The 65,000-nt window shown below is 39.5% G+C and overlaps 1 protein-coding gene across 1 annotated transcript; it reads right to left on the minus strand.

The window, feature by feature from the left end:
- Nucleotides 1-15,921: 15,921 nt before the first annotated feature.
- Nucleotides 15,922-38,821, minus strand: eEF2 (eukaryotic translation elongation factor 2). The gene is made up of 9 exons (XM_045740688.2): nt 38,693-38,821; nt 32,463-32,677; nt 31,316-31,509; nt 26,323-26,459; nt 24,119-24,315; nt 22,204-22,339; nt 21,335-21,987; nt 17,165-17,264; nt 15,922-16,914 (listed from the first exon to the last, which is right to left on the minus strand). The coding sequence occupies exons 1-9, from the start codon at nt 38,693-38,695 to the stop codon at nt 16,009-16,011; spliced, it is 2,541 nt and encodes an 846-aa protein (XP_045596644.1). The 5' UTR covers nt 38,696-38,821; the 3' UTR covers nt 15,922-16,008.
- Nucleotides 38,822-65,000: the final 26,179 nt, after the last annotated feature.

The raw sequence follows: 65,000 nt of genomic DNA on the forward strand, positions 1-65,000 counted from the left end.
CTCCTACCACCCCCTTCCTTAAATATTTTTTGTGCTTTATTATGCATTTGATGGTTACAAGATATACATGGGTTGATACAAAAATAATAATGCAAAAAGGTGCTTAAAGGTTATGGATCTCTTGAAAAACACAACAATGGGAAACATTGATGAATGTCACAGACGGGTTTCGATCATTGTTGCAAGTCAAACACTTCTTCGAATTCCTCTGAAGTTGGACTAGTGCCCAAGACGCAACAGGCATTTCCCCTCTGAATCGCAACACTGAGGCGCTGGAACAAGAAACTTTTTGCTCTCTGGTCTTTTGTAGCGCTGATCAATTTGTCCCCCAATTCCTACAGGAACTTCAATGCACATTTTCCCCACGAACCGAGGGTCTCCGAGCCGATCGGAACAAAGCTGTAGCAGTGTGCTAGACCTCTGTATTTAATCATTTTCTGCGATTCCCTGAAAGAAGCAGCACCACCGCTTTCACGTGTGCTGTAGTGGAGGTAGGTACTGGCCAGTGTGGCAGCGCACGTGTAGTCCCATACCACTTGCTTACCATCCTTCCAAGGTAGCAAGGTGACCCCATCAGGGCGCTTCTGAGGGTCGTTAGGTCTGGATAAGTGTGGTTCTCTTTGTGCTGGGCAGCGGGCTGTGGCGAGGCTCCTCTTGATGATGTCGTTGACTTCTTCATGTCTTGCAATTTTACCCTGTGATTTACGACATACCAGACCATGACAACCATATTGGTCTGCCATCGCAGTTCCGCAGATGCACCTATGTTCGGTGAGGATGGGGGCGGCAAGGCGAAGGGCAACTCCAATGCGGAGAGCGTCATGACTGAGGCGAGTTCCCAGGGCTGCATTGGGCACAGCAAATAAAAAATCCCCGGCGTGGGGTGCTGTTACCGCTAGGAGGCGGGCTTTGTTTTCAGCATCAGCGTTGTCAATCATTGCTGTGACAGTCTTTTCCATTATGGGGCTATCCCAGTGGGCCTGCTTGTGGTCTTTTGGGACTTGTGGTCGGGGTTGAGGGTGTGCAATGGTGTCCCATTGTCTGGCTGCTTCGATGAACGTTTGATCATGAGTTCCCACTGTCTCTCTCATACGCTCTGGTAGGATCTGTCCTACCAATTCGTTGGCTGCTGTACATGAGGATAAGAATGCTGGAAGTGCTACCTCAGTTGCCTTTCGTATGCCTATCCCTCCAAATCTCACTGGTAGTGTTGCTTGGTCCCACTGACTGTCATCTAAATCTAGGTTGAGCGCCTTCCTGAATATTGACCTGAGGAGCTCATCATATTGATTTAGAAGTGGGTTGCCAAAAGTTGGTGCACACCTTAAGAAGTATGTTAGCCTGGGCAAGGTAAGGCACTTTGTGAGAAGGTAGAGGGCATCGTGGGAGTCCAAGTCCCCAATTCTCTCTTCCATCTTCTTTAGGTCTCTAAACTTTTCGTCAAGGACTGCAGCAATGGCATTGTGGCCCAGAGGTGCTCCGAGTAGTGTGCTGTCGGTAGGTTTAACGACTGAGGCTTCTGGTAGAACTGATTTCACTGCTCTAATGATTATTTCACTAGATGCAATAATTTCGCACTTGGAGGGGCTAAGAACGAGACCCATGGACTCCCCCCGTGTCTTCACCAGCTGTAAGTCTTCTAGCAGGGAATCTTGTGTGCCTGCCAGAGTGCCATCATCCAGGAACCAGATGTTGAGCTCGCTGGACAGTCTGGTTGTAATTTCTCGAACCGCTATGCAAAAGAGGAACGGTGCAAGTGGGTCACCCTGTTGAATTCCCTCTGCTGAGGTGACTTCATGTTTGCCAGGAACCATCCTGCCAACCTGCCATCATCCAGGAACCAGATGTTGAGCTCGCTGGACAGTCTGGTTGTAATTTCTCGAACCGCTATGCAAAAGAGGAACGGTGCAAGTGGGTCACCCTGTTGAATTCCCTCTGCTGAGGTGACTTCATGTTTGCCAAACAGGAGGGTTGAGTCTTTGCTGTAGCCTGCTGACACAAACGGGAGAATGCTTGGGCAATGTTCCTGGACTGCAGTGAGGATTGCTTCCCTTTTGACCGAGTTGAAAGCGTTTTTAAAATCTAATTTTACTACTGCCTGGTCTTCAGTAAGAGAGCTAATGTAGGCTCGTGCAGCATGAGCCGCTGCTTCACAGCCTTGGGGGACTCCAAACCCCAGCTGGTTGGGTTGCAGCATGGTGGCTGCTTCCGTTCGGATACTTCTGACAGCAGCCCTTGCAACTAGGCGACTATATATATATATATATATATATATATATATATATATATATATATATATATATATATATATATATATATATATATATATATATATATATATATATATATATATATATATATATATATATATATATATATATATATATATATATATATATAATCATTTACACAAATACATATACACATCAATAATCTTTTGTATCACAAGTGATTCAACAGAGGCTTACAACAGACACTATACAAGGCACTTTACATTTACGGTGAGTCACACCGCAGTCATATTCTACAAAAAAAAAAAAAGAGAGTAACCCCTGTCCACAAATGTGGTGATCTCACTGATGTCAACAACTACAGACCTATATCAATCCTGCCTAACTTCTCAAAAATATTTGAAAAACTAATCTACAAGCAGCTTTACTCTTATCTAACCAAACTCAATATACTTAGCTCTTGTCAATATCGCTTCAGACCCAAAGAAAGCACTAACGATGCATTTATTAGTATGATTAACTTGACACATGCAGCTTTTGATAAAAAGGAGTTCCCTGTTGGGTTATTCGTGGACCTGCGTAAGGCTTTTGACACTGTCAATCACCAAAACCTTCTTCTTAAATTACATCATTATGGAGTCAGAGGTCACTCCCTGCAATACCTCAAATCTTACTTTACTGACAGGCTCCAGTATGTTTCTGTGAAAAATTCAATTTCTCCCACCCTACCCACCAACATCGGTGTTCCTCAGGGCAGCATACTTGGCCCTCTCCTCTTTCTCATCTACATTAATCACCTTCCAAATGCCTCCCAACACCTCAAACCAATTCTATTTGCTGACGACACGACCTTCATTTAATCCAGTCCTGACCCCATTGCTCTAAATGTTACAGTGAATACAGAGCTAAATAAAGTCCATTTCTGGATAACTGCCAACAAACTCACCCTCAACATTGACAAAACTTTCTATATTTTGTTTGGCAATAAATCTTCAAATCAAATAAATCTCAGGTTAAACAATACCCAAATTTGTAACAAAGTAGATGGCAAATTCCTTGGCGTTCTTATTGACCACAAGCTGAATTTCCAGGGACACGTTCTAAATATATCAAAAAAAGATTCAAAAACTGTTGGTATTTTTTCTAAGATCAGATATTATGTACCACGCCCTGCCTTGGTAACACTCTATTACTCTCTCATCTATCCATATACCAACTATGGTATTTGTGCTTGGGGTTCTACTACCCAAAATCATTTAAGTCCTCTAATTACTCAACATAAAGCTGCTATTAAGACAATATCCAACTCTGGCCCCAGACATCACTCGGTACCCTTACTCAAATCTTTGAATATGTTAGATATTAATAAGTCACTGCACATCCTCTTGTGTATAAATGATATATATATATATATATATATATATATATATATATATATATATATATATATATATATATATATATATATATATATATATATATATATATGCGAACAAGCCTGAATGGTCCCCAGGACAATATGCAACTGAAAACTCACACCCCAGAAGTGACTCGAACCCATACTCCCAGAAGCAACGCAACTGGTATGTACAAGACGCCTTAATCCACTTGACCATCACGACCGGACATAATGAGGTGATAGCCGAGGCTATTTGAACCACCCCACCGCCGGCACTCGGATAGTTATCTTGGGCATAGCATTTTACCAAAGAATGAGGTGATTTGGTAAAATGCTATGCCCAAGATAACTATCCGAGTGCCGGCGGTGGGGTGGTTCAAATAGCCTCGGCTATCACCTCATTATGTCCGGTCGTGATGGTCAAGTGGATTAAGGCGTCTTGTACATACCAGTTGCGTTGCTTCTGGGAGTATGGGTTCGAGTCACTTCTGGGGTGTGAGTTTTCAGTTATATATATATATATATAATGTCGTACCTAGTAGCCAGAACGCACTTTTTGGCCTACTATGCAAGGCCCGATTTGCCTAATAAGCCAAGTTTTCATGAATTAATTGTTTTTCGACGACCTAACCTACCTAACCTAACCTAACCTAACTTTTTCGGCTACCTAACCTAACCTAACCTATAAAGATAGGTTAGGTTAGGTTAGGTAGGGTTGGTTAGGTTCGGTCATATATCTACGTTAATTTTAACTAAAATAAAAAAAAATTGACCTCATACATAATGAAACGGGTAGCTTTATCTTTTCATAAGAAAAAAATTAGAGAAAATATATTAATTCAGGAAAACTTGGCTTATTAGGCAAATTTGGCCTTGCATAGTAGGCTGACAGTAGTGCGTTCTGGCTACTAGGTACGACATTATATATATATATATATATATATATATATATATATATATATATATATATATATATATATATATATATATATATATATATATATATATATATAACGCTGAACTGTAATGTCAATCCTGACCTTAAAAGCTTCCTAGAAGGTTGTAACAGAACCCATGAGCACCACACCAGAAACAAATACCTATTTGATATTCCAAGAGTACGACTTAATCAAACTAGAAATGCTTTACAAATCAAGGGACCCAGAATGTGGAATGGCCTTCCCAATCATGTTAAAGACTGTACCTCTCTCAACCAGTTTAAGATAAAACTAAGTACTACCTAATTAACTCCCTGTAACCTACCTCACCCCCAATATGTCAACCCATGTCTTCTATTTTAAACAATGCTGTTTGTTGACCAAATTGTATTTTTGCTATTTTTTCTGCCATGTTCCCCCCCCCCCCCTCCCTTTCTTTTTTTATTTTTTCAACACAATTTATACTTTAATCTCAATTAGTATTAAGTTTTAGTCTTAGTGTTTTTCCTGCCCGAAACGCTTTGCGTAATAGTGGCTTTAGGCATTGTATATACTAGCTCTATCTATAAATCCATCAACGTTTTGTATCTCACGTTGTATGTATGTACTTTACCTGAATAAATATTTGATTTGATTTGACACAGTTACTAGTCTTGCTCCACTCCCACCCAACTGGGCGGCAGCTGTGCAGCATGTGCAGGCTGCACCTTCAGTAAGCAAATTTTGGATACTTCGCTAAGATTCCCGGCAGCATATCATTATGAAGTACTTACACATTTCCTTAACTCCTTTGATGGTGTCATCTTTGAATTCCGCGATTTTCTCACATTCCATTATATAATGACGCAAAGTATGCGAATAGTTCTACTGACAGAATTTACATTTAGTCAAATCTACATCAGCAGATGTTATAGACTCCCAGAGGTACTTGTAGCCGAGCCTAAGCCTAGCAGTGGTAACATCTAGAAACCTGTTAACCATATTGAATGATCCATAGACGTGCGGTTCTTCCTGCATAATAGAATGATGATAGATGGAGCAACTGGTGTAAATTTCACTTTCCCTCAAGTCTATGAGATTTTGTTGATGTTCCCGAAATATTACTGCCCTCAGACTGCTCAAAAGCAGTCCAAGATGGTAATCAATTCCCTCTTTATAAGCAAAAGTCTTGGCTAACTCACCAGTTCTATCATGCATTCGGAGACCAATATGGGAAGGAATCCACAGAAGACAGACCCTGACTCCATCATTGATTATTTCATCATATCTGTGTCTAGCTTCAGAGATAAGCACGTCACAGTTATGCCTTGGGGAGCTGAGACCAGTCAATGATGACAAGAGGTCACTTACAATTAGCGTGTCAACCTTGAATTCATATACGCGCTCGAGTGCAAGGATTATGGCAACCAATTCTGTTTGAAGAGTGGAGGCCCAGTTACTTAGACACGCTCCACACTCATGGGGAAGGAGCCATCTCTCGCTGTCACAACAACTGCACTTCCAGCTGCACCATGGGGACTGGTGCAAGGATCCATCAGTGTAAATAATCTGGGAAAGGGAGCGCTCTCTGATCAAAGCATCAATTTGGCTTAAGGCTTCTTTGCTTCTTGTCGAAGCAAGCCTTGTTCTTTAATCAGCTTCTTAGGTGGGAAAGGGAGAGACAGTAACTTGGAAAGGGGTGATCTCCCATGGGGCAGGAAAGTGTTGTTGTTGTCTCTCTTGGAAGAGGTGATGAATATTAAACATTCTGAACACAGTGGCGGTTTTGGTAATCCATTTGGAGGGATGCTGACCTTCAAGGAAGAAGGCTTGGAGGGCTTCAGTGCAGGGATTAGGGTGGGGTTAGCCTAAGCATTTTGATACCAAGTAAAGCATTGATTTCAGTGATATGATCACTTATACATGAAATATTCAGTTCCTTCCTCATGTTTAGTAATTTAGTTGTCCGGGGGCATCCGTGGATAATCCTCATGGCTTCGTTTTGCATCTTTTCCAGCTCTCCAAGCATTCTCTCTGGCAGTAGAGCAAGCATGGGTGCAGCATAATCAATCAAAGATCAAATATATGAGAGATACGTCACTTTGCCAATTCTCACATTTGCACCATAGCTTGGATGGTAGCCTGCCACAGCCTTGAGAGCACGGAGCCTCTCTCTACACTGGCGACCCAGTCTGGCTACAACATTGCGGTACAGTGGAACCTTATGACCAAGGTATTTGTATCTGGTTACATAGTGGAACAGAGAGCCATCATGCAACTGCATCTTGCGAACATCCCCACCCCGTCTGGGTGGGCATAGGTTCAGGGTCTTAAACTCATCCCAAGGGTTTAATGGTTAATTAATTGGTCCAAACCCCGATTAATTAATTTGCAAGATCGTTTTTGTTTGGTGGTGGCAGCAAGTAAAAAAGGTCCTTGAGTTTGTGAGAGAAACCAAGTTCAACGTCTCGTGTTGTAGTATCTAGGCGGTCAATCGTCTACGTTCACAAGAAGTGGACTGAGGGTCTGAGAGTTAGAACTCTGGGGTCTTTGAGTTAAGATAATTAAGGGTAGGGCAGTGGACAGAGCAGAGACATTACCCCGTACCCGTTACACCCAGTCCATAAATGTGGTGATCTCACTGATGTCAATAATTACAGACCTATATCAATTCTGCCAACCTTGTCAAAAATAATTGAAAAGCTAATCTACAAGCAGCTTTACTCTTATCTAGCCAAACACAATATACTTAGCTCTTGCCAATATTGTTTCAGACCCAAAAAAGCACTAACGATGCACTGATTAGTATGCATAACTTGATACATACAGCTCTTGATAGAAATGAGTTCCCTGTTGGGTTATTTGTGGATCTACGTAAGGCTTTTGATACTGTCAACCACCAAAACCTTCTTCTTAAATTACATCATTATGGAGTCAGAGGACACTCCCTGCAATACCTTCAGTCTTACCTTACTGACAGGCTCCAGTATGTTTCAGTGAATAATTCCATTTTTTCCACCCTACTCATCAACATTGGTGTTCCACAGGGCAGCATTATACTTGGCCCTCTCCTCTTTCTCATCTACAATAATGACCTTTCACATGCCTCTCAACACCTCAAAACAATTTTATTTGCTGACGACACAACCTTCATTTACTCCAGTCCTGACCCGCTTGCTCTAAATGCCACAGTGAATACTGAACTAAATAAAGTCCATCTTTGGCTAACTGCCAACAAATTCACCCTCAACATTGACAAAACTTTCCATATTTTGTTTGGTAATAAATCCTCAGATCAAATTAAACTAAGAAATAAACAATATCCAAATTAGTAACAAAGCAGATGGTAAATTCCTTGGTGTCCTCATCGATAACAAGCTGAATTTCCAGTGTCACTTTCTAAATATAGCAAAAAAGTTTATAAAACTGTTGGCATTCTTTCTAAGATCAGATATGTACCTCGCCCTGCCCTGGTGACGGTCTATTACTCTCTCATCTATCCTATCTCAATTATGGTATTTGTGTTTGTGGTTCTACTACCTACTACCCAATTTCAATACTACTAAATTCTGCCCTTGTGGAGGCAGAAACAAATGGGCAGAGTTTCTTTCACCCTGATGCACCTGTTCACCTAGCAGTAAATAGGTACCTGGGAGTTAGACAGCTGCTACTGGCTGCTTCCTGAGGTGTGTGTAAAAATAAAGGAGGCCTGGTCGAGGACCGGACCGCGGGGACGCTAAGTCCCGAAATCATCTCAAGATAACCTCAAGAAGACAAGATAACCCAAAATCATCTACGTCCTCTAATTACTCAACACAAAGTTGCTATTTGAACAATATCAAACTCTGGCCCCAGACAGCACTCAGTACCCCTTACTTAAATCTTTAAATATGTTAGATATTAGGTCACTGCACATCCTCTCATGTGTATTCATATTTAAAACTCTGAACAGTAATGCCAATCCTGACCTTAAACGCTTCCTAGAAGGGTGTAACAGAACCCATGGGCACCACACCAGAAACAAATACCTATTTGATATTCCAAGAGTGCGCCTTAACCAAACTAAAAATACTCTACAAATCAAGGGACCCAGAATGTGGAATGTCCTTCCCAATCATATCAAAGGCTGTACCTCTCTTAACCAGTTTAAGAGAAAAACTAAGTACTACCTAATAAACTCCATGTAACCTACCTTACCTCCAAATTGTCGACCCATGTCAAATTCAAATTCAAATTCAAATGTTTATTCAGGTAAAGTACATACATACAGGGTGTGATACAAATATTGATGAATTTATAGATAGAGCTAGTACATACAATGCCTAAAGCCACTATTACGCAAAGTGTTTCGGGCAGAAACAGCTGAAAACAGCATGTCTTGCTGTTTTCAAACAATACTGTTTGTTGACCAAGTTGTATAATTGCTGATTTCTGCCAATTCCCCCCCCCCCCCCCTTGTTTTCCTCTTTCTGCACAATTTATACTTTAATCTCAATTAGTATTAAGCTTTAGTCTTAAGTGGTGTTTGTTCCCACACCTTGCCCGAAATGCTGTGCGTATTAGTGGCGTTAGGTATTGTATATTTGAACCTGAATAAATATTTGAACCTGAATAAATATTTTAATTTGCGAGATGGGGACTTGTATTACCACTGCTACCTTATTCAATCTTGTGTTGATGATATCCTCAAAATGCATCCGGAGTCTGCCAGTGCAGACCGCTTATCACATGCCTCTGTATGACTAACCATCCTGTGTGATGGGGATTTTTTAGCATCATGTAGTTAGCTTTTTTGACACTGAATCTAAAAACGAAACTGTACGTCCCTTCATATAGTCTAGGGTAGCTGCACAAATGCACATGTACCTCATGTATTAATAAAAAAAAAATATATTTTTGTTGTGGGAATTTCCCAACAAGTATTTCTATTATATTGCTATTAAATAATTAAGTGGACTGTATTAATATTTGTATACCTGCCGTGTGTTTCCACTGCCACAAATTTTGGGGGGTAGATTTAATAATGCTAAGTCTACCGTATACTTTAAATATTCATGAGAAAATATTCATGGGTAAATATTCATGAGTAAATAATAGGTTATGTTGTTAGTAGACTAACTACAATTATTATAGATTAAATTCATAAGGCTTAGCTGCCGAGCAGGTATACGTCTCGTGGTCTCCAAAAGTCAGTCAAATTCCTAGCCTCATCGTGATGGTGTCGCGGACACGTGTGACTCACGAAGTTGAGGCTGGCTCCCAGTTGTTTTACTCCACACTGTGAATAATGTATCCTGTAACTCCTGTAGTATTAATATGTCCTCAGTTAATCTCAAATAAATAAATTAACTGCCTAATGGACGTAAACTTACTCTGGATGTTTTGTTGTCCTACGGCGTAACGGCTGGCTAATTCTCTACCTTACCTTGAGGTTACCTTGAGGTGCTTCCGGGGCTTAGCGTCCCCGCGGCCCGGTCGTCGACCAGGCCTCCTGGTCGACGACCTGGTCTAAGGTGGTCTAAGGTGAATATGGCCATAACAACCTATTACAGAAATAACCACCGACCGAACGCAATGTCCCTGCATGTGTGAAGTTAGCATCAACGTCTGCGAGTCGTGATATGACGGATGACTCAAATATAATATGCTAATTCACTCCCCTTCACAGGGATCTGCTCTAGCTGTTGTTCTCGTGAGACTCGTGAGCAAGTGGCGCTCCGCCTCCTTCTCTCTAGGTGAAATCCCGGGAAGTCACGTTATTCAATTTTATCCTGTTCTTTAACAAGACGGTATTGACGTATTTTTATGCCCTAATAATACACTTTAAAACTCCAGCGAGCAGTTTTCCTTTGTTCATATCACTGGATCGAAGAGTATGTAGGTTACAGCACATATACGGAATGTATTCACCTAGTTGTGTTTGCGGGGGTGAGTTTTACTCTTTTGGTCCGCCTCTCAACTGTCAATTAACTGTTTACTAACTACTTTTCTTTTTTTTCTCCCCACACCACACATACACACACACACCATGAAGCAGCCCGTGACAGCTGACTAACTCTCAGGTACCTATTTACTGCTAGGCAACAGGGGCATTCAGGGTGAAAGAAACTTTGCCCATTTGTTTCTGCCGGGTGCGGGAATCGAACCTGCGCCACAGAATTACGAGACCCTGCGCGCTATCCATCAGACTACTAGGCCTCTACATGTGGTATATGTGACGTGATTTATATTCCAACAGAGGATCGGCTGATCTTGGATGAATTCACCTTGGGATGGAAGTATAATTTGTTCTAGTTAAACTAAATCAATTTCCAATCTAAATTACAACGAAAATAAAGCAAAGTTTAGATTGGGTTTAATTAGATTCAAATAAAGAATTCGTCCCCATGTGAGGGGCGGCAAATATCAAATTGATATTTGATATTTGAGATATCATATTATTTGATATTATTTGAGATATCAAATAATATACACCTGGAAGATACTGGAGGGCCAAGTACCAAATCTACACAGTAAAATAACAACATACTGGAGTGAACGATATGGAAGAAAATGTAGAATAGAACCAGTGAAGAGCAGAGGTGTCATAGGCACAATCAGAGAACACTGTATAAACATCAGAGGTCCGCGGTTGTTCAACGTCCTCCCAGCAAGCATAAGAAATATTGCCGGAACAACCGTGGACATTTTCAAGAGGAAACTAGATTTATTCCTCCAAGGAGTGCCGGACCAACCGGGCTGTGGTGGGTATGTGGGCCTGCGGGCCGCTCCAAGCAACAGCCTGGTGGACCAAACTCTCACAAGTCAAGCCTGGCCTCGGGCCGGGCTTGGGGAGTAGAAGAACTCCCAGAACCCCATCAACCAGGTATCAACCAGGCAGACGCAACAGCAGCCACGAATAGTAGGAAACTTTCGGCGTTCCCATACTAGGAATTAATAGTGTTAGTAAATTTGATTTCCTAACATAATAATTTTTATCTTACTGTGCTAGGGGTTGGTATTTGGGGGTGTCGGAAATTTCCGACAAGTGTCATGAAACAGGAGGGCGGCTCGAGGGAGAGGCAGAGCAGAGGTCGCAAAGAGTGACATGGAGGGTGAATAGATTCCAGTCAGCCTTGGCAAACTGCCACCTAGGGAAGTAGAGGGGAGGGTGGAGAGAGAAAAAGGTGACACGATTGGGGAAATGGTCACTGTTATGGAGGTCATCAAGAACCCGCCAAGTGAAATCTAAGTAACGATAAGACGAGCAGAGAGAGAGATCAAGATAGGAGAGGGGTGCGAGTACAGGAGTCCACATGCGTGGTTCACCAAAATTCAGGAGATAGAAGAACAGAGGACAAATGGTTCGAGAAGGTGACCCCGGGTGTTTGTCAGAGCATCACCCCAAAGGGTATACCAACAGTTGAAATCATCCAACAGGTGCACAGGCTCTGGTATCTTATCGTTTTGGTAGGGACGCGAGTCTTATTTTCCTCGGCGTTACCCCTTTTATATGAAAGGAACCGTCGGAAATGCATCCGAGGTGCCGTGTGGTTTGTCGCCTCCTCTTTGGTGGAGAGAGGCGACGCCACAGTGTTTTTGTTCAGCCTTCCCATGACATGGAAGAAGGTTGGTGCTCTGTTCCCATGCACACAGACCGATCGATAGCTGACTCGATGTGCAGTCGTAGGCTGGAGAAGTGATCGCACGGAGATCGGAAGGAATCGTCGTGACACAATACAGGTGCATAAGATCAGCAAGAGAAAGTGGGACATTTGCAGAGAGATAAATGGAACAGACTGTATACTATTTACTCACAAAAGATACGCCGCAGCACATTGGATAGGCGACGGAAAAAGTTGGGGGACGAAGGGAATATCAGTAGGAATCAAGAGAGCAGTAGAGTTACGGGCCCAGCAGAAGCTGGAGGGGGAAAGAGAAGGAATAACCACAAAACTGACCAGAACGAGCACCAAGCATCGGCTCTGGAAACACACAAAGCGGTGAAACTGCGTTATCAGAAGATGGAATTCATGGTCGTTGGAATAAAATCTACGAATATTTGATTGAATAATAAACATTGTCAAAGGGAGAGGGAACAGTAAGAGAACAATGAAGAGACAAACACAAAGAACAACACAGTACACTCAAGATGATCAGGATCAGTGAAATCAGGTTTAGAGGGCATGGATAAATTTAGCAATGACGATGGAGTCAAGGGAGCAGGAGAACGCTTTCTTACCTGCCGTTGAGGAAGGAGAGGAGCCAGGCTTACGTTTCTGACAAAGAAAGGTAAGCCAGCAGCAACGTACTGGGCGACAGTTAATAAGTCTCAACAGAAGGAGAACGGGAGCGATCAACATGAAAATTGCTGGGAGCTAGGATGATGCACAACAGCCTGGACAGACAAGCGGTGCAGAGGGGAGAGAAGAGACGGGGAAGGGTTGGGAATTAAGAAGGGTCGGGGGGAGACGGGAAAGAAGACATAGGAGACACGGCAGACTGGGAAGGAAGGAGGGAAACACTAGATGGAGAACTAGGACGATCCCCGTGGTACAAAACGTAAAGGAACAGGGCGTGTCCGGGTCCAAGACCTGGAAACGGTTGAGAATGAAAAAGGAAGGAAGAGCAAGTAGAGGTGGAGCGCAACACAGGCGCGCAAGATATGCTAGCGAAAGGGGAGAGGCGCCTGACTTGGCGTCTCGCCTCAGGAAAAAGACAAACACTCGCGGTGCTTCAAATTGAGGACGGCTTCAAATTTAGTGTATACACGCGCGGGAGAAGGTAGGGGGCAGAGGCCTCACTGCAACTGAGGCAGTAAACCTGGGAAGAAGAGCACTCGGTCTTATTGTGCATTTGAGGGCACCATGCCCAAATTTCCAGCACTTATTGCTAAGTCTAGAAGAGTACTCCTGAACGGAGCATCTGGCACCAGCAAGAATTATAGAAGTTCCTATCAAAAGTGATCTTCACAACTCGAAGAGGCTGATGGCGATTATCACGAGGGGTGTCGAGTGAATATATCAACCTGGTGGACAGAATGGCCTTGGGTTTCAAGGATATGTTTAATATGCTTGAAAGTAATAATATCCTTGAAAGTAATAATAATTAAAGTTTTATATCCTGGCAGTTTTTCAGGTCCCTAACACCAGTTGCAACATGGTACAGGAGAACAGTGCCAATACTGGCATTTAACCTGGCATTGGAGACCCTAATAGGGGTCTCCCCAGTGTAGCGGCTTCCAGAGTAGGAGCAGCGACATGTACCAAAACGGGTGGGGTTAAAAGTAACAGCCATCCACCAAATTAACAACCAATGGTGCTTCGGCGCTCATTAACTGCTTAATAATGGTAAACAAAGCTGCCAATGATTGAGAAAAGATGGACAAGTTCTTAAGTGCTTGCTTAACTTCATGCACCTGGCCCCAGGCTTCCATCAGTCAGACTCAGGGGCCTGGTCACCCACCCCACGAGCCTGGGGTAAGAGGTGTTGGTTGTTTTCATATTTCATAAATTCTACGTCCCCAGCGGTGCTCCCCCATTTTAACAGGCGTCCTAATGCTGTCCTTTCTCCCACACTGGTACTAAAACCTCATTCTCCCAAGCCATCCACTTAGGGCAGACCCTCCAGAGAGTGGTCTGGTGACAGACCTCCCCTATGGCAGTGCCCTTTTGCATGTACAGTACCCAAGGAGGGGCAGGAGAGGGGGCGAAGGCAAACCTCAACGGTCCCAGGGAGGTGCTTGCGAGCCCCTCACCACGACGAGGCGACACCAGAGGGGTGGATAAGTTAAACTGCCCTATAAATATTAACTCCCAACACTGCCATTGAAACCTTGCAACAAAAACGTGATAACATCCACCTGATCACAAATGTCGTATCATTAATGTAAACACTCAAACGACAAGACCGACGGGTACTTATCAACTGGGTGCCAAGTCATGTGGGAATAGGAAATGACATTGCACACGAAGCTGCAAAACTTGCAAGAAGAAGAAATGTACATTTACATACCAGAGTATATCAGATTAAGAAAGTAATTAGAAACAGAGCAATGCAAAAGATGTAGTGACCACAACACAGCAGTTGCAATATCTGCTGGTTGGTACAAGAATTCAACTAACTACAAACCACTTAGTTTCATGAAAGGGAGCAGTAGAACCGAAGTACTGTACACTTAAATCGCATCAGGCTTGGATACCCATGTCCATGGGAAATAGGCTTACAGGTTCCGGAAGACTACAGGAAATGTTAGCACGTGGAGAAATGCCAAACACCACTAAAACATTATCGAACAGTGCAGTTACAAAACCATTAAGATTTCAACTTCGATTCAACAGAGCAGTTGTTAAAACACGTGGGACAATATTACTGAAGCGACCATAAGAGTCAAATGCTAATACTCCGCCCAGTAAAAAAAACACAATGGGCCCGCGCAGGAATAATAATATAAAAAAAAAAAAAAAAAAAAAAAAGACCTCCCGACAGATTTTTTATTTAGTAAGCAAGTAATGAAAAGGCGGCACCAAACCGGGGCGGCTATGTAGCACCATCAAATGTGCAGAATAATCAGAGGGGACAAATTTATTAAGGTAGTATTCCTGTGCTATAGGATGTTTGCACTTATATTTCTTTCCCTGGAATCTTTTCTGTATCCAGTCAGTGTTTGTGCTACAACTGCACTAGGACAGCCTTTTATATTCCTCAAATTAAAAATATCCACCTTAGAAGTATATCTGAAGCCTGCTGGGTTCTTATGCACCTTATCATACCAACAGTAGCAGACAGGGTAAGGGGCTATGCAGACTTCTGCAAGATTGACATTTTGCAAATGGCAGACAACCTAATTTTTTACAGCTGTGCTCTCAACAAAACCGACTTTTGTTAAGTATGCAACTTTACATTTATTTTGTGCAATTTGCAGCACTATCACATTCAACGAAATCATTGGAGCTCATTTATGCACTTTATATAAGTCACTGCCTCCATATACCTATACAAACAACCTTAATTGCCTTATTATATGACTATGAAGCAAATAAGTAATTATCAAAAGAAGGCACCAAACCGGGAAGGCTATGTAGCACCATCAAATGTGCGGGATAATCAGAGGGCGCTAGATATCACCAAGGATGCCAATACGAGAACAAAAACGCACAAGGCGAACGATATCAAAAGTATCAAGAGTCGCCAAGAATTGTCTTAAGTCACATTGACAGTAAGATACAAGCGCACACTACTTTAAACCACAGATTCTAACCTTCAAGAAAAGGCTTTCAGTACATTAAAAAAAAAAAGCTACAATTAAGAACTTAAACCTAGTTTCAATGATGCTTTAAGTTTTCCACAAAAGGAATTAGTTATGCCAAAATGGTTAACCATGTAAACAAAAAGCCAACTTCCTCCCGCTTTATTGTAATCACAGTAACATTATATAGTAAATAAAACCTTATTATATATCTATGGTATGTGGGTCATGTGATTACAGCTTGTCCAGGTAGTTGGTGAGGTCCGGTAGGCCTTCCTTCAAGCCTTTCCTCTTCCTGGTTTCCATAACAATGTTGTAGGGCTTGCTGTTGGCTGTTGCATCCATGGGGTTGCCAGGCATTTCTTGCCAATGATCAAACACACATTGAGGGAATGCCTGACCACCAGTATTTGAACGAAGGTCGGCAGTAAATCCAAAGGACTCATTGACAGGAAGATGAGCCTTGACAACAAACATGGGTGTACCCATCACTTGCATTTCTTCAAATACAACACCACGCCTCCTGTTTAATACACCATAGATGCCACCTACAGCAGCTTCAGGGCACTGAATCTCACAGAGATACACTGGTTCTTGTAGGCGGGGCTCTGCTGTAAGAACAGAAGCATAAAGTACACGGCGAGTAGTAGGAATGATCTGGCCACCACCACGATGAATAGCATCAGCATGTAGAGTTACGTCATGAAGGTTGAAGCGAACAGCACGCATGTTCTCATCACAGAGTACACCTTCCTTTGTAGCCCACTGGAAACCAGCTACACATGAATCTTTGATCTCATTAAGGTACTGTACGCCCTTTGTCACATCGACAAGAATATTGGCGCCAGTCGATTCTGGTCCAAATGTCCAGATCTTCATAGCATCAGTGGCATCAAATTTATGGTTTTCACAAAGGAACGTCTTCCTGGCCTTGGGATCATCACGTGGAGTAACTTTACCATTCTCAATATCATCAGCCAAGCCATCAGGCATAGGAAGAGCCTTCATATACAAACGGTTGTGCTTGTTAGGTGATTTTGACAAACACAATTCTGTCGATTCTGCTGAAACGGTTTCCCTGTATGATACCACGGGATCAGTCTTCTTTAGGGGAATGCAAGCATGGTCTTCTTCTAGATCCTGTAAAATATTAAATGTCAGATTGAACCAAAGGCCCTTCAAGTTTCCTCTTAACCCATAACATTAATCCCCTCCCGCCCTCACAAACAAATGATATTGCATTATTAACTATAAATATGTAGGTAGCAATATTGTCAGAACACATGCAGAAATACTTTAAATGTTTAAGACCAAAGAACTGATAAAACCTAATGATGTAGCTACAGAACAAGACTAATATAGTACAATCTAAACTCCAATTTATTCTTACCTTTAGGCAAATCTCAAGATGCAATTCACCAGCTCCTGCTACAATGTGTTCTCCAGACTCTTCAATGATACACTGTACCATGGGATCCGACTTGGAAAGACTGCAGAGTAGAAAAAAATGTTAACATATATGACAATTATAAATCTCAAAAGCTTTCTTTCCTTAATCTTGTTCAACATTGGCAAAAATTATTCAACAGGTTATTGAATAAAATTCGGACAATGTAAATTTTTTTCTTCTTCCTATGGAAAACCGAACAGGAACACCTCCTGGCCAGTGGCAAATTGGAAGATTCACAAACAAGACTACCTTCCTTGAAGGGAAGGATTACAAATTCATTTAGTCCAACCAATCAAGGACAGCATGTCTAGGACCTTAAAGGTATGCATCTTATTAAAAACCTTGCCATGAATCTTATTAAAATACCCCTCCCCTGATTTACTTTCCACATACAAAATTTATAAGAGCAAGGGAGTGTGAATGTGTGGTGAACAAGTAGGTTTGGGACGGTACAAGTGTATAAAGTGCAAATAAAAAACTGCTAAATTGTGCCATTCTTTTGTGACATGTGACTATTTATGGATGGTTTATTTAAACTTACAAGGTTTATACAGGAGTTCAGGCACTATGAATTTACCATTTATGAGAAGGCAATATTACTGAAATGCCAACATTGAATGCCCAAAAGCCTCAAGAGCTCCAACACATGAGTGGAAGTAACAAAGCAAGCATATGCAAAACAATCTTTTGTAGGTTATTCAAAGTTTGTCTATTTTAGGACATTACATTAGTTTTTTGGGGCAAATATTACTCTAGGCACCATCCCGCACTTCATGCTGCATGAATACTATGTATGAAGATATGGACCTAGTGTCACCCTGCATTTGTACACATGAATAAACTCCAACATGTTAAATACGTGATTACCTTTACATTGCACATCTACTGTGCATTTACACTGCTTAGCAAATTATAATCCACAAGTTACTTGCTAAACAGGCTATGTAGATTCAATTGTCAAGGCATGCACTTTAATGAATTTACAAATTAACCCTTCAACAATAAAGGACGACGTTTTATTTTGTTCACCAAAGTGAGTTGCACAGACTTTCACTAGAAATCAATGGAAATTGAATTCTGCCTTGAAATCTTGAATAGCAAGATCTGACACATGATTACCTAATAGTAATAAACCTCATGCATAAAATTAAGAATGAGCATGCAGCACCATTATGCCCAAATATATTTGTCAATTTCTTTATCTTTCCAAGATTTAAAATTACATTGCAATGACCAAAATTACAGCAGCATTATACAGTAACAGATTTTAAAATGTATAATTCCTTTAATGAGTATTTCATTAATTTACAACTATGGTGAACCATGGTTGAAAATCAAACTAAAGAATATGCTGGACTACCAATTTGAATATCAAGTACTCTTAAAACGAAATTAACAGCACCAAGTTGTTTAATAAAATGACAATTTATTCCATGTGAAATCTTAACACTTTCGCCCGGGCATGACGCAGCATTGCGTCATCCGTTTACTGGCGGTAATACCGGGGATGACGCAGCATTGCGTCATCCACTTTAAATAATCGCCAAAAATCAGGTTTTTATCCGATTTTTTGGGGACTAGTTTTAAAATGTGCGCCGATGTCTTCCCATTTTCTTTGTTGAGCCTCGTGGCCCTCAGGTGGCTTGGCACACGCCGTGGGCCCATTCTTTTCGCTCCACTGTTGTGACCAATGTCGCCTCCCCTCGCACCTCAAACGTGTGAACATTTCGGCTATTTTCCGTGGCTATATTTCTTACTGCGGCTTTAGAAACTATCTACCCTTACTCCACGATGGATAGTGATCATGAACAAGGCCCTTCCAGGAAGAAAATTGCGAAAGAAAGGCTTGAAAAGGGAGGGAATTGGGAGTGTAGCTGGAAGGCGTCTGAGCGCTCACTCCCGGCTAACGCGTGGCCCGTCTTCAACTCGTCGGCGGTTGGAGCGTGACCAGGTTTTATATTTTATATGCTAATGTTCCTCTAGAGAATTCTATTGCGAACCCATTGAGACCAAAATGAAAGACCTATGACAAAAATTGAGGTGACCAGAGTGAAAATAGTGAAAACATTTTATCGCGTTTGCGCGCTCCTGGGTAACTCGTTCGCACTTTGTTTGCTGCGGGTAAATAGCCGGGCTTTTGGAGTTTATGTACATTTAGTGCTGTAGAGAATTCTATTGCGAACACAATGATACCAAATTTAATCTCGTAGGACGAGAATAAAGGTGAAAGTTGAAAAGAGTACACACTTTTCAGAATTTACGCACGCTCCAGTGACACCCTGGGTCCCATATCGCACTATTGAGAGGTGGCGTGCGGGGTGAGCGAAAGTGTTAAGCTGCACAAGGACATGTTTAGCACTCCAATATACAGCATGAAAGTGGAAGATCCAGAAACATCTTTATGCATGGTATCCAAACTCTTGTAAATATAACCAATATCAAACACTAGCATGGCAGAATTTGGGAAATTGACAACATGCCCATGCACTCAACCCTGGGTCCAGACTCACCATTCGATATTTAAATAAATGCAAAGTGCCCAGTAGCACTCAGTTTAGTGTAGAGGAATATCTTTGACACGAGGGAGATACCAGATGCGCTTAAATCAGTAGACATAGCCACTCTACACAAGGCAATGAGCTAAGCATTGACAAAGAATTATAGACTAGTTGCACTAACATCCCACAAAAGTTTTGAGTGATCAGGAGTCAGGTCACCAGTTTCATGGAGACCAATGACCTTCACAACTTAGGCCAACATGGATTTAGAGTGGGAAGATCATGCCTCGGCTACTTTACCACTACAGCAAAATCAAGAGGCATTTGAAGGAAAACAGAATGCAGATGTGGTAAACAGACTTTGCAAAGGCATTTGATAAACCATTATCAAATGGTGACCATTAGTGATCACACAATGGTGTCAATGGGAATAACTGGTAAAGTAGGACAGTGGATACTCACTGTTCTGTTTGACAAAATTAACAGTAGACCATATAAAATAGAATGCAAGCGCAGTTAAAAGCATTGTACCTCAGGGTACAGTCCTTACACCACTGACTTTCCTTATTCTTATATCAGATATAAACAAAAATAAAAGTTACAGCTTCATATCCTTTGCAGATGAGAATCGGCATGAAAATTACCTCTGCTGAAGACATGGAAAAACTACACACAAAGTTTGACTGGTCAGCAGAAACTTAACTGTTGAAATGATAAATTCCAGGTACTCAAGTACAGTAAAAATGAACACAAATGCAATACAGGGTACAAAATCAAATTGCACATAGTAGGAAAGCAGCATGTAAAAGATTTGGGAATAATGATGTTTGACGACCAAACGTTTAGGGAGCATATCCAAGCAAATATTGCGTCAGCCATAAAAAGATAGGATGGATTACGAGAACTTTAAAATCCAGGGATGCCATCACAATGGTTGTACTATTCAAATCACTTGTGCTGTCCCATCTTTAACTGCTCAGTACTTGCTTCCCCATTCAGAGCAAGAGATTGCTGGAACAGAGGGAATACAGAGAACATATACAGCATGCATAGATGCAATAAAGCTTCTAAATTATTGGGAGCATCTCAAAGCTCTCCAAATGTACTCGCTAGAAAGACTAAGATAATAGTATATCAAATAATAAACATGGAAAATACTGGAGGTCCAGGTCCTAAATCTACACGGTACATACTGGAGTGAACAATATGGAAGAAAATGGAAAATAGACCTACTGAAGAGCAGGGGTGCCATTAGCACAATCAAAGAACTCTATAAATATCAAGAGGTCCACAGTTCAACAGCCTCCCAGAAGTATAAGAAATATTGCCAGAACAACCATGTACATCTTAAAGAGAAATCTAGATTTTTTTTCAAGAAGTGCCAGACCAACCAGACTGGTGGATATGTGGGAATGCAGGCCACTTCAAGCAACAGCCTGTTGGACCAAGCTCTAGTCAAGCTTGGATTGGGGAGTAAAAACTCCCAGAACCCCAACAAGCATATCAAGCTGGGATATTCTTCAGAATATCCTAGCCAATAAAGGAAAATAGGTTCACATTCAAAATATACAATTATAGCTTTACAAATCAAGAACCAAGATAAAATACTAACCGTTTAAGACCTTCAACAAGCTTGGGGAGGTCAGATGGATTCTTTGGCTCTACAGCCACACGCACAACAGGCGACACGCTGAATTTCATAACTTTCATGTTGTGGGCATCCTTACTTGTTGTAATGGTACCAGTCTTCACTAGATATTGATCAACACCAACTAGACCACAAATGTTCCCTGCTGGGACGTCTTCGATGGCTTCAACGAAGCGACCCATCATCAAGATCGACCTCTGGATAGATTTTTCATAAAGATCTTCCTTCTTGCCAGGGACAAAGTTAGGTCCCATGATGCGCACTTTCTGACCACTGCCAACCTTTCCAGAAAACACACGACCAAAGGCATAGAAGCGGCCTTTGTCTGATGTTGGCACCATCTTTGATATGTACATCATAAGTGGGGCCTCTGCATCACAATTGCGAATGCCTGTGCAACAGGCATCATCAGATGGTCCTTCATAAAGCATCTCGGCACGATATTTCTGGGCAGTTACTGGAGAAGGCAGATGGATGGTAATCATATGGAAGAGGGTATCACCAGCTGGTAACCAAGTGCGCATTACTACCTTAAGTAGAGGCTTTCCTTCCTTATCCCTGTCCTCAACAGCCAACTTGATTTTCAAGGTTTCCAAGAGCTTCGTAGTTTCGTCTTTCTGCAATAATTTAAAAACTCAAATTCTGAGAACTCAACCACAAAGAAAAAACATGCATCAATGTAGTTCTCATCTAGTTGACTCTACAAGTAATGGAGGGTAAACAGAAAAGCATCTGAAAATTTAAGTGGTAAATGCCTCTTAATAATTAATATTTCATATTAATTACTAATATTACTCAAAATTTAACTACTAACCACATGCAAGAATACATACCTTAAAGTTCATTATAGCATCAAATAACTTGAAGATGGGGTCAAGGATGTAGGTGTTGAAGGCACGCTCATTGTCAGAACTCTTGGTTGTTGACCACTTCTTTGTCTTCTTGTTGAAGAAGTTCTCACCCCACAACCTGCAGGGAGAAAGTTAATCCAATTTATATTAGACTATTCTTCTAACAGTCTAAATGCCAATTAATGCTCCACACTCTTCTAGTCACTTTTATATACCCTGCAGCCCTCTTGGCTGCAGTTAAGGGGCCAAGAGGGTTCAAAGACGAAAGTTGTTCAATGTCAAAATTTTTTACTAGTTGTACATGAAAAGGGCTGCAATTGGTCCAAGTGTCTGTACTGTAACCTAAACAGAAAGCGAGATTTATTTTTTTTTCAAAGATAATAATACATTTTCAAATGAGTTCAAACCTTGCACCTTTTCAGATATAACCATTCTATGACTTTGCTGACAGATTAGCATATAATAAAGGATATGAAGGAGGGGATTTTCCAAAACATCTTTAGCTTTTCCTAATACAAAGTTAAATTTCCCCCAAAAAATTATGCAAACATGTCATGTTTATTGCCATTTATAAAATCAATAAATGAACTTGGGGAAAAAGGGCTTCCTTCATATTTTAGAGAAACTTTACATATAAGATGTAAGTTTCATGTAAATTTAATAAAAATGAATGAGTACCAAGTCTTATTACTTGAAAAATAAATTATATATTAAAGTCTAAGGTGCTGCCATCTGTAGCTGAGGTTGACAACTAATTTCCTGGGCCCCTTGGCCCCCTTACAGATAGGCTCACGTGCCATCAGGTGTACAAGTTTCATGCAAACCGTCCAACAAGTGAAAGTGAAAAAAAAAAAAAATTTTTTTAACTTTTTTTTAATAAAACTTTTAATACATGCTATTGTGATAGTCAGACATGATTTCAGTTGACACTTATTTGATAATCTTTTTTGACCATTTTTGATAATTCAATATTTTTTCTCCCTATTTGTGCAACGATGCTAAGACTTGGACCAGATGAACCCCTTTCCATATACAACTCTTCAAAAAAGTTTGATTGAAATCGAACCAGTTTTCAATTTTTGGCATATTTGACTCTTGGCCCCTTAAAGTTAATGCCAATTCTTCCTCTAATTGGCAGGCTCCAAAGATGCAGTCATGAACTTTATAACAGTATGGTGTATAGTCTATGCTATAATCTGAAGCACATGAATCCATTTGTTTACTGGTGTATATAAACAAAAAATCGGCCTTTTCTTCCCCCAAAAAATATAAATTAATTTTGCTACATTCGGATTAACCCGAAGATTCAGGTTACCGAAATTTAAATTACCGACATCTTTTAGTATTCTAATGTGTAACGGCTAAGAAACCATATTAGAATAATTTAACCCTTTATTCAGGCATTTGTTTTGATGTGATTTGTAGCCTGGGTGAACATGTGGCCAAAACTACTTGCAAATTAAAAATGTGCAACGGAAGGTTGAGGGGGAGGGGTAGGAGGAAGAAAGTCACATGATAAAAGTAACATTACTAGGGCCAATGTGTTCAAGAGAATATTACTACACATTAGGACTACATTTATTCAAAATAGGAATGCCACATTCCAAATACAGTACATGTAACATACTATGACGTATCAATCCCAATCATTATCTCTAGCACTACTTAGTTCTGTAACAAGCATTTTTTTCCTTCAGAAGTTAATGTGAACAAATACCTGGCTATAAATATTAAGTGTTAAGAGCAGGTAATTCTTGCTAAAAATGTGTTTACCCATACTAGAGAAGTGCCAGTGAAATAACTAGGTATAAAAGCATAATTCAGCTGTCTACACAAATTATTCAGAACACTAGCCAAACCCTCAAAACATATAAAATGGTTCCAAAAGTCAACTTACTTGTTCATAAGCTTGGCAGCAGGAACTTTGAACATGCTGGCATAGATATCAGCAAACTCCTTGACAGAGAAAGCCCAACCATGAAGGCCAGAGCCAAAGCCAACAGAGCCCTTGCTAGGGTCCACACGCATCTCTCCCATGGGGCCAGCATCATCGTTGTAAGTGGCAATGATCACGTTCACATTCTCCACAATACGCTGCAGGGTAACAAAATTGCATTATCATTAAAAAAATAATCACAGTTTAAGACCAAGAAAAATATTTGTAAATCATTTTTATCAAGGATGAAATTTAAAACTACAATTTGATTGTTCTGCCACCCTATCAGGCTAAGAAATAGCACAAGAATAACTACTTTCTACTGACTCAGAAGATCCCAACCGAGATAAAGCTCTTACCAAGTTCAGATATCAGTGAACACATTGCTGGTTACAATGTTCACAGGAGGAGACAGACATACAGTCAAGGTTTTGTTCATCTTATGAAATAACCTCGAGTTCCTTTTCAAAAACTTTTAGAAAAATAATATTTATGATTCAGTGATAGGAAGTGGATAATGGTATTAGTCTATATTTAACGATGCACGTAGTATATTAGAAGCATTTTGCTGCACTAGACATCAGTCTGCTTGTATTGTGTGGCTATGCTGTGCTCCAATTTCTTTATCGCATCCACAAGAACTGCTTATTGGTTCGTTAAGGTGCATAAAATGTACACATTGTAAATTTTGTAATTAAAGTTTTTTGTTCAAAGAATATAATATCGGGCAAGTGAAAATGTGCACATGTTCTATGATAATTAACATTGAAAGCCCAATGCACCACTGAAATCATTACAATGTTCTATGCATGCTACAATTTTACAGAAAATGTGGAACTAGGCTGAAATTTGATATTTTAAAAGTTATTATACCCACCAGAACTGCTTATTATTTTGTTTATGCATAAAAATGTAGATATGATTACATAATTCAATAACTACAAAAACAGGTTTTATTGTGTTAAGTACCTATTGTGACTATTGTCAACAGTCAGATTTCGTTCAGTCTTAGCTTTTAGATAGATAGCAGTATACCAACTTAAGGATTTTTTAAAATGAAAATAAACTTGTATTTTATTAGGCCTAGTATAACATGTACTATATTAGGCCTCGGATATCATGTATTAGGCATAAGCCAGTAAGGATAGGTTTAGTTTAGTTTGTAAATGCAACAAAAGGGTTTGTCCAACTCGGTTCACATTTCAACATTTTAATTTCATTGTATGTCAGTATATATATTATGGTCCTCATCATTACTACAAGTACTGCCAAAACAATAGGATGGGCTGGCTAAGCATATTAAGAACATACAAGTTGTAATTGAGCATGCCAATGTTTCACACATTTTTAGGCATCAATTTCTCAAATGACCATTGAACATTACTGGAAAAACTAGAAAATACTAATCTAACAGAAATAAATGTATCTGTGGCAACTTCTGCCCCCTACATTGGGGCTGGCTTTAATGCCCTTGGGGTAACCATTTCACTCTTTAATCTAGGGACTTCTCGGCTCCACCACAGCCAAAATAATTTCCTGCCCCCTCCATTTTAATTAAAAGAAAAAAATCAAATAATTTTGTTTTTCCCCACACTATCAAATGCTGGGGTAACCCCTAAGCCCAAGGGTTAAGCATGAAGCCCAACCACTCCATACAACTCCACACTAGAGTAAAACAGTTATCACATTTACTTCAATGAATCTGTTCAGTTCTTTCCATTAATAATATTTACTAGATCCTGGTATTGTCCTCCTCCACTTACACCTGAAGAATAAGGGGTTTACCCCATATTCAATTTTGAGTTACTCAAGCCCAGCCTGGGCATGTCTTGCGAGGTAGTGACTGACAAGATATGGAAGAATTAGGGGTTAACACAATAGCCATTTTACCTTACCAGGATACAAATTGCAAGAGAAATGTATTCCATCAATACAATTGATCAACTTTTCTTAATAAACAATTGTCTAAAATTTGACAATTACATTATACTAAACTACTTTCCCTAATTGGGGAAGCTTTATATTATATACACAGATCATGCACCCTTTATCCTTTTGGCAAGACTTTGCATGAAATTTAGACTGCTTCACATTGAGACCATTTAACATCTGCTCTGCTCCAAACTTTGCATTTCTAGCAATACACTCTAGTTATAGTAACATACCTGGAAAGTTTGATAAAGTTCCTCTTGCTCTAGTTGCAATTCAAGTAGGGCACGGTCCATCTTGTTCATGAACAACACAGGCTTAATACGTTCAGCAATAGCCTGACGGAGAACAGTTTCAGTCTGCACACAGACACCTAGAGAAGAAAGTTCAACCTTTAGAAACCACAATTACTAATTTAAGCCATACTATAGGTTGATCAGGATACAAGATGGCAGTTAATACATTGACATTTCTGCATTCAGGTGTAACTCCACGTTATGATTACACAGTAATTTCCAAACTATTTCCTCAAAGTCCTGCTATACCCATAGGGAAATGACTAACATTCTCACCAACACTGGTATGCAAATCTTCATAATACATAATTACCACATTTCCAACATTAGCTGGGAAAGCATTAGGCCAAAGAATTTTGTAAAAATGTAAAATGCTCAAATCACTACAGTACAGCCATAATTAAAAGTGCCAGAGACTTCTGCCATCATTATTATCCCCTGGTTACACCAAGACTTACCCTAACATCCATCTGGAGACACGAAAATACTTTTTTTAGTCTTCAAATTTGATTAAAGGTAAGTAGCCTCATGTATAGTGAAGCACCATGGAACCACCTTGATCAGTAGTGCCTATAACACTTCCTGTTTAGCTAATGAGAGCAAGCATCCAACATGCCTTCCCTATCCAGGGCAGTTGCAAGCCAATGACAGGCCAAACCTAGCTCGGCAATTTGTAAGTCTTTCGAACTGAACTGGGCACAAACGCTGACAATTTGAACAGCATTTTTGGCCAGTTTGAAGCTTTTATTAAATTGGCCAAGAAAAAGTGCCAACATGAACCAAAATCACAAGCCCTATCGCTACTCACAAGACGGAGAATTGGTTAAAGGCAGAAAGTAGTATAATCAAAGCCAAACCAAAGGAATTTGAGCCCTGCTCCAGAAGTGTTATCTGGGAGACCAAATTTATTCTCAACCCCAAAGTTGTGGTAGAAGTTTGCTGAGGAGTTGCTAATTAATGCTACACACATGCTACTACAGCACATTTGGAAAGTTATCCATGACAAGGTAACAACCACAGGACATCCAACTGATAAAATATCACACACCTGTAATGAGGCAGCAGACAGTGCCAGAGGTAGGAAAATACACAGTACTTTTGCTAATGTTTTTTGTAGTTTGGTTGCCAATATCAGGTAATTTCTCCTTGCACAGAACATGATGGGTTATTAGTATTCCAAACTAATATTTATACATTTCCTCATTTAACCAAGATTTTTATACTATACATGTATACATGTTCCAGGAGAGAATAGTAGTAAACTTACAGGTCTATACAAATGGCCGTCCTTTACTTTTAAGATAATCCCATAGGCTAAAGTTTGACGACACGACTTCACTGCAAAGATATTTGTAGAGTCCGAAATATGATCCAATTATGGAATTGTATCCCTGCACATACGAGTTTACTTAAAGATTATTTACATTCAGTTTATCAACTGATTACTTTGCAGGTCTTAACATTTTGTTTTATGCCCAACTTTAAGGTGTATTCAAGTTCAAGTTGTTTTGTTGGCACTGTAAATACTCTTTTACGCACCAGACTCGCGACCTCTCCACTATCCCAAAGTGGTCCGAGCGTTTCACGGGAGCGCGCATAAATTCAGAAGTGTATACTCTTTTCAACTTTGTCACCTTAATTTTCTTCCTACGACATTCAATTTGGTATCTGTGTTCGCAATAGAATTCTCTAGCGGATGAAATGCATACAAGCTCCATAAGCCCGGCTTACCACCCGCAGCAAACAAAGTGTGAGCAAGTGACCCGTGAGCGCTCGAGGGATAAAATGTTTTCAGTCTTTTCACTCTGGTCACCTCAATTATCATCCTAGGTCTCATTTTGGTATCAATGTGTTCGCAATAGAATTCCCAACAGGCCTATATGCATATAAAAAAACGGCAGCGATCTCCACCCGCCAACACGATGAAAACAGGCCGCGGTTACAAGAAAGAGCGCTGCACCACCCCAAGGCGCTTCTCACTATGAAGAGTGAATAATCTTTTTAACGTTGTCATCTCAATTCTCGTCCTAGGTTTTTCAATTTAGTATCAATGTGTTCGCAATAGAATTCTCTACAAGACTAAATGCATATAAAGGCCAAAAGCCCAGCGAGAAAGTTAGAGCATGTTACCCGGGAGCGAGCCAGAGCAATAAAATGTGTACACTCTTCACTTTGGACATCTCAATTCTCGTCTCAAGTCTTTCATTTTGGTATCATTGTCTTTGCAACAGAATTCGCTACAGGAGTATGCAAATATAAAGTCCAAAAGCCTGGCATAGCACCCACAGCAAACAGAGAAAGTGATGGAGCATAATCCCAGTGAGCACCAATAAAATGGGTATTCTGTTTTCAACTTTGTTACCTCAATTCTGGTCCTAGGACTTTAATTTTGGTATCAATGTATTCGCGATGAAATTCCCTACAAGCGCATATGCATATATTGTGCAAAACCTCCCCCCCCCCCAAAAAAAAACTACTGTTGCCGTGCTTAGGACTCAATGTTGAGTCCTAGCCGGACTTGCCCCTGTTTTGCGGAGGACTCAATGCCGAGTCGTCGTCGCCGGGCAGAAGTGCTAAATGTTTGGCAATCTATAAAAAGTAACATGGGAATTCCAATTATTGTAAATTTATTGTTCCAGGCTCCTCGGGCAACTCATGGCTGACTTCAAAATTTTCCAAAGTTATTTGTTGGGTTACAAATATAAATTTGTTAAAATTAATATGAACACTAATGAATTATCTAGATAACTGAAGCAAAAGCAAAATTATTTACAATAGCTAATGTGTTAGTGATCAATATAAACATTAAATCTTCACAAATGATAATTGGACACATTTCAGTGTCATAAGTGTTTAATATTCATTTATTAATTTCATTACTTTGCATTTTATCAACAGGTATTGCTCACCGTAATTTATTAAATTTATTTTTAAGCGAGTTATTCATAAAATTACATTACCAATGCTTCATTAAAAATCAGTATTACGTTCAATCTGTGTGTGTGTAATTGCTCACGAGCCAAATAAATTTATCACTTACAGTTATCTAGCGATTGCCAAAGTATTTATACAATCTCCAAAAGAAACTTTTAAAATTACCCACTCAACCTTCTGACATTCTTGTTTGTGCCAAAGTAAGAAAGTTTTATATCCGACTTTTGATCATTCAAAAAGTGTTCAGTCCAAGTGACGACTAAAAAATTTCCAGCCTACAACACCCTCCCAAAATTACTGAAATTCTAAGAATGTAATTGTCCTTCAACCAGATTTATTGTATCAATAAATTGCTATTGTGAGAATCTATGTGGGGCATCACCACAAAAAGACATTCTATCAAAGTCCTTATTATGTACATTTGCCAGGCAAGCTATGTATAGAGTACATTCACTGTGGTGTAAACAATTCAATTTAACCAAAATTGCATTTTGATACCAAAATGAAAGACTGAACACTAAAATTGATATCAGAACAGGAAAAAAAATTGTGATGGGCATCCCAAATTTAAAATGTTAAAAATAACATTTATTGTTCTATTATTATGGGACTAGTTTTAAAATATGCTCCTTTATACTGCGAATAATTTGACAATATGAAATGAAAGATGTAACATGAAAATTGAGATTATCAAACTGAACGAGTATACACATTAGGTTGCCGTGTGCCAATTGGTGCTCATTCACACGTAACAGTCTGCCGACTTTAGGCTTTGCTGCGGGGGAGTCGCGCCAGGCTTTTGGATCTCGCATGCATACATCCCTGTAGGGAATTCAATTGCGAACACATTGATACCAAAACAAACAACGTAGCACGAGAATTAAGGCGAGTATAGTGAAACGAGTTTACACATTTGTGTGTCACCACACACTCACCCGCACCACTGGGAGCATGACGGCAAAGTCTGCGGTAAGCAAAGTATTAAGGATTGGTACCCAGTCAATCCTCCCCGGCCAGGATATGAACCCAGTCTTAACACGTTCATGAAGCGCTGGGCGAGTGCTTTACCACTACACCATGGAGACTGCACGTGTATCATTAACTATTAATGATAATGGTTAATGAATTTTTTTTATTATGCACGCCAGGGGAAAAAGTGGAAAAAAAAAAAAAAAACATGTATCTGCACCAGCTATGTGGGAGGGGGCAATGAGTTTCAATATTACTCAAGCACTATGGAATACAATAGAACTAGGGGAAATTTATAGGATTATGTTCAGCTAAGTTTTTTTTTCCCCCTTGCATGGGCACTTTTGTCAATGGCCTCTATAGGCTCACTTCAGCATTAAATTCTGGAAATTCTGACCAGCAGAATTATTGCCTTGACTTTACAGCATTTCTTATTCGCTATTACATTCAATAGAAGTTTACATGCCAATAAAAAAAAATGCTAAAGTAAAAACATTGTTTTAATTCCAGCTGCTATAATTAGCCTACCTGAACCACCCCCTCCCCTTCAAGATAGTTATTTGCCAAGTTTTTTCATAGGTCATACAACTTTTCTTTTACTCTAATTTTATAGTCTGCAAGTTAATGAAGGCAAGTTCAAAATGTTTAAATCCTTATACCAAATAAAACTTTGTAAATTCTTTAGTTTACAATACTACAGCATATGTGAATATATTCTTATCAATATAATCCATTTTGTATCTATTAGGCAAATTTAACATTCAACTGAATGATACCGCCTCTAAAAATCCTGACATCAAATAAAAAAATACTAAATGAAAGCAAGAAAGCATCAGTCATTTAAACAAGTCATCCATCCAGTCATAACCATGACTGGATGGCTGGCTAAAAATATTAGTAAGAGCTTTCCCTGAAGTAGACACCTGCATACAGTCCAGTAACCATTTGCACAAACTTAAAATAGTTTATAGAAAATACAGCCTCTATATTCATCAATTTTGGTTATTAGACAAATCTGAATAATATTTACCAGACACACAGTCCACCACAACAAGAGCACCATCAGTAACACGCAGGGCAGCCGTCACCTCCGATGAGAAGTCCACGTGACCAGGTGAATCGATGAGGTTGACAAGGAAACCACTCTCACCCTTCTCCCTTTGGTCAGGGCTAGTAATTAAAGCCATGTTCTCTTCGCCTAGCTTGAAGTACATCGAGATGGCGCTGTAGGAAAACACATGCTAATTAAACTGCATAAATGTGTACACATCTCTGTAAATAATCATAAAAATCAGGTGTCATTAGTCGAATCTGCGTGATTCACTAATCACTCATGCGAACGAGTTGTTCATCACTATAACTTCTTTAAAATGCTGTCAATCTGCAAATAGGTACCATACCGATTTAACAAGTTAATCCTTCAAACAAAATTAATGTTACAAAAAAAATTATACCAAGTATTTATTTTATGGCTGCTTGGTCCTAGTTTCATTGCAGGATTATAAATTAAGGTATTCTGACAATATGATTCTTAAAAGGTATCTACTACAATTTTGTAGTAAATACCTTTTACTCGCTGGTATGTAGTTTCATAGCCTATGGTTAGAAAACTTGTCACAGCAACCCACAGGTTATTTAAGCACAATGCCAAATTTCTGCAACTGTTTAAAATATATAAAAAAGTACTTGGGAAGTTTGCTACTGTACTCTAAAGCATTTGTAAATTCCGTTTTTCAGCTTTACGCACCTACTACATAGGCGTACAGGTTCATTTCATAAACATCACTAACCTAACTTGCCTATTACTACATGCATTTTTTTTAGGCAAAGTTCTCATTTTATACAACTTCACAGCTGTTAGGGGGTCAAGATACTAGTGTGTAGACCAATATGCAAGGAACCCAAGAGATTATGCGCAGAAAAATTGCGTGACTACAGTATTTTTAGTGCTCTTCATCAGGCCTAGTTTCCCAAAAGCAGGAAAATGTGTGTAGTAATTAGCCTAATTTAAGATCCTGTTTCTAAGGATGAACATGCTAGTTCAAAACCAGAGAATGAAGACCAAATTACTATAAGCTTTAAATGCACTTATTTTTTATCATACTAGTTTTGACTAAACCAAAATTAGTACTCACAATCTATAAAGCAATAACTGTTCTTGCAATACTAGTACTTACGTAGACTTAATGGTAATGCAACGTTCTTGCTCATCTTTGCGGGTATCTGTAAACCGGGTTTCACCGGCACGAGAAGAAGCAATGATACCCGCTTTTGAAACAAGAGAGTCCGTGAGAGTAGATTTTCCATGATCCACATGAGCAATTACGGACATGTTACGAATATTTTTCTTTTTGTCCATCAACTCACGGATCTCTTCCACTGTGAAGTTCACCTGTTATAAAATAAATTGGACTCTATATAACCCAGGCCAGCAAATCACGACAGTGTTGTGCAACTAGTACATTAGGAAATATGCAAGTTTTTGTTGGTGCAATTAACCTGCAGCAAAGGTAGTAATTGTGGTTGGAAGACATTGCATGGAAGGTCAAGTAGGCTAGCTATACACATTTACACAAAGCTCAAAAGGGTCCTGAAAGATATGCCAGTTTATATAACCAGATTCTAGAGGGCAAGAAAATAGGTTATACAAAATCATTAAGGAAATTTTGAAGCAGTCTAAATACATATATAAATATATCAGAAAGGGACCACTTCCAACCACTGCACCTACTAAGAATTTAATCGTAAAATAATTTACTTTAATAAATGCCTTGATATAAAATGATTGCTTGTTGGGAAAGTGTAAGGAGGTGCTCTTGTACATCAACAAGGCACCGAAGGCTTTTCCCCATTATTATACCTCCTTTATCATTCACAAACAGCTATGAAAAAGCTGTCTGTGCCAAGAAAGAGGATTAAAATGAGTTACTTAGAAAGACTTACCCTCCATAGCTGGACACCACAAAGTAGTTGCAGCATAATTAAGCTAACTGCACTATGCATGTTACTTCACTTTCTTAGAAGTTACAAACTAGCCAAGTTTACAGGCTCTAGAGCTGGTTTTAAACCTGCTGACCACTTTCATAATGGCAGCAACTCACCAACATGTAGATTATTTAACACGGGTAGACATCCCAGAATACCCCATTAATGTTTGTGAATACAATAACCAGTTTTACACACTACTCCACCTGGTAAAGGATTAATAAACCAATAAAGTGCAAAAGTAGATATTTTAGATTTAAAGGTTACAAATTCTTAATGGGTAGCAAAGTCCTTATGCTAGGCAGTATATATTTGTTTACCCTCCAAGTGTCATGCACTTGACACTATTTATGATATGGGAGATTGTTTTTGTTGTGTTTATATTTTATGCTAAAATATTCAAAGTGCTGGTGTGATGAGTGCATAGATGGAGTCATGTGGACAGCGGACAGGAAGGAATACCAGTGCCCACTTTCACTGATAGTTGGATGTAAAATCCATGTCCGGTAGTCTGGTTTGTTCTGGATGCACATCGAGGATTCCAGGTTCGAATCCCGGGAAGGAGGGAAATGGTTGGGTCAATTTCTTATCAATGCGCCTGTTCCCCTAGCAGTAAGCAAGCATTCAGGAGTTAGTCAGCTTGCTGTGGAATTGCATTGCATCCTGGGCAAGGTCAAATTCAACTTTGGGGGGATGGGCAATTTAAGCCTAACATGTATGAATACACTGGCTGTCTGTCCCCCCAACAATGGATTATGAAATTACTTAAATTGGTATTTAGATCCAGCAGAGCCTGAAGATTTAGTAAGTGAAGGATTTGGAACATTTTAGAAATTTAGTGTCAAAAGAATAACATCGGCGGCCTATGTGAGGCTGGCTAACATCAGGACTGCTTTCAGAAATGTGTAAAGAATCCTTCAGAACCTTGTATACCACATATGCAAGACCAATCATAGAGTATGCAGCCCCAGCATGGAGCCCGTACCTAATCAAGCACAAAGACGAAGCTGGAAAAGGTTCAGAGGTATGTCACTAAGCTAGTCCCAGACCCAAGAGGCACAAGTTATGAGGAAAGGCTGCGTGAACTGCACCTCATGTCGCTGGAAGACAAGAGCACCACATACAAAATTCTCGGGGGAATTGACAGGGTAGACATATGTATTATTTAACATGGGTGGTACACACAAGGGGAGACAGGTGGAAGCAGAGTACCCAGATGAGCCACAGACATTAGAAAAAACTTTTAGTGTCAAGAGTAGTTAGTAAATGGAATGCACTAGGGAGTGATGTGGTGGAGGCTGACTCCATACACAGTTTCAAATGTAGATATGATAAGAGCCCGGTAGGCTCAGGAATCTGTACATTAGTTGACAGTCGAGAAGCGGGACCAAAGAGCCAAAGCTCAACCCCCCACAAGCACAACTAGGAGAGTACATGGATCAACAGGAGCAGGAATGTAACCACTTGTGTAAAAGTTTGAATCAAAGGATTCCTCAAGTATCACCAGGAAACTTGTGCAATACTGAACAAGTTGTATTTAGGTAACTCCTAATATACATCATATTTACACAAGTTAAATTAACAGAACAAGTGACTAGGTAGGCTGGTAGAGGGAAGAGGTTGTGCCATACAAGTGCAGCTGTTTAGATATAAAACCACAGTACAATATGCATATTGAAAGTATAAGGGAAGGTGAAAAATTAAAACTAGTGCTTAGGCTTCTAATATGGCAACTTTTCTTTTAGTGCTAATCCACTAAATCCCAGAAATGCACACAAAAAAAATTAAATCTAGGTTCCCTTTTAATACTAGAGATTAGTTTGTCCAACCAAAAAATTCAGTTGTCTCAACACCACTTTAATATTCAGGTGTCAAAACTTGCCAGTATATTTGCAACAAGCATGTCAAAAACGAACTTAAAATTTACAGGTATTTGTCCTTGGTCCACCTTAGCATGGTCAAAGTAATGACCACAAACATTTCATTTTGTTTCTGCCTGAACTGTAAAAGCAATAGCTCAATACAATCAAACTCCTTAATAAACAAACCCAAAACTTTCCAAAAACATTAATGTTATGAAATCTTCAGCCCGTCTTGTCTGCTGTACAGGTTTAATCTGGAAGCTTGATTTTGTCAAAAGTTCAGGAAAAACAATACTATGCACCCTGCAAGATTCTTGTAAAATCTGAAAGCCCCTGAAACTTTTGTCACTTTAATAATAGTATTAGAAGGCACCAACCCTTGAATATTTGGCAACTAAATTTTGTGGCAGGAACTGTTCTTGAACCCATCACTAATTTTTAGCATTTCTTTTTCCAACAAAAAATTTACTGAATAACGAATAGCATAGTCAACTAACTAGGGGTAAGTGCTGTCCTTTGAATTCACACACAGGTAGTGAAATATGCAACTGTGCATAAATGTAGAGATAAGAATCTTACCCCCTGTGTAGGGAGTGGTGGAAATACTGCTGCAATATGGTGACATCTCGGTGATTGTCAAGTGTAGAATAAAGCATGATTGTACAGGGCATCACCAATATTTCCAAATTCCTTTTTTTGTATATACACAATTAAGAGCAACTCACAAGCCATACCAACTAATTCATTGTCAAAATAGGCAGGGGGGTCCAGCAAGCAAAGCTACCAAGCAAAGTTATCAACACTAAGCCCCAGTTGCACAGAATACTAGTCAAAAAGTTATCACCACAGCGCACAACCAATTGTACCAAATACTTTTGGGTGCACTTTACTTTAAAAATGAGCAAAGTGACAAAGTAGTATTCTAGTTTAAGATCCTTAAATTAAGGTTAACCATTAAGCATGACTAGTGCACAACTTTCTATATACATGGAAAACAAATTGCATTCCATGACCTCTAATAAAAAGTTTATGCACAGTGGTTTACATATTATAAGAGGGTTTACATATTTTATTCGACAAATTCCAGATCAGATTCAAGAAATGGGTGGATAGTGATGTTCAGAATCATCCAGAAGAGAACAGCAAATTCTTCATGATGGTATTTGCAGTAATAGAATGAAGCCATTAAAAAAACTAGTAAGGCAAGGTAGAGCAAGCTAGAGCTTTAGTGAGGATGGGCAGTACATAAATAGTAATTAAGATTATCAAACATCTGGTACCGTATGAACAAAACATTTATGGGTCCCAGATTAAAATATCTGGTCTTCAGTGGCATGGACCTTTTAGTTTTCTGAAAATTAATTTAACTATGCTGCATATTAACAAAGGAGCCAAGGTCACTACAGTTTGCAAGACATTACACTTTATATATTCAAAATTCTTACATTCTTGTGAGGCCACTATAGCACACACCATTTTGGGCAGGTTCATTATCCCATTTCTTCCCTGGAACACAACCTGCCAAGTCTTAAATGATAATATTTCAGTGCAGAGTTAACAGGCTACAGTTAAGGATTGGCACAGTCAATCCTACCCAGACCAAAGCGCTCGAAGTGCCGGGAGTATTTTACCAATGTGCTACGAACCCTGCACAAACCAATTTCTAGACGTTACTGGATGAAAAGCTAATTAAAAGTACATCTCCAGTGAGCAACTTTTCATTAACCCCAGTCAGCTAATAAAATAATAGCAAGAAAATGGTAACACCTTTCGTTACTGTAAGTACTCTTACAAGCCAGCCTCACTGCAATCACTAGCTCACTGAATATGGATAATTTTAGTTGCCCCGTTACAAAAATTGTATGTATGCAAATTTAATAAATGTAATTATGCCAGGTTGTGTAAGACTAACCTTTCAGTCTTTGCTGTATACAGCATTATGAGGGAGCCTCGGGGGCATGAACAAAGTTTATAACCCAATACCAAGAATTTATTAATATGCTGATGGCAGAATAAATAACTTGGCAGTTTGATAAAATGTAGTTATGGTGGTACCCATTCAACACCAAGTCATGCAACAACTTAACGTCAAGAGCCAAGATGCCAAGGCATTGAACGCCTCGGGTACACAAGTAACTATGCAGCCAGGACTTTGGACGTGTGTGAACATTTAAAAGACAAGCACGCCTCGGAATAAACCACAAGGTTGAAAGTACACATGATTTTGGCCACTCTGGCCAAAACAAATGTGGCTAAAAACACTCCAGCTGTTTTTAGCCAAACAGATGGAGTGGCTAAAAACATTAAAATTGAGGATATAGGCCAAAAAATTAAACAAGTGCAAAGAAATGAAATTTGTACATAGCCTGCAAGGTTAGGAATTTGGTTACTGGAAATAACTAACCCATTGGCTAGGACATTTAAACTGTTAAATATTTGAAGTCTTAACCTTCAGACCAGCCACATTGTTATAGGATGTCCTCAATATTGATTCTGGACTACAAAAGCACCACCTGTGGACCAGTTCAGCAAAATGTGGCTTTTTATACTTCGGTGAGTTTTTTCTTTGTTTACCTTATTCTCTGGCTATTTCATGAAAATGCCATTTTGTAACAAATTTAATCCTCAGGTGGGGGGGGGGGGGAACACTCATACCATACATTTATTGCACACACACACACCATTGTCAAACAGCAGTCAACCCATCTGGTGAACGAGAAAACCCATTAATGCAGAACTTATCACACGAATAAAATGGCCTAATTTATAACAATGAAGAACTAGGGGGTTCAGATTATCTTAAAATATGGGGTACTGGAGGCATGCTATACAAGTCTAAATTCCTCCCCCCCCCCCCCTTTTTAAATGGGTGCCCATGTGATGGAAGAAGCCATTAATGGGTGAGCCAGTCCCCCCCCCCCCCTTCAGCGATCAATAGTGTGGAGGGGGCCACACCGTACAGTATGGCCCCCACACCACACAACACCAGTCCTCAAAGACGGCCATATCTACCAGCTGGGAGGCCAGCTGGAGCCCACCCAGCTGGCCCACATAACTACGCCTCAAGACCTCCCACTAGATGTGCCAATGACCCAACACAGTCAAGTGCGCCATATATCCCACCTGGGCTATATTATACCCCTCCTAGCCACGGCCCACACAGCCATACACAGCCAGCCATACTGGTCAGCCTGGTGGCGTATCGACCAGCCACACCACAGAGTAACGTGGGGCGGCCGTCCCGGAACACACCAGATGGACGCCGCCGCCACCCACCATTATTAACACATTTATTACTTACACTAGTCTTAATTCACATGCTAAAACACGTTTATTGATAACTACGGTAGTTTAATATTCACTTATTGGCATACATTTCCCCAACACCGGCCTTCAGGGCGCTGGCCACTGACAGCCCCGCTGGCCTACAAAGACCCCGTCAACATTTTACAACTTTCATCAAATAATCTTTCGCCTATTCACTCAAATGACGGGTCTAATACATTGCTGAAAGAGTAAGGGTGACAATGGTGGGGAGTAGAGGGGCCGCGGACACTTACCATCTTGGATGTTTGGTGGTAAAGGTGACACAGTACAGAACACAGTGGGGGCGTCTGCTGGTAACGCCGAAAAGGACCAACTGGTGGAGGAAGACGGGTGACGTCACGCTGCTGGCTTCCCCGACCCGCCGCCAGATGGCTCTCTCTTTGCCGCCAAATTTATCGTCCCGAATATCTTATTGCTCATTTCTCCGTTATTATATTGCGTATTGTTCAATAGCTTATTTGTTTGAATAAAGATATATGTTCTGTATAAACTCGTGCACATTGCTTTACTCTTGTTGTTATAGAACGTCTACGAAAAATATAAATTAAATATTTTGTGGTAACGCTACATGGCGGAGTTGCGCCATGTTGGATTATGACAAACATATTGCACACTGCACTATTTTTGAATCAAGTGGTGCAATACTAGTGTTTGCATTTGTGTACAAGATATAAGACGTACTAACAATATGGAATGTATTTACTTATCAGTTCTTCTCGGGTAACAAATAGCGCTAATTATTTATCTTCTGCATACTCTAGAACCATTGTTTCATTGACTGCGTAATTGAAAGTTCAACTACACTTATAGCCTATCAATTGTGACAGCCTATAACTCATAACATATTAATTGTGACACTAGCTCTCCACATATGTCAGTTGCTTAAATTACAAACTGTACTTGTGGTCGATCTCGAACCCATAATTGTTGGTGTGATGATGTACATAATTTGGTAACTAGCCCATCAAGATTGTAACTTGCTTAGCTAAATGAATTGTGGGGTTCACTCCCCGAGCCCATTATGTGCCTCTGTAACCCTTTCCACAGCCGCCCACAAGATGGAAATGGAGTGCATAATAATTGAACTAAACTCTGCTAACTTATAGGCTAACTGCACACCTTCGTGTTTAAGTTTAGTTTGTTTATTATACGCCCTATAACCATCCTGTGAAATGGTGTGCAAGAGTTTACAGGCTCATGAACTGAGCCCTAACACTTGTTTAGTATATAAGCAAGAATTACAGCACTGATGACCTATTCAAGTGACAAGAGTCGCGTCAATGTCACCTCGTCTCACAGGGGCAACAATTGCCCATGGCAATTGTTGGGTATGGGCAATTGCCATGGGCATATACGCACCACACACCATGGTGTGTGGTGCGTATATGCCTACGAGGCCACAACTGACTTGTCGATATTTCAGAACTAATTATTTCTGCTTCATTTAAAATTATGACAATTATATTGTGCAGACCTTTTCTAATCCTGTATTTAAATCTGTGTCTTGTTTTTTGTCAACATTACTTGTTAATTACTTCACATTTGCTATTACTATATATCAAAAAGCATTGCACGTTATTTTTCTTGTTCTTATCTACTTAAAAAAAATAACTTTATGTATATTGCTAAAGCAGCTATAAATTTCTCATTTAATTGTCAATGTTTTTTAGCACTTATCATTATTCAATTATGTTCCCTTATCGCCCTAAAAGTTAAGTATTCCCTAATAACAACTGGTCGTTCTTTTTATCCTGTTTCTTTTCATATTATGCTCCTCTCCTCCTATCAGTTGCAAAATGTTTTGAGCAATGTTGATGTTCGCCTGCTTCTTGTTAGTACTCGGTGTCTACCTCATCAACCCTTTAATCAATCAACCCCTAAACAACCCATCCTCCTGTTTAGATAGTACCTATTGTGACAATCGTCAAAAGTCACGAATCCGTACTTATTTAGCTTTTAGATATTGTTGATGTATGTTGTATTTAGATGTATGTTGTATTTAGATGTATGTTGTTGTTGATGTAGGGGCGACCACGATCAAGGGGTCGGAGGCGCCATAGTAGTATACTAACTCGTAAGGAATTCTTTTATAAAAATGAAGCTAACAAAAAAGAGATATTCCTAGGCCTAGTATAACACACATATGTACGCTATTAGGGCCTCTGATATCATGTATCAGTCCTAGGAAGGTTAGGTTAGGTTTGTTTTGTCTTTGCAACACAGGTAAAAAATAGTTTTCCGGTTTGTCCAACTCATAAGAACATAAGAACATAAGAACAAAGGTAACTGCAGAAGGCCTATTGGCCCATACGAGGCAGCTCCTATTCTATAACCACCCAATCCCACTCATATACTTGTCCAACCCGTGCTTGAAACAATCGAGGGACCCCACCTCCACAATGTTACGCGGCAATTGGTTCCACAAATCAACAACCCTGTTACTGAACCAGTATTTACCCAAGTCTTTCCTAAATCTAAACTTATCCAATTTATATCCATTGTTTCGTGTTCTGTCCTGTGTTGATACTTTTAATACCCTATTAATATCCCCCCGGTTATGTCCATTCATCCACTTGTAAACCTCTATCATGTCACCCCTAACTCTTCGCCTTTCCAGTGAATGCAACTTAAGCTTTGTTAATCTTTCTTCATATGAAAGATTTCTAATTTGGGGAATTAACTTAGTCATCCTACGCTGGACACGTTCAAGTGAATTTATATCCATTCTATAATATGGCGACCAAAACTGAACTGCATAATCTAAATGGGGCCTAACTAGAGCAAGATATAGCTTGAGAACCACACCAGGTGTCTTGTTACTAACGCTGCGATTAATAAATCCAAGTGTCCGATTTGCCTTATTACGAACATTTATGCATTGATCCTTTTGTTTTAAATTCTTACTAATCATAACTCCCAGATCCCTTTCGCAATCCGACTTCGCAATCACAACACCATCTAGCTCGTATCTTGTAACTCTATCATCATTACCTAACCTCAGAACTTTACATTTATCAGCATTAAACTGCATCTGCCAATCCTTTGACCATTTCAAAACCCTATCTAGATCAACTTGAAGTGATAGTGAGTCCTCCTCCGAATTAATTTCCCTACCGAATTTCGTATCATCGGCAAATTTGCAAATGTTGCTACTCAAACCTGAATCTAAATCATTTATATATATTATAAACAACAGAGGTCCCTGGACAGAGCCTTGAGGCACTCCACTTACAACATTTTCCCACTCTGACTTGATTCCATTTATACTAACTCTCTGTTTCCTTTGGTATAGCCATGCCCTAATCCAGCTTAATATAGCACCCCCAATACCATGAGACTCTATTTTTTTAATCAGTCTTTCATGTGGCACTGTATCAAAAGCTTTGCTAAAGTCAAGGTATACAACATCGCAATCCTTACCACTATCAACTGCCTCAACAATGCTAGAATAAAAAGATAACAAATTTGTTAAACATGAACGGCCATTTATAAAACCATGTTGCGACTCAATTATTAATTTATGTTTTTCAAGATGAAGACGAATTTTATTTGCTATTATAGATTCGAGTAACTTTCCCACAATAGACGTTAGGCTAATTGGTCGATAGTTAGACGCAAGTGATCTAACTCCTTTCTTAAAAACTGGTATCACATTAGCAACTTTCCAAAACTCTGGCACTCTGCCTGACTCTATTGATTTATTAAATATGGTTGACAGTGGGTCACAAAGCTCCTCTTTGCATTCTTTAAGCACCCTAGCAAACACTTCATCCGGCCCTGGGGATTTGTTTGGTTTGAGTTTTACTATTTGTTTAAGAACATCCTCCCTGGTAACTGCTAAACTCGTCAACCTGTCCTCGTCCCCACCCACATAGACTTGTTCGGCTGAAGGCATATTGTTAAGTTCCTCTTTAGTAAATACAGATACAAAATATTTATTAAAAATACTACTCATCTCTTCATCACTATCTGTTATTTGACCTGTCTCAGTTTTTAATGGACCTATCCTTTCCCTAGTCTTAGTACGATATAACTGAAAAAACCCTTTAGGATTTGTCTTTGCTTGCCCTGCTATGCGAACTTCATAGTTTCTTTTTGCTTTCCTTATCTCTTTTTTAACATTTCTAACCAGTTGTACGAATTCCTGTTCTAAAGTGACCTCCCCATTTTTAATCCTTTTGTACCAAGCTCTCTTTTTACCTATAAGGTTCTTCAAATTCTTTGTTATCCACTTTGGGTCATTAGTATACGATCTATTCAATTTGTATGGTATACTACGTTCCTGTGCTTTGTTTAGAATATTCTTAAATAAGTTATATATTGAATCCACATCGAAATCCCCATTTAAGTCACCTATCGCTGGGTTCATGTCTCGCTCCAAGACCGGCCCACACCCCATACCCAAGCCTTTCCAATCAATTTGACCCAAAAAATTTCTTAGGCTATTAAAATCAGCTTTTCGAAAATCTGGCACTTTAACAGAATTTTCTCCTACTGGTCTATTCCATTCTATGCTAAATCTGATTTACATAAGAACATAAGAACAAAGGTAACTGCAGAAGGCCTATTGGCCCATACGAGGCAGCTCCTATTCTATAACCACCCAATCCCACTCATATACTTGTCCAACCCGTGCTTGAAACAATCGAGGGACCCCACCTCCACAATGTTACGCGGCAATTGGTTCCACAAATCAACAACCCTGTTACTGAACCAGTATTTACCCAAGTCTTTCCTAAATCTAAACTTATCCAATTTATATCCATTGTTTCGTGTTCTGTCCTGTGTTGATACTTTTAATACCCTATTAATATCCCCCCGGTTATGTCCATTCATCCACTTGTAAACCTCTATCATGTCACCCCTAACTCTTCGCCTTTCCAGTGAATGCAACTTAAGCTTTGTTAATCTTTCTTCATATGAAAGATTTCTAATTTGGGGAATTAACTTAGTCATCCTACGCTGGACACGTTCAAGTGAATTTATATCCATTCTATAATATGGCGACCAAAACTGAACTGCATAATCTAAATGGGGCCTAACTAGAGCAAGATATAGCTTGAGAACCACACCAGGTGTCTTGTTACTAACGCTGCGATTAATAAATCCAAGTGTCCGATTTGCCTTATTACGAACATTTATGCATTGATCCTTTTGTTTTAAATTCTTACTAATCATAACTCCCAGATCCCTTTCGCAATCCGACTTCGCAATCACAACACCATCTAGCTCGTATCTTGTAACTCTATCATCATTACCTAACCTCAGAACTTTACATTTATCAGCATTAAACTGCATCTGCCAATCCTTTGACCATTTCAAAACCCTATCTAGATCAACTTGAAGTGATAGTGAGTCCTCCTCCGAATTAATTTCCCTACCGATTTTCGTATCATCGGCAAATTTGCAAATGTTGCTACTCAAACCTGAATCTAAATCATTTATATATATTATAAACAACAGAGGTCCAGGACAGAGCCTTGAGGCACTCCACTTACAACATTTTCCCACTCTGACTTGATTCCATTTATACTAACTCTCTGTTTCCCTTTGGTATAGCCATGCCCTAATCCAGCTTAATATAGCACCCCCAATACCATGAGACTCTATTTTTTAATCAGTCTTTCATGTGGCACTGTATCAAAAGCTTTGCTAAAGTCAAGGTATACAACATCGCAATCCTTACCACTATCAACTGCCTCAACAATGCTAGAATAAAAAGATAACAAATTTGTTAAACATGAACGGCCATTTATAAAACCATGTTGCGACTCAATTATTAATTTATGTTTTTCAAGATGAGACGAATTTTATTTGCTATTATAGATTCGAGTAACTTTCCCACAATAGGACGTTAGGCTAATTGGTCGATAGTTAGACGCAAGTGATCTATCTCCTTTCTTAAAAACTGGTATCACATTAGCAACTTTCCAAAACTCTGGCACTCTGCCTGACTCTATTGATTTATTAAATATGGTTGACAGTGGGTCACAAAGCTCCTCTTTGCATTCTTTAAGCACCCTAGCAAACACTTCATCCGGCCCTGGGGATTTGTTTGGTTTGAGTTTTACTATTTGTTTAAGAACATCCTCCCTGGTAACTGCTAAACTCGTCAACCTGTCCTCGTCCCCACCCACATAGACTTGTTCGGCTGAAGGCATATTGTTAAGTTCCTCTTTAGTAAATACAGATACAAAATATTTATTAAAAATACTACTCATCTCTTCATCACTATCTGTTATTTGACCTGTCTCAGTTTTTTAATGGACCTATCCTTTCCCTAGTCTTAGTACGATATAACTGAAAAAACCCTTTAGGATTTGTCTTTGCTTGCCCTGCTATGCGAACTTCATAGTTTCTTTTTGCTTTCCTTATCTCTTTTTTAACATTTCTAACCAGTTGTACGAATTCCTGTTCTAAAGTGACCTCCCCGTTTTTAATCCTTTTGTACCAAGCTCTCTTTTTACCTATAAGGTTCTTCAAATTCTTTGTTATCCACTTTGGGTCATTAGTATACGATCTATTCAATTTGTATGGTATACTACGTTCCTGTGCTTTGTTTAGAATATTCTTAAATAAGTTATATATTGAATCCACATCGAAATCCCCATTTAAGTCACCTATCGCTGGGTTCATGTCTCGCTCCAAGACCGGCCCACACCCCATACCCAAGCCTTTCCAATCAATTTGACCCAAAAAATTTCTTAGGCTATTAAAATCAGCTTTTCGAAAATCTGGCACTTTAACAGAATTTTCTCCTACTGGTCTATTCCATTCTATGCTAAATCTAATTTCTTTGTGATCACTGCTCCCTAGCTCACTCCCTATTTCGATGTCATTAATTTGCGTTTCCCTGTTAGTTAACACTAAATCTAAAATATTATTTTCCCGTGTTGGTTCCTTAATGTGTTGCGTAAGAAAGCAATCGTCAATTAATTCTAGAAAATCTTCTGCTTCACTATTCCCTGTTTTGTTCAACCAGTTTATTCCGCTAAAATTAAAGTCACCCATGACATAAATACTGTTAGATCTAGATGCTCTAGATATTTCATCCCATAGATGCTTTGCTTCCATTCTGTCTAAATTTGGTGGCCTATATATTACTCCTATTATAATATTATTAGCTTTTTCGTTTAATTCAATCCAAATAGTTTCTGTGTGTGGCTCTGTTTTGATTCCCTCTTTGAGACTACATTTCAAATTGTCCCTAACATATATGGCTACTCCACCTCCTCGTCTAATATATCTATCTGTGTGAAATAGTTTAAATCCATATATTTGATATTCAGCTAATAGTTCTCTATTTTCTACATTCATCCACGTTTCGGTAAGTGCAATAATATCTATTTTTTCTGTGCAGACAAGAGCATTTAATTCGTTAATTTTATTTCTTAGACTTCTACTGTTAGTGTAATATACCCTAAGTGAATTGTTATTTTGCGGACCTTCTCTTTCCCTGATCGTTTTGCCAATTCCTTTCTCCCACAAACACATACTTTTATTACCTCCTTCCTCCAAATCAATTCCCATACCTCTATCTACTAACAGTTTAAACCCAAACAAACACCTCTAACCACTTCTTCTAGCGAGTTCGCAACAGCAACAACCCCAGCTCTCGATAGATGCACCCCATCACGAGCATACATTTCATTTCTTCCATAGAAGTGTTCCCAGTTGTCTATGAAAGATATTGCATTTGATTTGCAATATCTTTCCAGCCGGCAATTGACACCAAGTGCCCTCGATATCCATTCATTTCCCACTCCCTTTCTTGGAAGAATGCCACATATGATCGGGATTCCTCCCTTGCTCCTAACTAACTCTATGGCTGTTTTATACCTCTGAATCAGTTCCTCACTCCTGACTCGACCAACATCATTTCCTCCCACGCTAATGCAAATAATGGGATTGTTCCCATTACCAGCCATAATATCATTCATGTTGTTTATAATATCACCAATGCCAGCTCCGGGATAGCAAACCCTTAACCTGTTCCCCCTATCTCTAGCACAAAACGTTCTATCCAAATACCTTATCTGGGAATCTCCCACAACTAATGTTTGCTTAGGTACTTCCTTTACTTTCTGAGGGGCCTGCGCTTCCTTTCTCTTCGTTGCTTTCCCTTTTGCGCGATCCACAGTCTCTCCACAGCACTCGTCCTCCAAAACGTCAAATGAATTTGAAGTTGCTATGGCGTTTGAAGGCGGCTTTATCAAAGTCTTCTTAAGGCCCCTGTCTTTCGCAACTCTCCAAGACGAGGTCCCTTTACTGCTGGTCTCCTCCTTCGTTACTTCTCGTTGTTTTACTGCTGGTCTCCTCCTTCGTTACTTCTCGTTGTAACTCAATAGCATCGATTTCTACTTTTTTATTGTGTTGTACGTCGGTATGTGTACTATGGTCCTCATCGTTACTATAAGTACTACCAACACAGGAGGCTGGGCTGCATACACGCACTCTGTAGTAGTGGCTTTATGGAATGTACTTGTCTGTGTATGTTCCCTCTTTATGCAGCACATGTATGTGCATGTCTACATAAATTATTATTATTATTATTATTATTATTATGTATATAATATATATATATATATATATATATATATATATATTAGTATATTTTGGTAGCAGTCTTTCCTGTAGACATATTTTATTAAATATGACCGAAAAAGTAAGATTAATAATTCTAACACGAATTTTCTCAATCTTTCGTACATTATGCTTCACTGTTGGAGGTAAATCAAAAATCACTTCTCCAAAATTCATTTTTATTTCTAGTCTGACGCGACACGGGCGCGTTTCGTAAAACTTATTACATTTTCAAAGACTTCACAAATACACAACTGATTAGAACTTGCGTTTCCCTGATTTTATATCTACATTTGAGTGAGGTGGGAAGGGTGATGTGGCATTACATTTGAGTGAGGTGGGAAGGATGATGTGGCATTAGAGGATATTAATAGGGTATTAAAAGTATCAACACAAGACAGAACACGAAACAATGGATATTGAATAGAAGTGTTTGTAGAAAGCCTATTGGTCCATATTTCTTGATGCTTCTATATTGGAGCGGAGTCTTGAGGTGGGTAGAATATAGTTGTGCAATAATTGGCTGTTGATTGCTGGTGTTGACTTCTTGATGTGTAGTGCCTCGCAAACGTCAAGCCGCCTGCTATCGCTGTATCTATCGATGATTTCTGTGTTGTTTACTAGGATTTCTCTGGCGATGGTTTGGTTATGGGAAGAGATTATATGTTCCTTAATGGAGCCCTGTTGTTTATGCATCGTTAAACGCCTAGAAAGAGATGTTGTTGTCTTGCCTATATACTGGGTTTTTTGGAGCTTACAGTCCCCAAGTGGGCATTTGAAGGCATAGACGACGTTAGTCTCTTTTAAAGCGTTCTGTTTCGTGTCTGGAGAGTTTCTCATGAGTAGGCTGGCCGTTTTTCTGGTTTTATAGTAAATCGTCAGTTGTATCCTCTGATTTTTGTCTGTAGGGATAACGTTTCTATTAACAATATCTTTCAGGACCCTTTCCTCTGTTTTATGAGCTGTGGAAAAGAAGTTCCTGTAAAATAGTCTAATAGGGGGTATAGGTGTTGTGTTAGTTGTCTCTTCGGAGGTTGCATGGCTTTTCACTTTCCTTCTTATGATGTCTTCGATGAAACCATTGGAGAAGCCGTTATTGACTAGAACCTGCCTTACCCTACAGAGTTCTTCGTCGACTTGCTTCCATTCTGAGCTGTGGCTGAGAGCACGGTCGACGTATGCGTTAACAACACTCCTCTTGTACCTGTCAGGGCAGTCGCTGTTGGCATTTAGGCACATTCCTATGTTTGTTTCCTTTGTGTAGACTGCAGTGTGGAAACCTCCGCCCTTTTCCATGACTGTTACATCTAGAAAAGGCAGCTTCCCATCCTTTTCCGTCTCGTAAGTGAAACGCAGCACGGAACTCTGCTCAAATGCCTCCTTCAGCTCCTGCAGATGTCTGACATCAGGTACCTGTGTAAAAATGTCGTCAACATACCTGCAGTATATGGCCGGTTTCAAGTTCATGTCGACTAAGACTTTTTGCTCGATGGTACCCATGTAGAAGTTTGCAAACAGGACACCTAGGGGAGAACCCATAGCGACCCCATCTACTTGCTTATACATATGCCCATCCGGGCTCAAGAAGGGTGCCTCTTTAGTACAAGCTTGGAGTAGTTTCCTCAGAATACTTTCTGGCATGTCAAGAGGAGTACAGGCTGGATCACGATACACTCTGTCGGCTATCATTCCGATTGTCTCGTCCACAGGTACGTTGGTAAACAGCGATTCTACGTCCAACGAGGCTCTTATCCCTGTGGCCCGTGTGCCCCGCAGTAAGTCCACAAATTCCTTTGGAGACTTCAGGCTGAAGGCGCAAGGAACATAAGGAGTCAGCAGGCCGTTGAGTCGCTTTGCCAATCTGTACGTGGGTGTGGGTATCTGGCTAATGATTGGCCGAAGTGGGTTTCCAGGCTTGTGCGTCTTGACATTTCCATACGCATATCCAGGTTTATATTCCCCAATGATCTTTGGCAGGTGGAGTCCGGATTTCTTGGCGTTCACAGTTTCGATCAGTTTGTTGACCTTTGCTTTTAATTCGGCTGTAGTGTCCTTCGTTACCCTTTGGAACTTAGTTTGGTCAGAGAGTATGATGTTCATTTTCGCCAGATATTCGTCTTTTTTAAGAATGACATATATTGGCGACTTGTCACCTCTCCTGACAACTATCTCCTTGTTCTCACGAAGGCTTTTAGCTGCCGCTCTAAGCTCGGGGGACAGTATGGTGCTTCTGTAGTTGCCTCGATTCTTTCCTCCTTCTGCAATAAGTTCTGCTTGTAAGGTATCTTTGGTAGTCTGCAGTCTACACAAAGGAAACAAACATAGGAATGTGCCTAAATGCCAACAGCGACTGCCCTGACAGGTACAAGAGGAGTGTTGTTAACGCATACGTCGACCGTGCTCTCAGCCACAGCTCAGAATGGAAGCAAGTCGACGAAGAACTCTGTAGGGTAAGGCAGGTTCTAGTCAATAACGGCTTCTCCAATGGTTTCATCGAAGACATCATAAGAAGGAAAGTGAAAAGCCATGCAACCTCCGAAGAGACAACTAACACAACACCTATACCCCCTATTAGACTATTTTACAGGAACTTCTTTTCCACAGCTCATAAAACAGAGGAAAGGGTCCTGAAAGATATTGTTAATAGAAACGTTATCCCTACAGACAAAAATCAGAGGATACAACTGACGATTTACTATAAAACCAGAAAAACGGCCAGCCTACTCATGAGAAACTCTCCAGACACGAAACAGAACGCTTTAAAAGAGACTAACGTCGTCTATGCCTTCAAATGCCCACTTGGGGACTGTAAGCTCCAAAAAACCCAGTATATAGGCAAGACAACAACATCTCTTTCTAGGCGTTTAACGATGCATAAACAACAGGGCTCCATTAAGGAACATATAATCTCTTCCCATAACCAAACCATCGCCAGAGAAATCCTAGTAAACAACACAGAAATCATCGATAGATACAGCGATAGCAGGCGGCTTGACGTTTGCGAGGCACTACACATCAAGAAGTCAACACCAGCAATCAACAGCCAATTATTGCACAACTATATTCTACCCACCTCAAGACTCCGCTCCAATATAGAAGCATCAAGAAATATGGACCAATAGGCTTTCTACAAACACTTCTATTCAATATCCATTGTTTCGTGTTCTGTCTTGTGTTGATACTTTTAATACCCTATTAATATCCTCTAATGCCACATCATCCTTCCCACCTCACTCAAATGTAATGCCACATCACCCTTCCCACCTCACTCAAATGTAGATATAAAATCAGGGAAACGCAAGTTCTAATCAGTTGTGTATTTGTGAAGTCTTTGAAAATGTAATAAGTTTTACGAAACGCGCCCGTGTCGCGTCAGACTAGAAATAAAAATGAATTTTGGAGAAGTGATTTTTGATTTACCTCCAACAGTGAAGCATAATGTACGAAAGATTGAGAAAATTCGTGTTAGAATTATTAATCTTACTTTTTCGGTCATATTTAATAAAATATATATATATATATATATATATATATATATATATATATATATATATATATATATATATATATATATATATATATATATATATATATATATATATATATATATATATATATATATATATATATATATATATATATATATATGCGAACAAGCCTGAAAGGTCTCCAGGCATATATGCCACTGAAAGACCGTTCAGGCTTGTTCGCATTTGTGTTCCTCACGTGTGCCCCAAAGAATAGGGTGATTTGCTAAAATACCATGCCCAAGATTACCAACCGAGTGCCCGCGGGGGGATGAAAATAGCCTCGGCTACCATCCTCTTTTGTCCGGTCGTGTTGGTCGAGTGGTTAAGGGATCCTGTAAATCAGTTGCATTGCTTCTGGCAGTATGGGTTCGAGTCACTTCTGGGGTGTGAGTTTTCAGTGATATACATATATATATATATATATATATATATATATATATATATATATATATATATATATATATATATATATATATATATATATATATATATATATACACACCAGAGGTGTACCACCTCTGGTGCAATTGTAGGGACCCACACCCTCGAAGAAAATAAAGAGTACTCGGAGAAGACCTTGCGGATTCTCACTGAACACTTTAACCTTTTCTTCTCCTATCACCCCTATTATTTTTTATATATATTTTTTATTTTATTTTATTTTATTGCAATGCTACAGTTTACAGAGAACACACACACACATATATAACAATATAACAATATAACAATCAGTGTTCGAGGACCTCGTCCAGCTCCTCGGGGGTCGGGTGCGTACCCAAGATACAGCACGCATTACCTCTCTGAACAGCGACACTGAGGCGCTGGAACAGGAAACTGGCCGCTCGTAAGTCTTTAGTTTTCCCAATGAGTTCCTCGCCCAGCTCCTTCAGGAACTTAAGTGCACATTTTCCCCAGGCGCCCAGAGTCTCAGAGCCTATCGGCACGAACCTGTAACAACATTCTAGGTGTCTGTACTTGTTGCTTTTCTGGGTCTCCCTGAAGGTGGCCGCCCCGCCTCCCTCAGCTGTGCTATAAGGTAGATAGGTATCAGCCAATGTAGATGCACACGTGTAGTCCCATACGACCTGTTTACCTTCCCTCCATGGCTGCAGGGTGACTCCATCTGGGCGTTTTTGGCTGTTGTCAGGTCTGCACAACTGAGGTTCCCTTTGTGCTGGGCACCCAGCTGTAGCCAAACTTCTCTTGATGATGTCATTGACTGCTTCATGTCTGGCACTCTTTCCCTGTGTCTTACGACAGATGAGACCATGGCTGCCGTATTGGTCTGCCCGTGCATGGCCGCAAATACACTGGTGCTCGGTGGAGATAGGGGCGGCAAGGCGCAGAGCAACACCAATACTAAGGGTACGATGGTCCAAGCGGGTGCCCAAGGCGGAATTAGGGACTGCCAACAGGAAGTCCCCGGCATGGGGGGCTTGCACAGCTAGAAGACGCGCTCTGTCCTTCCTGGAAGCTACCTCCAGCAATGAGGTGGCGATGTTCTCCACTATGGGGCTATCCCATTTGGACTGTTTACAGTCATTTGGAAAAGTCGGTCGAGGGTGAGCGTTGGCAAGAGTGTCCCACTGACCGGCTCCTTCCGCGAATTTGGGATCATGAATCCCAATGGAGTCTCTTAGGTATTCTGGTAGTATTTCCTTAACTAATTCACGTGTAGCACTGGTCGAGGATAAGAATGCCGGCAATGCTAACTGTGTTGCCTTGCGAATACCTATACCCCCGAGTCTAACTGGGAGCGTTGCTTGGTCCCACTGGTCATCTTGCAGGGAGAGGTTTAACACTTTCACGGTTATTGACTGCACCAGACAGCCAGAGACCAGGAGTTCGCCTGACTGGTGCAGTTGGGTTACTGTAGGGGAAATAGCTTCCTCTTCCTATAACTTTTAGCTGCCTGGTGGTCAGTTGGTCAGGGTATTGGACTTGTCAACGGTTCACTGCCCCTGTCAGTCATAGCTTTGAACCTTTCACGAGACGAGTTCTTTCTAATATAATCGCCTTGCGTGTTCTTGCAAGTCTGTGGTACATATATATATATATATATATATATATATATATATATATATATATATATATATATATATATATATATATATATATATATATATATATATATATATATATATATATATATATATATATATATATATACCCACACAACACGTCTCATAAACTGTTGGCATACTATCTAGAATCAGATGTTATGTTCATCACTCTGTTCTCCTCTCACTATACTACTCGCTAATCTATCTCAATCTCACATATGGTATGGGGTTCAACCACTGCAAGTTACCTCAAGCCCGTCATCACTCAGCCAAAATCTGTTAACAGAACTATAAAACCTTTGTCTTCAGACAACACACGGAGCCCCTCTGTTTAAACCCCCACACATACAGTCACTCCACACATTCTACCTTGTGTTACTTACATGTAAAAAACTTTGTTTCTAAATGTTAATCTGATGTAATGTAATAGATGTTATAGAACCCATGAGCACCACAACAGAAATAAATATATCTCTGTGATATCTCTAGAGTTTTAGTTAGTATAATTCATTTATTATGTACCCCATACCCATCTTGAGGGCGGTAGTGGAAAGGGTTACAGAGGCACATAATGGGCTCAGGGACTGAACCCCACAATTCATTTAACTAACCAAGTTACAATCTCGATGAGCTAGTTACAAAATTCAATGCACATCGTCACATCAACAATGGGTTCGAGATCGACCTCAAGTACAGTTTCTGAATTAAGCAACTGACATATGTGGAGAGCTAGTATCACAATTGATATGTTTGTCCTGCACACCGCCCCCCCATCCAGTGGGCAGCAGTGGATAGGTTACAATCACTTAGTTACTACCTACAGATAGCAAACTGGGGATATTTGACTAGGATTTCTGGTAGCAGATCATTTTGAATTAAAAATTTACACATATTTTGAACATTTGTTATAGAATTTTCTCTGAATTCACGTATTTTTCGCACTCCATCACATAGTGACGGAAATGCGAATAATTTTGACACAGTTTACATTTGGTCAGATCTACATCGGCAGATAATGAGAACTCCCAGAGATACTTGTAATCGAGTCTAAGTCGAGCAGTAGTAACATCTAGAAGTCTGCTGATTTTATTGGATGATCCATAGATGTGTAGCTCCTCTTGCATGATAGTATGATGATAGATGGAATTACTGGTGTCAATTTCACTTTGCCTCAGATCTACAAGATCTTGTTGAAGTTCTCGGTGTACTGCTGCTCTCAGATTGCTCATTGACAATCCAAGGTTACACTCAACGGCTCCTTTAAAGGCAGATTCTTTGGCTAACTTATCAGCTCTATCATGCATTCGGAGGCCAACATGAGATGGAGACTCAACAGAAAATAACATGATGTTTAATAGTAATAAATTTCAGGTACTCAGATACAGTCAAAATGAGGACCTTAAACATAATACAGGGTAAAAACACAATCAAATCGTGTTCATAGTAGGAAAACAGCATTTAAAGGATTTGGAAATAATGATGTCTGACGACCTAACGTTTAGGGAGCATAATCAAGCAAATATTGCATCAGCCAGAAAAATGATAGGATGGGTTACGAGAACTTTTAAATCCAGGGATCCCATCACAAAGGTTATACTATACAAATCAATTGAACTGTCCCGTCTCGAGTACTGCTCAGTACTCACTTTCCCCTTCAGAGCAGGAGAGATTGCTGAAATAGAGAGAATACAGAGAACATATACGGCATACATAGACGAGATAAAACACCTAAATTATTGAGATCGTCTTAAAGTTCTTCAAATGTACTCACTAAAAAGGAGATGAGAGAGATATAAAATAATATACACATAGAAAATATTGGAGGGCCAGGTCCCAAATCTACACAGTAAAATAACAACGTACTGGAGTGAACGATAGGGAAGAAAATGCAGAATAGAACCAGTGAAGAGCAGAGGTGCCATAGGCACAATCAGAGAACACTGTATGAACATCAGAGGTCCACGGTTGTTCAACACCCTCCCAGCAAGTATAGGAAATATTTCCGGAACAACCGGGCCGTGGTAGATATGTGGGCCTGCGGGTCACTCCAAGCAACAGCCTGTTGGACCAAGCTCTCACAAGTCAAGCCTGGCCTCGGCCGGGCTTGGAGAGTAGAATTCCCAGAACCCCATCAAGCAGGTAAATGAGTGATACAGGCACTGCACTGCTTACCTTTCTAGACTACCTTCCCCTTGATCGGGTTTGGTTTAACGGCTTCCTCCATAAACTAGAGGTGTACGTACAACGTCCACTCAGTGCTGCAGATGTAAAGGTTTTAACTATACCTCGAAAGGCTGCACTAAAGACATTAAATGTGGAAAATGCTGTGGTGCCCCCACAGCACCCCTATATCCTAACGACCCACAAAACTGTGTGTCAGATATACTCACCTGCTCAAACTGTGGCGGCGATCATTACATTCTCACAATGTCCTTCATACACAGCGCCAAAAACTAAGATTCACCCTACCAACAACCTGGAGTACAGTAGTGCACTGAGACAACCTCACTCCATCATCAACCGCTACTTCATACTCAGTCACAACCTTTGCATGTACCTGATAGGATTTTTTTGATTGTTGCCGCTGGAGGCGGCTAGTTTATTGTGCACCCCATACTCATCCTGTGAGCGGTAGCACAAAAAGCATTACAGAGGGCACAAAAGGTCTTTATCAGACCTCATCTTAGATTATTACATGAACAATTTCATCTATACTTCACACCTTATAGTTACAATGTTAGCTAGTTACAGAGAATGTTCCATTTCAAGAGCTATATATAAAGTCACTATATATACATGGTAGGTCTTATCGCTAATACATAATTGTTTGACCAATGGAGATATTACAGTCATAGGGGAGCTGCTGCTTATTATTAGTCCTCACAATACACTACTTGTTTCTGAATCTCATATGTCGTTCATCTACTAAAAGCGAAATATGGATACAGTTCAAGGATTTCAGGTAATTTATCCATGGTAATAAGATAGGTTGTCATATCATGCAGAGTGAGCTTAGATTTATCTCTAAATGGCTCAATTTTACTACAATCCAAGATATAGTGATCGAGTGTGTGTCCCTGTCTTTGTCCACACACTTTACACTTTACTTCATCTAGATCCCTATACAAGCCGAACTGCCAGAGATACTTGTAGCCAAGTCTTATACGAGCTGTGACAACATCTGTAAGTCTACTGACTTTGTTACTTGCCCCATACACATGTTTTACTTCACACATTTCATTGTGATGAACAATGTGATGAACATTGTGATGAACAATGGACCTGCTAGTTCCAGTTTGCACTGTTCTACTTTCTTCAAATCCATCCAAGAGTTCTCGTCTAATGACACTTTTAAGGGACCTATTTGATAACTCAAGATTCCGTTTAATACTGTCTTTATTTACTGCAGCCTTAGCAAGGGCGTCAACTTTGTCATGTTCCTGCAGGCCAATGTGAGAAGGAATCCACAACATTTTTATATTTACCCTCTTGCTAAGTATTCTTATATATCTACGTCTAGCTTCCAAGACAAGCACGTTATTACTTGATTGCAAACTGTTTATTGCCCGTAGTGAGGAAAGGGAGTCAGAAATAATTACGCTGTCTACTTCAGTGTTGTCAATAATTTCGAGTGCTACCAGTATCGCTACCAACTCGGCTTGCATTGTGGATGCCCAGTTACTAATTCGGATATTCCTTTGAATTGTGCTGCCATCGGGCTGATGAGCAATAACAGCACTTCCTCCCCTCCCTGTAGCTGTATTGAGTGATCCGTCAGTGTATATGGTCTGTGTAATGTTGTTTTCAGCTTGTATATTGTGAATGTGTTCTATGGTGCTTAATTTAGCAGCAAGCTGAGCATGAGGGTTGTTTGTGATTAGTTTCTTGGTGGGGTATGCAGGGGTCAGGATGTCAAAAGGTACTATCTGCCAGGGTGGAAGGAAGTGCTGTACTCTTTCATCTGTATATACATCGTGCAGTCCCATCATTTTAATATGAGTGGCAGTTCTTTGAATCCATTTAGACTAGCTAGTTCCATTTCGTATGTGTTCTAACAGTGCAACTGACACAATGTTGTTTTTGTTATCACGCAGAAGCTTTAGTCCAATCATAAGATTAATTTCAAATATTCTATCTCTAATGCTAAGTATATTTAATTCTTTCCGCATGTTGAGAACTTTGGTAGTTATAGGACAGCCAAGTATAATTCTGAGTGCTTCATTTTGCATTTTTTCCAGTCTATCAATACTTTTGCCATTTTGCAGGACCAAAGCTGGTGCATGATAGTCTATCAGAGACCTTATATACGCTAAATACATCATTCTTGCTATTCTAATATTAACACCATATTTCGGGCTGTACCCCACTACAGTTCTGAGAGCCTTGAGTCTGTCTCTACATTGTTGATGTAACTTATTGACTCCAGTTGAGGTACAAGGGACAGAGACACCAAGGTATTTGAAAGAAGAGACATAGTCTATTGGTATGTTGTCTATCTTAAGTTACCGTGGTCTACTTTTGCGGTTGCCAATTTGTCTGTTAAATACCTTAGTTTTAGCAGCGTTGATTACAAGAGCAAGGCTCTCACAAGCTGTAGGTGTACAATTTAAGACTGTTTGCATTTCGCGGTGGGTTTTAGTATGCACAAGGATGTCATCTGCATAGCTGATAGTGATGTTTGTCTGATTAGTTGGGATTGATTTTAGTAAAGCATTAATTAGAACATTAAACAAGGTAGGACTAAGTACTCCTCCTTGTGGGGTGCCTAATTGCATTACTTTAGTTTCACTCTTGTAGCCTTGGAACAGTACAGAGGACTTCCGGTTGGTAAGATAGCCTCGTATCCATTATAATAAATGTCCCCCTATATCCATTCTCGCTAATTCATACATAATCACTTCCCTATTAGCAATATCAAAGGCATTTTTTAAATCCAGAAATGTTGTGTACTTGTGCCTTTTATCTCCATGAACAGTAAGAAAGGTTGTGATACAGTTGTGTACACTTTTACCATGTGTGAAACCATTGATATCAGGTGACATGTGCTCTTTAACTCTATACAATAATCTATTAAGCACCATTCTCTCAAAGGTTTTGCACATGCAACTGGTCAGTGAGATGGGACAGAAAGCATCAGGTTGGCCAGGCTTTGGTACAGGTACAGTAAGACTGGTGGTCCATGATACAGGCAACTGCCCAGTGACATAGCTAGCATTAAACAATTCTAATAATGGGTTACCGGGTACACGATGTAGGAGTCTTAGAATATAAATAAAATAAAATAAAATAAAATAAAATAAAATAAAATAAAATAAAATAAAATAAAATAAAATAAAATAAAATGTTTATTTAGGTAAGGTACATACATACAATAAATTTTTACAAAGATTGGTTGACTTATAGGTAGGGCTAGTACATACAATGCCTAAAGCCACTATTACGCAAAGCGTTTCGGGCATGATAAACTTAAATGACAAGCTTAATACTAATTGAGCATAATGAGTAGAATGAAAACAAGAAATGAAAACAAAGATGAAAAAGCAGCACAAATACAGTTAAGTCGACAAACAGCGCTCATTAAAGAAAAACAGACATTGGTTGACAATAGAAGGGTAAGGTAGGTTACAGGGAATTTATTAGGTATAGCTTCGTTTTTAACTTAAACTGGTTGAGAGAGGTATAGTCTTTAACATGGTTGGGAAGGTCATTCCACATTCTGGGTCCCTTGATTTGTAGAGCATTTCTAGTTTGATTAAGTCGTACTCTAGGAATATCAAAACTGTATTTATTTCTGGTGTGGTGCTCATGGGTTCTGTTACAACCTTCTATGAAGCTTTTGAGATCAGGATTGGCATTATAGTTTAGCGTTTTATATATGTATAATACACATGAGAGAATGTGCAGTGACTTAATGTCTAACATATTCAGAGATTTGAGTAGGGGTACCGAGTGATGTCTGGGGCCAGAGTTGGATATTGTCCTAATAGCAGCTTTGTGTTGAGTAATTAGAGGACGTAAGTGATTTTGGGTAGTAGAGCCCCAAGCACAAATACCATAGTTGAGATATGGATAGATAAGGGAGTAATAGTCACCAGGGCAGGGCGTGGTACATAATATCTGATCTTAGAAAGAATGCCCACAGTTTTTGAAACTTTTTTTGATATATTTAGAATGTGTCCCTGGAAATTCAGCTTGTGGTCAATGAGAATGCCAAGGAATTTGCCATCTAATTTGTTACAAATTTGGGTATTGTTTATTTTGAGATTTATTTGATTAGAGGATTTATTGCCAAACAGAATATAGAAAGTTTTGTCAATGTTAAGGGTGAGTTTGTTGGCAGTTAGCCAAAGATGAACTTTATTGAGCTCAGTATTTACTGTGGCATTTAGAGCAAGGGGGTCAGGACTGGAGTAAATGAAGGTTGTGTCGTCAGCAAATAGAATTGGTTTGAGGTGTTGGGAGGCATTTGGAAGGTCATTAATGTAGATGAGAAAGAGGAGAGGGCCAAGTATGCTGCCCTGAGGAACACCAATGTTGATGGGTAGGGTGGGAGAAATTGTATTATTCACAGAAACATATTGGAGCCTGTCAGTAAGGTAGGATTTGAGGTATTGTAGGGAGTGTCCTCTGACTCCATAATGATGTAATATAAGAAGAAGGTTTTGGTGGTTGACAGTATCAAAAGCTTTACTCAGGTCCACAAATAACCCAACAGGGAACTCCTTTTTATCAAGAGCTGTATGAATCGAGTTAAGCATACTAATAAGTGCATCGTTAGTGTTTTTTTTGGGTCTGAAGCCATATTGGCAAGGGCTAAGTATATTGAGTTTGGCTAGATATGAGTAAAGCTGCTTATAGATTAGTTTTTCAAAAATTTTTGACAAGTTTGGCAGGATTGATATAGGTCTGTAGTTGTTAACATCTGTGAGATCACCACATTTGTGGACAGGCGTTACTCTCGCTTTTTTTAGAATATCTGGAAAGGTTTGGAGTTCAAGTGACTTGTTGAAGAGCAAAGCAATAGCAGGGGCTAAAGATCTGGAGGCTTTTTTGTAAATTAAAGTTGGTATCTCCTCAAGGGCACCAGACTTGGTTTTAAGGGAAAGGATTATCTCATTGACGTCAGTGGAGTTAATAGGCTTTAGGTACAGAGACTGTGGATAGTTACCTGTAAGATAGTCCTTAATGTCAGTACTGGAAGATGGAATATCATTTGCAAGGGATGAACCAATGGAAGAGAAGAACCTATTGAACTCAATAGCAGAATCAGAGGCTGAAAGCTGACCATCGTTATTAGACAGGAGAGTCGGTTTGTTATTTAAAGATTTCTTTGATCCCAATATTTGTGAAATTGTGCTCCAAGTTTGTTTAATGTTGCTCTTTATTTGGGTAAATTTATCTTCGTAGTATTTAGTTTTGGCTCGTCTAATTATCTTAGATAGCAATAATGAGTAATTCTTTGAGAATTCTTTGGAGACAATTCCTAACCTATACTTCTTCTCAAGGTCGTGTTTTTTATTAATAGATATAAGTATTACCTTTGTAAGCCAGGGATTGTTGAGCCTTTTGGTTGTGACTTGTTTTGTAAGCATAGGACAGTGGGTATTATAAAGGCTAAGAGTTTTTTGAAGAAAAGATTGCACTGCTAGGTTGATGTCCTCTATGTTACCTAACTCGGACTCCCAGTTGACATTATCAGCAGCAGTTATAAAATTGTCTATAGCAGTTTCATTGTGCAGTCTAAAACGTATCTCTCTTGACTCAAGAGGTGGTTTGCTAATGTTAGTTAAGAGAAATGTGGGGTAATGGTCTGTAGTGCTATCGGTGATTATACCTGAAGTAAGCGGAGAGGTTATGTTGGTCCAGATGTGATCTAGAGTCGTGGCAGTGCTATCAGTGATTCTAGTAGGTCTAGTGATTAAGGGTATGAGGAAGCAGGAATTCATACAGTTGAGGAAGCTAACAGCAGTAGGGTGTTCTGGCTCGCAGAGGTCAATAATAATAATAATAATAATAATAATAATAATAATAATAATAATAATAATAATAATAATAATTTTATTTAGGTAAGGTACATACATAAAGAGATTTTACAAAGTTTGTTGGCTTTATAGATAGAGCTAGTACATACAATGCCTAAAGCCACTATTACGCAAAGCGTTTCGGGCAGTAAATATTAAAGTCCCCTACGATAATTAGGTGGTTTTTGTTCAGTCTGTTATCAAGTATTAGATTTCTAAGGTTTGAGTTGAATTCGGACACATCAGTGTTAGGAATTCTATAAACTGCACCCACAGACAGGACAGACTCGGCACCCTTGACTCTGAAGCTGGCGAAGATATACTCCCCATAGCAGTCTCTAGTTCTAATTTCTTTTAAGCATGTTAGTTCTTGGTGGTAGTAAAGAGCAGTGCCACCACCTCTCTGAAGTTGACGACAGTTGTGAATTGCTGAGTAGTTAGGCATGTTAAAGAGTTGAGTAGTATCCTCTTTCAACCATGTTTCAGTAAGTATAATAAAAGAGAATTTGTTGTCAATAGTTTCAATCAAGGCACTAACATCATCGAAGTGTTTACCTAGGGATCTAACGTTCAAATTGATTACAGAGATATTGTGATTATGAGTTACTACATTGTTTACATCATGTGCTGCAAAATATCTGCAATTTAGATCATTAAAGTGATTATTGTCATAGATAGTGGATAAGAGGTTAAGTTCCGGGTCTATACTTGACTGCATTAAAAAAGCTGATTGCAGGAAAAACAAGGAAAGAAAGGCAAATTACAAGGTAGAAATAAGCTATAAATAGGGAAAAATATGTACACAATACTGTACAACACAAACACAAAATGAAAAAAAAAAAAAAGTTAGCTTACAAGGGGCTTACAGGGGTACAATGGAGTAAGGGAGTATGGCGAGGCTAGGCAACCTAGGTAATAAATGAGGTTAAAGAAAAAACATATAAACATGGACTATACAAAACACAAGATATAGAAATACAAAACAAAAATATAAACAAGACTAAGCAATACAAAAAACAAATTGAACAAAAATGAAAAATGAGGTAGATTGCTTACAAGTACTCTCAGGTACACTGTAAGTAACAATTTGCAATTTGAGATGCAGGCAAAGCCAGGGGTACAATGGAGTAAGGGAGCATGGCGAGGCTAGGCAACCTAGGTAATAAATGAAATCAAAGAAAAGTTGAATAATAAACATAGGCAAATTTAAGCTAATGATTATTAACTATAAATAGTTCAGTTATGACTGTATAATTAATAAGACCTGAAGAACTACTTAATGCACTCAATTAAATAATTTCAGTAAATGACTAGTTAAGAGTAAGTTAAAAATTAAGTCAGAAAATGAAACAAGGAGACTTAGGAAACCTAGCCCCACTAGTTGACAGGGGGTTAATTAAGTTAATTCACTGGGAGTGATAATGAGCTGAGACAGACCACATTGGGAGAGGAAAGCGTTGAGGTTTTCTTCTTTAGTAATTGTAAACATTTTGCCCTCTGCGGTTTTTCTCACCTTTATCAGTCCATCTCTAACGAAGCACTGATGAATCGCATCTGGGTTTTGTTGACGGATTTGACGCAGGCGGTAGAGGAGTTGCTGTCTGTTCCTAGTCAAGCACTCGTTGATGTATAATCCCTTCCGTTGGGATGCAGCTGTCCGGACTAGATGGGATTTCGTGAACTGGGAAGACAGCTTCAGGCGAATTTTCCGTTGGTTTTGACCTGATGGATTCTTTTTGCCTACTCTGTAGGCAGCAATAACGTCAGTTTTGTTTAGACAAATATCAGATAAATATCTAAATTTAGATAAATATCTATATTTAGAATATCATAGGTGATACCGTCCTCACCAGGAGCAGTGCTACTGCCCCTGGAGAGGGCTGCATCCAATTCATAATCTGTATATGGAACATCACATTCATCATGTTGCTTGCTCAACATGAAATTTATGAGAGCATTTCTGTCTGTGGACCTCGCCTGCAATTTCTCCCTAGTGCTAGCTGGTAACATTCCAAGGCTGGAAACCTGAGCCCATTTTGCAATTAACTAATTGGCTTTGTGTAGCGGGTTTGGTTGTGAAACTTGTCTACTATTTTTACCAATAATTTTGTTTATGCCTTTCCAGGCTTTGCCCAGGGGAGTATGCACGTTAAGTCCACTAACAAAACCCTCCCATTCATTTTGTCTCAGTTCAGTCATTCTCTCCCTTGCCGCTGCAAGCTCGGCCTGAAACAGTTTTAACATTTGAGGAGTTCTAAGGTTCTTATATGCTTTACCTGTCTGTCTAGCAATTGATTTAAGCTCTTTCAGTTTAGCATCATCATAGTACTGGTTGTGTCTGACCTGTTTACCAGTACTTCTTTTTGTTTGGCGTGACTCACTATTTTTGATGGCCTCATAGGTATTATTTATGAGGTCATCATAAAACTGTTGTACATTCTCAGGCTCATAATTGTTATACCAATGTGCTATGCTGTCTATAAAGAATTTTTCTTGCTCTTTCCTTACTGTTAGCCTGCGTCTACTCAGCTTAGTGCCAGGTAGGTCAACATTAGCCACGTGTATGTTAGCTGTTATGGCTAAATGGTCAGACATTAAGTCATCCATAATATCAGTCTCATGAGTTGTGTATGACAGGTTAAAGCCAATGCACCTATCTAGAACTCCTCCATATATTTGCGTTGGTTGATTCTTACTGATAATTTGAACATCATCATATGCATCGAGAAGTGCCAACAATCTTCTCCCGTTGGTGTTTGTAAGTTGATCCCCTAATTGTTTGTGTTTAGCATTTAAATCCCCAATTAATATTGTAGAGTCAGTATGTGCAAAACTAGGTAGTCAGTATACTCGAGGAGGCCAGTAGGTGCATAGGCGTTCAAAACATTAAGTGTAGAGTTACCAACGTGTACCCGGATACCCCTGAACCGATCCTATCTTAGTGACAGACACCAATATGTAGCCATCAATAATATAACCTCTCCCAGTCTACCATTAACCGTAGGGGTGCCACAGGGCAGCATCCTAGGACCACCTCCTGTTTCTTATATACATCAATGATCTGCCTAATGTCTCTAACATGCTTAAACTTATATTGTTTGTTGATGACACTACTCTCATCTACTCTGACCCCTACCCACTCATGTTAAATAATGTTGTAAACAATAAACTAAAAAATATTCACTTATGGATGACAACCAACAAACTCACACTAAACAAAAAAGAACTACTACATCTTATTTAGAAGCAAAACAAAAAAAAATGCAATTCAGCTTCAGATAGATAATGTAAACATTAGCAATAAAAATGATGGAAAGTTCCTTGGCCTATACTTAGACAAGAGACTCAACTTCAGCACCCACATACAACACATAATTAAGAAATTCTTTAAAACATTTGGTATACTCTCTAAAACTAGATATTATGTTCCAAACTCTGCTCTCCTCTCACTATACTATGCACTAATCTATCCCTATCTTACATATGGTATCTGTGCATGGGGCTCAACCTCTGCAAACACCTAAAGTCCATCATCATCCAGCAAAAATCTGCTATTAAAATAATAACAAACTCTACTTTCAGACAATACTCAGCCCTCTTGTTTAAATCCCTAAACATGCTAAATATAATCTCACTCCACACACTCTCTAGTTCCATTTATATTTACAAAACCCTGTTCTTAAGCACAAACCCTGTTCTTAAACTCTTCCTGAACACATGTAATATAACACATAATCACCACACCAGACATAAATATCTCTGTGATATCCCCAGAGTCAAACTTAATCTGTGTAAACACTCGATGCAAATATAGCGACGTGGTCTATGGGACTCACTCTCTAGTACTCACAACGAGCAGCCCACAAATGTAGTAGTGTTTTAATATACTCCTCATGTACATCTTTCCTGAGCCTCACAATACAGGAACAGCAAGAGTCTGCCCAACCTTCCCATTAAGGAAAGTATTGTTTCCGAGCAATTGTTTCTAGTGTGGTGGCCATTTATATAATTTTATTAAATATTTCCCGGTTTTGATGCAGGCGCTCTAAACAAAATGGGTAAGCCAAAATATTAATGCTTACTCTTGTACCTTCAATATACTCCATGTGTTGATAACAGTGCACTACTGACCACTTATCTGGCAGGTACTGTACCAGAGAGGAGGCCGGATGATCCGTAGCACCTTGAGCTTGTAGTACTTTGCAGCTAAGCCTTAATTGTTCACTCATTAGTTTGTAGATTAACTAACGTTTGTAGTGTTGTTATCCAGCTCTTGTGGTATACATTATGAGAGCACAAGTGTTATCGAGCTCTTGTGGTATACATTATGAGAGCACAACCCCT

Source organism: Procambarus clarkii, chromosome 22, assembly GCF_040958095.1.
Source record: "Procambarus clarkii isolate CNS0578487 chromosome 22, FALCON_Pclarkii_2.0, whole genome shotgun sequence".
NCBI classification, from domain to species: Eukaryota; Metazoa; Arthropoda; class Malacostraca; order Decapoda; family Cambaridae; genus Procambarus; species Procambarus clarkii.

What these genes read in the sequence shown, in the direction of transcription:
- eEF2 (XM_045740688.2), bottom strand. An exon ending in TGCATTACCATTAAGTCTAC is followed by an intron (nt 31,510 to 32,462) that starts GTAAGTACTAGT and finishes GTTTTCCTACAG; the next exon opens with CGCCATCTCGATGTACTTCA. An exon ending in GCTGCCAAGCTTATGAACAA is followed by an intron (nt 22,340 to 24,118) that starts GTAAGTTGACTT and finishes TTCTCCCTGCAG; the next exon opens with GTTGTGGGGTGAGAACTTCT.